At 43.6% G+C, this 62,464-nt stretch overlaps 1 protein-coding gene and 1 long non-coding RNA gene across 2 annotated transcripts; both read left to right on the forward strand.

The window, feature by feature from the left end:
* The first annotated feature begins 14,468 nt into the window (after positions 1-14,468).
* Positions 14,469-47,003, forward strand: LOC127645950 (sialoadhesin-like). The gene is made up of 13 exons (XM_052129529.1): positions 14,469-14,596; positions 18,813-18,848; positions 35,827-36,090; positions 39,283-39,558; positions 39,654-39,935; positions 40,011-40,329; positions 40,368-40,468; positions 40,718-40,807; positions 40,898-40,948; positions 41,047-41,112; positions 45,316-45,369; positions 45,595-45,654; positions 45,997-47,003. The coding sequence occupies exons 1-13, from the start codon at positions 14,566-14,568 to the stop codon at positions 46,068-46,070; spliced, it is 1,704 nt and encodes a 567-aa protein (XP_051985489.1). The 5' UTR covers positions 14,469-14,565; the 3' UTR covers positions 46,071-47,003.
* An 8,915-nt stretch (positions 47,004-55,918) lies between these two features.
* On the forward strand, positions 55,919-58,938 carry LOC127643646 (uncharacterized). Its single transcript, XR_007970552.1, has 4 exons — positions 55,919-55,934; positions 56,086-56,130; positions 56,215-56,285; positions 58,803-58,938. It is a non-coding gene; the product is annotated as an uncharacterized LOC127643646 (long non-coding RNA).
* Positions 58,939-62,464: the final 3,526 nt, after the last annotated feature.

Below are 62,464 nucleotides of genomic sequence, written 5' to 3' on the forward strand. Positions count from 1 at the left end.
CCTTCACAGTTTCCGAGTCTGTGAATGGCCTTTTCTTTTTTGCCAATATCCAGGACACACGAAGGGATGCTGCGGTAGCTCTCTCTTGGGCTGTGAATGACCGCACCATGGTAGAACTGCTCTGGTTGTAAGATGCAATCAAACTCTGCACTTTTGCAGCCCTCTGTTGAGATCCCTCGGGGAAATTGGTGCGGAAAGTCTGGTAATTCTCAACGTGGTGCCTCTGCACATTGTAATCTTTAAGTACTGCAACGCACTCATTACAAATTAAACACAACGGTTTCGCGTTTGGATGTGGCGGTAAAATAAACAAGTATTTTTCAGTCCAAGCAGGGTTAAACTGACGGTTTTCATTGGCAATTTTATGTTTCAGTGTTGAGAAAGACATATTGAAAATAATCTAGGCTACTACCAGCACGCTCTGTATTGTTTGCATGTTACGGGCAACGTGGTCTGTACTACTTTATGAATTTATGTGGGGGGTGCGTTTTTGGCGGGACCACGGGCTGGGCCATTTGGAGGTTGTTATCGGGCCGCATGTGGCCCGCGGGCCGCCAATTGAATAGCCCTGCACTAGGCTATGGCTCCAACACCAATATTTATGTAATAGATTGTTCTGAATCATTGTGTCACATATTACACTTTTTACACATTATGTGAATGGTTTATATTCTCTTTCAAATATGATGTAACTGCTGTAATAAAGGCTATTTAGTAGAATAACTTGTCATTCTACTCAAAATGCATATTTTTTGAAGTTTGTTTCATAACTGTGATGTAATGTAGTACAAGTTACTTTAATAAAACCATGGTAATAATACAGGAAAACCATGGTTAAATTGTGGTAATACAACTATGGTTAATTTGTGGTATGTGAACCATGGTTTCAAAATCATAGTTACTACAGTTTTACTCTAATATTGCATCAACATTACTATAGTAAAACCATGGTATCAAAACCATGGTTTCCACCAAAAAACCATGGTTACTAATGTCATGGTTACTACAGTTTTACTATAGTAAAACCATGGTTAATTTTCGTAAGGGTTAGAATGACGGGTGTAAAGAGAGCCAATCAAAAGCTTTGAAATGAAAGTCCCGCCCATCGACTCGTGTTTGAAACTGACCATCAGATTAACTTTCTTATCCTGGTCATTTATTTGTTTTGTTGAAATCTTATTATACAAGTAGTTCTCAACTAATTCTGTGCACGGATAAATGTTAATAGTTCATTTCAAGAGTTCTCTCTGTCTCTCTCTATATATATATAAAATATAATATATGCCGATATATTTAAAGCAAAGTGATCCAACGTATATAATAACACATTTATTCTTCCTGAACTGCTGCTAATCTATCAAGTTCGCACCTTTCTGAAGAATACAATTTACTAATGTTATATTACAGTTAGTGCTTTATTGAAAACATTAACCACAACTGCCGTTTCGACTCTTAAAAGCGCGTTTAGTTTCTCCAGAATAAAGTAGTTTATCCTCTGAATCCGTTCAGAGTTCGTCTCTGTCGTTTCAGCGCATACACAACGTCCATGACAGTGACGTCTCTCTCTTGACGTATCAGTGTAGAATTTAAGATGACGCACGACATTTGTCAATCAGACAATAGAAGAGTTTGATTAAAAACGTATCGGTTACCTAACGTAACCTCGGTTCTCTCTAGATGAGGGAACGAGTATTGCGTAAGCTAGCTTACGCTACGGGAAAGATTCATCTTTTCTGAGATATTGAAGCCAAAAAATTATCCTTAATTTTTGTATCCATTGTCAACACAGTGCGGCAGCTGCAGACCTTGAGCGGGCTAGCTAGCGAGCTCATAGGTTGCTCTGCGGCAACTGCTGCAGCCTATAGACGAGCTTGGGCGAACTCGCATCCAATGAGAGGCGTCCGCGCTCACTGCATCAAAGCCCGCCAAAAGGGCGTGACTAGAGTGCATATAAGCGTAGTTCGTAGGCTGGAACCCTGGTTTTCATTGACTGAAGCGAAAAGTCGCCGTGGCGCTGAAGCACGGCCGGCTACGCAATACTCGTTCCCTCATCTAGAGAGAACTGAGGTTACGTTAGGTAACCGATACGTTCTCTTACGAGAGGTTCTCTCGTATTGCGTAAGCTAGCTTACGCTACGGGAACCCATTGTCAACGCCGTGCGGCCAAGCATCCACTGTATAAGCCCCAGGGAATTAAGGGGGACCCGGGGAGCCCTTATGAGTGGGGAAATAATATTTGGCCGGCAAGAATGCGGGTCATTGATTGTGTAATACATAAGCACATAGTAGGACGGGAGCGACAGAGCGGCGGTGCCGGTCTGTGTGGAATGTGTCCCATCAGTGCAGCTCACCAGGGGAGCTGTAGCGTATTAAACCGCTAGTAGTTTTGCCTGCAGAGCGGGCACTTCCATATTGTAAAATCTGACAAAGGTGGAGGGGAAGTCCATCCCGCTGCCACACATATGTCGTGAATGGAAATTCCGCTGGACCATGCCCACGAGGATGCCATGCCTCTAGTGGAGTGAGCCCTAATGCCCAACGGGCATGGCAGGTCTTTTGACGCGTATGCAGCAGCAATAGCGTCCACTATCCATCTAGATAGTGTCTGTTTCGAGGCGGCGAGACCTTTGGTGCGCCCTCGAACGAAACGAAAAGCTGCTCGGAGCGTCTGAAAGCAGCGGGCGTGCAGTATACAATCTCAGTGCTCTGACCGGGCAAAGGAGATTGGCGTCGCGTTCGCTATCCGGTGCTGGCAGTGCCGATAGGGAAATGACCTGTGCTCTGAAAGGAGTACCGATCACCTTGGGAACATAGCCGTGTCTAGGCTTTAAAATGACCTTGGAGTCACTTGGTCCAAACTCAAGACACACAGCGCTGACAGACAGCGCGTGAAGGTCTCCCACACGTTTGACTGATGACAGGGCAGTCAGAAAACGGTTTTGAGTGAAAGGTATTTCAAATCCACGGATTGAAGTGGTTCGAAAGGGGGGGCTTTCATAGTTTCGAGAACTATAGAAAGATCCCAGATAGGAACCGATGGCGGGCGCGGGGGGGTTCATCCTTCTAGCTCCCCTGAGGAAGCGGATGACCAGATCATTTTTACCCCATGACTGGCCGTGCAGGGGTTCAGCGAACGCCGCAACGGCCGCCACATACACTTTGAGCGTGGATGGGGATCTGCCCTTATCCAGCAGCTCTTGTAGAAATACGAGCAGCGACGACACCCCACATGTCCGTGGGTCCAGGTCTCTGTCGGTGCACCATTTTGAGAACACAGACCATTTTGACGCATAGAGTCTTCTCGTGGAAGGGGCTCTAGCGTGTATGATGGTGTTTATTACTCCTTCTGGCAGAGCGACGGGTAGTCGTTGATCACCACGCATGCAGCGCCCAGCTCATGGGTGGGGATGCCAGATTGTGCCGCGAGCTTGAGAGAGGAGATCTGCTCTCACTGGGATGGGCCACGGCGCTGTCAGTGACAGCTGCGTAAGCTCCGGGAACCATGTCTGATTCTCCCAACGCGGGCTATGAGGAGCACCGAGTGACGCGCTTCCCTGATTCTCTGCATTACCTGTGGCAATAGCGAGACGGGAGGGAAGGCGTAAAGCGGGCGTCTGGGCCAGTCCTGGGCCAGCGGCGTCCTCGCTTTCAAGAAAAATATTGGGCAGTGAGAGTTCTCTTTGGACGCTAAAGAGGTCTGTCTCTGCTCTGCCGAATAGGTGCCATAACGTCTGGACTGTTTGAGCGTGCAGGGACCATTCCCCTGGGGGAATATTGTCTCTGGACAGTCTGTCCGGGCCGTCGTTCAGGTGGCCTGGCACGTGCGTCACCCTCAGCGAGCGCAGGTGGCACTGGGACCAACTCAGTATGCGTTTTGTCAGATGGAAGAGGTTCCTGGATCTGACACCGCCCTGACGGTTTAGGTAGGATACCACAGATCTGTTGTCCGAACGGACCAGGACGTGCTGACCCTGAATGACCGGGAGAAAGCGCACGAGCGCGTACTCGACCGCTATCATTTCCAGACAATTTATGTGAAGGAGCTTTTCCTGAACTGACCATAGGCCGAAAACCGGAGAGCCCTCGCGAGACCGCGCCCCAACCCGTGTTGGACGCGTCTGTCGAGATGACTTTTCGGCGAGATACAGCTCCCATTGTCACTCCCCGCTGATACCATTCGGCCACTGTCCAGGGCTGCAGAGCTGATATGCAGGTCTGAGTCACCTTGATGGGCTGGCGGCCTGTGGCCCAAGCCCGGCGAGACGCGCTGGTGTTTAGCCAATGCTGAAGCGGCGCATGTGCAGTAAACCCAGCTGAAGTACTGCTGCGGCTGAGGCCATGTAACCTAGCACTCTCTGGAATTTCTTCAGAGGCGTGAGGCTGTTCATCTGAAAAGATGCGGCTAGTCGCTGAACACGGCGTCGCGCTGTGTAGATAAGCGAGCCGTCATTGCCACGGAGTCTAGTTCTATTCCCAGGAAGGAAATGGTCTGACTGGGCTGTAGTGAGCTCTTGGTCCAATTGACTGCAAGACCCAAACTGTTCAGATGGCTGAGGAGAACTGCTCTGTGAGACAGAAGCTCCATATGTGACTGAGCCATAATCAGCCAGTCGTCCAAATAGTTCAGAATTCGCAAACCCTGACTCCGCAGGGGTGCGAGCGCCGCATCCATGCACTTCGTGAAAGTACGGGTGCTAAGGACAGGCCGAACGGAAGGACGGTGTATTGATAAACCTGGCCGTCGAGGCTGAATCTCAAGAATGGCCTGTGACGGGATTTATCTGAATCTGAAAGTATGCATCTTTCAGATCGAGAGAAATAAACCAGTCCCCTGGCGCACATGCGCGAGGAGTTTCCTGATTGTAAGCATTTTGAACGGTCTTTTTGCAAGCACCTTGTTCAAAACCCTGAGATCTAATATGGGTCTGAGGCCGCCGTCTTTCTTGGGAACAAGAAAATAACGGCTGTAAAGCCCCGACTCGCTCAGAGAGGGTGGCACTTTTTCTATGGCCCTTTTGCACAGAAGGCTTGCTATTTCTGAACGAAGCATGCACGCTGCTTCCGTGTTCACAGTGGTTTCGAGCCGCGCTCTGAAGCGAGGGGCGGCGATCGAACTGTAGCAAATAGCCCTGTTGTATTGTGCTTAACACCCACTTGGATATCCCTGGAATAGCTTCCCACGCTTTGAAGCGTAACGCTAGAGGGTGAATGGGCAATTCAGCTCTGATTGCCGCACACAGAGCTGAACAAAATGTGTGAGCGCGTTTAGTGTGTTCATGCATGATTGCTCGCAGACAGCATGAACAGGCTGTTTTGTGAGTGACTTCCCGATTGGAATGAATGGGGAAAGAGTCACATCTGTTACGTGATGCGCAAGCATAGTCATGGGCACGGGACTTACACACAGAGGAATGGTTGCTGGCCGTGTAACAGAGCGGGCAGAGAATGGGCGCGCGCACGCATTTGTGGGCGCATTTATTGACTCTAGCGCTCGAGCGGTTCGTAACCGCTTTATGTGAGCGTGCTCTGGTGGGGACACGAGACATGCAGTGCTTGTGTGCAGGAAGAGGTTCATGGCTTGGGTGGCTTTCTGGACTTCTGAGAAGCGGTCAACAATGCCACTCACCGCGGAGCCGAAGAGACCGGTTGGAGAGAGCGGTGCGTTGAGGAACGTGGAGCGCTCTGCTTCTCCCATGTCGGCTAGTGTTAGCCATAAGTGTCTCTCGGTCACAGTCAGCGAGGCCATGCACTTCCCTAGAGCTTGGGCTGCAGCTTTGGTAGCGCGAAGGGCGAGGTCTGTCGCGCTTCGTAGATCAGTAACAGCCTCTGGGTGCCTGCCTTTCTCATCCCACTCCCGAAGAAGGTCTGCTTGTAGGATCTGTAAAACGGCCATTGAGTGCAGAGCAGATGCGGCTTGGCCGGCGGCGGAATAGGCGCGGCCAACATAGGCGGAAGTCGCTCTGCAGGCCTTAGACGGGAACACAGGCTTGGAACGCCATCTCGCGGAGGGCGGACAAAGGTGTGCTGCTACCGAGTCCTCGACCGGGGGGATGGAGGAGTAGCCTCTCTCAGTGGTGCCGTCCACCGACCCGAGAGAGGTGGAAACGTGTGAACGGGTCCTGGCTGAAAACGGAGCATTCCACGACTTTGCAAGCTCCGTATGTAATTCCGGCAGGAAGGGAGCGGCCCGGGCCGCGGGTGTAGAGCGGCGATGGCTTTGAAGAAAGCAGCCGTCGAGTCTGTTGGGTGCCTGCTCAGGGGGCGGTGACCACTCGAGCCCGAGGCGGTCGACGGCCTGTGTGAGGAGGCGTGTTAACTCCCTTCGACTCGGCGCGGGTCCTGCTGGATTCCTGGGCTGAGGAGGAGGCTTGGGAGCCTGTCCACTCCTCGCTGTCCGAAGCCATGATGGAACAGCAGCCCTTATCCTCCGCCGTCATCCGAGATGGCAGCAGTGCGGCCGCTCGGCGGCAACTGCGCGTCCCGGGGGCGGGAGGGTGAAAGCGATGCTCGAGGGAGAGGCTCGGCGAGGCAGTCGCTTCAACCACAGTTTCCGGCAGCCTTTGTGAGCGGCGCTTCTTCCTGCGCGGCTGAGGGTAAGGCGGCGCGGCGGTTTCTGCTTTGACCGCTTCGAGTCGAGCCCGCAGGGTCGACATCGGTAGCTCCTCGCAGAAATCGCATCCGCCCTCAGTGAGGGCGAGCTCTGCGTGCCCCAGTCCCAGGCAGAGAGCGCAGATGATGTGGCGGTCTCCTGTGCTGAGAAGGGCGCGACATGAGGCGCAAGTGGAGCGAGGCATCTTGAAAAAGCCTCTTGATGGAGGCGAGCGAGATCAGCAGGGCCGTCTTGAGAGAGAGGGCCCTGAGTCCAACTGAGTCAAGCGGCTCGAAGGGGGGTCTCCGGAGTCCCATCAGGACGACCGAGAGATCCCAGGAGGGAAATAGGTTAGGCCGGGAGGGAATCATCCTCCGGGCACCTTTTAGGAACCTGACGATTAAGTCGTGCTTGCCAAGAGACTTGCCGTCTACCGTGTCATGGTGGGCCGTGATAGCAGCAACATACACCTTGAGGGTGGAGGGGGACAGCCTCCTCTCCAGCCTCTCCTGAAGAAACACGAGCACTGACCTAACTGCGCACTTCTGCGGGTCTTCGGCTCGGGAAGAACACCAGTTCACGAACAGACGCCACTTCAGGGCGTAAAGATGCCTGGTCGAAGGGGCTCTGGCTTGGTTAATAGTGTCTATGACGGCTAAAGGTAGGCCGGCTAGACCCTCCGCGTCCCGTCCAGGGACCAGACGTGGAGTTTCCAGAGGTCTGGGCGCGGGTGCCAGAGCGTGCCCCGTCCCTGAGAAAGAAGGTCCTTCCTCAGGGAATTTGCCAGGGAGGGGCTGTCATAAGGAGCGTGAGATCCGAAAACCACGTCCGGTTGGGCCAGTAGGGGGCCACCAGAGTGACTTGCTCCTTGTCCTCCCTGACCTTGCATAGCACCTGTGCAAGAAGGCTCACTGGGGAAAAGCGTACTTGCGCAGCCCCACGGGCCAGCTGTGTGCCAGAGCATCTGTCCCCAGGGGAGCCTCTGTGAGGGCATACCAGAGCGGACAGTGGGAGGTTTCCTGGGAGGCAAACAGGTCTACCTGGGCCTTGCCGAACCTGTCCCAAATCAGCTGGACCGATTGGGGTGGAGCCTCCACTCTCCGCCAGGCAAGGTTTGTCTTGACAGCGCGTCCGCTATCACATTGAGTTTGCCGGGGATGTGAGTGGCGCGCAGCGACTCCAGTCGCTGCTGACTCCAAAGGAGGAGACGACGGGCGAGCTGTGACATGTGGGGAGCGTGCTCCGCCTTGGCGGTTTATGTAAGCCACCACCGTGGTGCTGTCTGTCCTGACCAGGACATGTTTGCCACGAATCATCGGAAGAAATTTCTTCAGGGCAAGACGAACGGCCAGCAGCTCTAGGCAGTTGATGTGCCAGCGCAGCGGCCTTGGTTCCACCGGCCTGCGGCTGCTGCGCCCGTTACACGGCGCTCAACCCAATTTGAGGCGTCGGTTGTAACCAGAACGCGACGGGACACCTGCTGCAAGGGTACCCCTGCCCGAAGAAAGCAGAGGTCTATCCAGGGTTTGAAGGTTTGGAGGCAGGTAGTGGTAATTTCCACGCCGTGCGTGCCGTGGCGCCATGCTCGTCTCGGGACTCGAGTCTGGAGCCAATGCTGAAGTGGTCTCATATGCATCAACCCTAGTGGCGCGACCGCGCGGAGGATGCCATATGCCCCAGGAGCTGTTGGAAACGCTTCAACGGGACCACGGTGCCTGGCTTGAAGGAAGCGAGGCATTCCAGCACTGACTGAGCACGTTCGTTGGAGAGACGTGCTGTCATTGAGACTGAGTCTAACTCCAAACCGAGAAAAGAGATGCTCTGGACTGGGGTGAGCTTACTCTTCTCCCAGTTGACCTGAAGCCCCAAGCGGCGGAGGTGCTCGAACACCTGGTCTCTGTGTCGCATAGTAATTCCTGCGAGGGGCCAGAATAAGCCAATCGTCGAGGTAATTGAGTATGCGTATGCCCGCTCCTCGTAGTGGGGCAAGAGCCGCCTCTGCGACCTTCGTGGAAGACGCGAGGGACAGAGACAGGCCGAAGGGGAGGACCTTGTACTGATACGCCTGGCCGTCGAATGCGAACCGTAGAAAGGGTCGGTGTCGAGGGCTAATTGAGACGTGAAAGTACGCGTCCTTCAGGTCTACCGCTGCGAACCAATCTAGATGCCGAACGCCAGATAGAATTTGTTTCTGGGTGAGCATTTTGAACGGGAGTTTGGACAGGGTCCGATTGAAAACTTCGCAGGTCCAAGATCGGTCGTATGCCACCGCCTTTCTTGGGTACAACAGTAAGGGCTGTAGAAACCCTTCTTCGTTTCGGTTGGAGGGACAGGCTCTATCGCGTCCTTGATTAGAAGGGAGGCAATTTCCTCGTGCAGGGAGAGGGCATGTTCGCCGTGCACTCGCGGAGGAACGAACGCCCAGGAAGGGGGCGGAGACCTGGCAAACTGAATTGCGTAACCGAAGTCGAATGGTCCGGTGCAGCCAGCGTGACGAGCTGGGCAGAGAAAGCCATGCCTCTGCGCTCTGTGCTAGGGGCACCAAGGGGACAAGTATTTTGGACGTACTCGGCGGGGCTCGCAGCGGTGCGGAACAGGTAACGCAGCGTCGGGAGGCTCTGTGGCGTCCCGAGGCTCTGGTGCTGAGAATAAGCTCAAAGCACTTACCTTGTTCCGCGCCCGGCAGGGGCGGGTTCGTGACAGAGGAGGAGGTCTGATGTCGGCGTCCTCTGGGCTCGTCTGAACCGGCCGGCCGGGAACAGTCGTGGAGCTGAGGGCGGAGCACCGCATCCTGGGCGCCGGGACTGTTGAGGCCTGAAACAAAAGTGCCGTGAGAACGGCATTTGCGGACCATGTGACCCAGAGGTAAAGGAAATAGCTCTTTTATTGAGAATTTGGGTATCGCAGCCCCGTCAGGGGTGCGGCAAATGAAAAACACAGGATTCTCCTCCCGGCCCTCCACCGGGGACGGAGCGGTCTCACCATCTCCGGAGCTAACTTCTCGTCCTCTGGGTCCGCTGTCTCAGGGACGTTTGGGAGCCTTCCGGGTCCTCGACGGAGTCCGTGAGGCAGGGGCGTACGCTTCCTGCGGTTTGCTCGACGCTGGGGCTGAGAGCTGGGCCCAGGTTGGGGCGGAGCAGAAGATCTTCTGGCCGCAGGAGGACGCCCTCGGCGAGCAGATGGGGCCTGGGCCGTGGCGGCAGGCTTGCGGCGCGGCATGATGTGAGAAATGGCCTCCGTCTGCTTCTTCACCAGGGAGAACTGCTGGGCAAAGTCCTCCACGGTGTCGCCGAAGAGGCCGAACTGGGAGACAGGGGCGTTGAGGAAGCGAGTCTTGTCGGCTTCACGCATCTCGACCAAGTCCAGCCACTGCTGACGTTCCTGGACCACCAGAGTGGCCATCGCCTGCCCGAGTGCCCGCTGTGACCTTCGTCGCTCTCAGGGCGAGGTCGGTCGCTGAGCGCAGTTCCTGCAGCGTGTCGGGATCAGGGCCACCCCGTGCATGTTGCGGAGTGCCTTGGCTTGGTGGACCTGCAGGAGAGCCATGGCATGCAGGGCGGAAGCGCGCGTCCGGTAGCGCTGTAGGCCTTCGCGGTGAGCGAGGATGTTGCTCTACAGGACCGGGAAGGGAGTACAGGGCGGCCCCGCCAGGTGGTAGTGCTTCGGGGCATAGATGGATCGCAACAGCTCTATCCACCTGGGGATCTCCGTGTACCCATGGCGCTCCGCCGTCGAGGGTGGCGAGGGCGGATGAGCAGGTGGCACGACGAGTGGAGAGGGGTGCTCTCCACGAAGACGTCAGCTCATCATGCACCTCCGGGAAGAAAGGTACTGGGGGCGAGGCTGTGAGCAGCGCCCACGCTCAAAACCAATCATCTAGCCGTGATGGCTGCGGGGAGGATGGAGGGTTCCAATCCAGGCCCACGCTATTGGCTGCCCGGGAAAGCATATCGGACATCTGCGCGTCGGCCTCCTGCTGGGCGTGCAAGCCCGAAGGTGGCAGCCCAGAGGAGCCCTCAGCGTCAGAGCCCACGCCCTCCGATGTCGCGGCGAACTCATCTGCTTCCATCGCCTGAGGGTAGGCAGACTGGCTGTGAGGCGAGTCGCTGCCACCTCGAGTGAAGACGGGAGTCAACGAGCGTGCCGGGCGCTGGTGGTCCGAGGGGCGTACCGGCGAGCTGCACCCGCTGCCATCCCCAAATCGCCTCCATCGCCAGCCGCATCGTCCTCAATCCCGTGGGAAGAAGGAGGCGACACGGGCGGCTGGAGTGGCTTGCTTACGATTGTAAGCAAGCCGCGACCTAACGTTGTCATGGTCATGTTCTCGCAGTGAGAGCATGAACCATCCACAAACGCAGCCTCGGTGTGATCACTGCCCAGACACACGAGACAACGCCTGTGGCCGTCGGAAGCGGAGAGTACTCTACGCATCCAGGAACAACACAGGGGCGGAAGGGCATCTTTAAAAGACGCGTCCTTAAAAGGACGTTCACGCCGCTGTGTTTTGCTCTTTTAGAGGAAATTACTCTTTAAATAAAATCACTCTTTTATGAATGAAAGACTCGTGAGAGATCTTTCTATCTGCAACTGTCGATGCGCTCAGGGGCAGGAAGTGCACAGCCGTGCAACCAGGAGAAAGCCGCTGTTGTGCGCTGTAGAATCCAACAGCATGCAGCAGAGGATAGCAGGAACTCGGTGTGTAGTCACGCAGCAAACTGCAAACACGACCATCGGCTCCGAAGAAATTTTCTGAATGAACTCCCGTATTTGCGCCGCTTAAATACCCGTATGTCCGGGGGCGGGACATGCAAATACTGGCTGCCAACTCTCATTGGCCTTTTTTCATAGTACAGAGGTGAATATCGGCGCTCAAGAGAGACCCCTAGTGTCGTTCTCTGACACAACGTAAGAGAGCGACAGAAGGGGAACTCCTGTTCGGCCAGTGCAGAGCCATTAATAGGAGGCAAGACCCTTGCTGGTGAACATTGCCAAGACTCCCGGGAGCAGAGAAACCGGGGAAAGAAACGCATACAGATGCATTCTGGGTCATGTATGTGTCTTAACGTCCAGACCCAAGGGGGCTGGGTGATTTCAAGGAGATGAAGAGGTCCTCTTCTGCCCTAATATCTCACCCAAACTTGTTCCAAGTGGAAAAAGCCCGACATTTAAAAAGGTCTCGATAACCTCAGGAGAAAGCCCTGTGTCCCTCAGTTGGTACCCTTAGGGGCAAAACATGAAAGATTCCACAATTCGGGGCAGGGATGAAATATTGCCCTTTGCCTGAGATAGAAGATCCTTCCTGTTAGGAATCGCCCAAGGCGAGCCATCGAAGGAAGAGATTAGCTCCGAGAACCAAGCCCTGTTCAGCCAGCGTGGTGCTATCAGTAAGAGGCAAAAACCCTTGCTGGCGAACTCTGGGCAACTACTACCTTAGGGTGGAGTTCTTAACTCCCCCGTTGGTATTTTCTGTGTGGACCGTAAATCTGCTCCCATATACGGGCATCCAGGGATATAACTGACCTGAGTGACAGGAGCTTGCCCTGGGCCCTAAGGAGAATCCGACGTGTCAGAAATACAGCTGACAAGAACGTGGGTCTCCTTGATGATTTATGTAAGAGGCTAATGCTGTATTGTCCACCCGCACCAAGACATGGCAGCCTCAGGAGGAGGTATTTCAGGACCAGAAATACAGCCATCAACCCGAGACAGTGACTGTGACAACCGAGCTGACGACCCTCCTATCCCCTTAAGCTGGACGACCACTTAAGGCCGCTACCCCGCCCGTCAGGGAGGCGTCTGTCGTTAGCAGCCTGCGACAACAAGACACACCTAGAGTGGGACCCAAGGCAGAAAACCGGGGTCTGAACCACATAGAAAGGGAACGAAGCCTGAGGCGCGTAACCCTTTTTAGCCTAGGGGTTTTGGCCCTTGGATGAAATCCCCTGGCTTTTGGCCACAACAAAAACGTTCTCATGAGCAGAAGGTCCAGAGGGATCACCGTGGAGGCGGTCGCCCTGAGACCTGGAAATTGTTGATACTGATAACAGTGCAACCTTGACCTAGCCTGACTTTGCTCAGGGTGATCTGAATGGACTCAATCCTAGCGGGAGACAGTTGTGCCCGCATTGTGATTGAACTCCATATGATGCCCCGATAGACAGTGTTCTGAGTGGGAGGGAGGACGCTTTTCTTGGCGTTGAGCCTCAACCCCAGAAAAACAGATGCGCTTAGACGATGTCCCTGTGCTGAACTGCTAGTTCCTGGAACTGCGCTAGGATCAGCCGGTCGTCTACATAATTCAGAATGCAGATGCCCCGGAGTCGCAAGGAGCCAGCGCTACATCATGCATTGTGAATGTGCGGGTAAGAAGGGCTAGGCCGAGTGAAAGAACCTGACACTGGGAGACTTCGCCCCCGGAAGCGAACCTCAGGAACTTTCCATGTTGTGGCAGAACTTCTAAATGAAGTATAGAAGTGCGTCATAAGATCGATGGTGACCAGCCAAACGAGTTGTAGGGCTGGAGACAGGACCGTCTTGACAGGCATCATCTTGGACTTGAACACCCACGGGCAGTTCAAGCTTTAAGATCTAAGCCAGACGCCACCCCTCACCCTCCATGGGAAACGGGAAGTATTTAGTGTAATAACCTAACTCTCTCTCTGGAAGGGGAACACATACCATGGCCCCTTTAACCAGGAGATTGAGGTTTTTTTTTTTTTTTTTACATATAAAATAAATCCGGTTTACGGTAGTAAGAACACGCCATTGAAACACGGAAAAGCGGCGAGTGAATTAAATCCTGACGCCCTTATAAGACCCACAGAAAATAATATATCTGGCAGAAGTTTCCACGCTGCCAGGATCTCTGAGATGGGTATTATATTTTAACACTTCCTGTTGAGGGGTTGTCAAGTGTTTCGCGTCCTGAATAAAATGCAGGAACAGCGAAAACACCCAATTTTGATGGAAGCCTCTGCAACCCGAAACACCAAGAGGTGGCGGGAATGGAGGGGCTTCGAGGGGGTACCGGGAGGGGTGAAGTGAAGCACGCACCCCGTCCCGAGGGGAGCTACCCACTAATCTAGGCTCAAGACCATCAGGGTTTTCTCTTACTAGAAAGTATAGTCCTGAGGTCTTGCTTCGGGGGCTGGCGAAGGCAGCGAGACTGTCCCCAATCCCTGGGAGGAGGAGCACGACTCGCCACGCTTTGCTTTTGAGCCTTCCTTCAGACAGGACCGAGGCGGGTCTGAGGCTTGCTCCTCAAATGCAGAACCCACACTCAGGTCGACCACCACTTTTTGTAAAGGGAACATGGAGAGCTTTTAATTTTCTAGTAATTGCATGTGTAACCGGTTCTGGTCGCCCTGCTCCGAAATGGAGGCTAAAGGCTAGCATCAGTCTTCAGCTGGCCACATATTTTTTTCCATGTTGTTGTTTTATCATTATCACAATCTTCTCTTCACATGTGACTTTAAACATTCTCACTCTGTTTTCACAGTTTTTCTGTTTGTGTTTGTTTCCAGGAACTCAGAACATGTTGTGTAAGCAGATCTGATGCAGCAGTTTCACTTCTTTAATATCCTGATAGTGAGAGAGTTTAAGAGACTGTTGTGCTTCAGACCTCCTTTAGAGGAGAAATTAACATGTTTTAAATCTTACTGTGAATCACAGACAGTCTGAATTTAATTCACTTCAGAGTCACTTTTGTGTCTGATTCAGTCGACATGATTTGCATGTGTGTGTTTAGATGTTCATGTTCAAGTCTTTACTCAAATTAAAGAGGAACATCTTCAACAGCTTGAATGCACCAAAAGAGAAGTTAAATATCTTATTGTGTGTTCTGCATGCATTGGTCTGAAGACTCTTGTCTTTCTTCCCTTTTATTTCTGTCTCTGAAGTGTGAAATGATGTTTGAACACAGGAAGGGTTTGGTTTAGACAGACAGCACAGTTTAAACTGTTCATTAAAGTGACAGTATGGAGTCCAGTGTGCTGCCTCTTATACTCTGTGAGTGTTTTATTATATTCTATATTATCTTCTGTTATTTGTGTGTGTGTGAAACACATGATGGTGATGTGGGTGCACAGGTCTATACTGTAGATTTACTGTCTCAGTGTTCATGTATTCTTTATTCTGTTCATATATAAATAATGTTTGGTGTTATAGTGATGATGAGAGTGAAGACTGCAGTTATTACTGTGTGTTACAGATCAAATGCATCTGTCTGTGTTCATGTGAAAGATGATGGACTTGTGTACATGTTGTAACTTTGATGTGTTTCATCTCTTCATATTTTATATACTTGTATCTTATTTTATAGTAATAATCTTTGGATTGTCTGTTGAATCAGACATATTTCTGTTTCTGTGAGTTGGTGTTGTATGTGCTGTATCTTTAAATAGACTCTCTCCATCTTGAGCTCTCAGATCGCTCTCAACTTCTCTATTAATCTACGGTCTGTCTGCTGTTCTTATTGAACATGTTTGAGTAATGTGCAGGAGGCACTATTGTTGTAATATTGTCTTCATTATCTGGCTGAGAGTCTATAAGCAGAAACTTTGCAAAAAGTTGGTCAAATGTTCTGTTATATAAACTTTGTTAATACTTCAAACTATTTTCCTGTAATGTATCAACAAAGGGGACAGGAAGAAGAGGGACGTATTTAGCATTGGTGATGTAGGCGGTTGACAGGCGGGGCCACACAAGAGGTTTTTTATTATTGTTTCTCAGAAGTGCGCCCTCTCGTGATGAATGTGTGCCCCTCTACCCATGTGTTGAGCAAAATGAGCCACTAACACCCTTTCATTACTGATGAATGGTGACATACAGGGGTGTAGACCACTCACATTTAATGTCATTTTTAATGTCGGGGGTGACACCTGAGACTCGTAGTGACGGATTAATTGACAGCTGCTGTCAGACTCTATGTTATTATTATTCCTCACACGGTCGCAAGACCACATGTACATGAATCTGGCGTGGTGAGCTGGAACCTGCTGTAACGGAGGTTGGATGTTAGAGGTGTCTCAAGGAGAGAAAATAGATATAACTCACGCGAGAAGGAGACACATGAGACAAACAGGTGTTAGCATTTCAACCTGCATTTAATAAAATGTCCAAAAAAAGAGTGCTACCTCCTCCACATACATGAAGGCGAGTGAGGATGCGTATAACATCCAACTTAGTCACACAAAATAAAAGGGAAACAAAAAGAAATACATGTTGAGAGCAACTATCTTCTCACATCCTCCACTTTACACACCTTCTCTTACGCTCTCGCTGTCTGCGCTCTCTCTGCGCAACTGTATCACACCCATTATTACCGTAATCCCTGTAAGTGACCGTTACACTGCTTACGTCAGCTGTCACCGCTTACGTCACGAAGTACCGCAAACAGCCAATAGGAAAATTCAACTGCAGTAGCCACCGTTCAACCTGAAGAGGGCAGCACTCAGAAGTTTTTACACCATATATTGTAGAATTAAAACACTTTATACACAAATGTCAAAATAATTACTTGAATCAATGACCAGTACTAATAAAGCCCCATTCTTACAGATCATTAACTAAAAAAAGTTGGTTTAGGGTTTAGTTACCCTTTAAAGCGGTGGATTTATTAGCCATACTCGCTAACATAGCCAGCATCTGCAGTTTTTTCTCTCTCAATTGATTGGACTATTGATTGATTCTTATGTTTACTTTATAGATTATAATTGTCTATACCATAGTATGTTGTCTTCTAAAAAATTGTAAACTCCATATTTAAAAATATATAAATAGATGTTACATTATCACTGTTAAAGGAGACAATAAATAGATTACAAATAAAAAGTTAAACGATCGTAACAAATAAGCATCCCAGGAAACGATCTACAAACAATAAAAGAACATCACTTATGTTAATTGTGCAAAAGCAAAACAAATTTAACAGATTGATTCTTAAGAGTAGGTGCTGATAACCTGGTTATATCCTGCTCTACTCGAGGCAGAGAAACAGCAGGAGAAAGCTGATGCGGACCCTGACCCGCCTGAATATGACCGAAGCTTTGAGTCAGAACACTAATAAGATTCGTCACGACATCTGGATATTCTCTCTGCTAAATGTGACATGGCAAATCATTACACGAGATGACCTAGATACACGTACATTTACTGTGAGCATTGTAAGAACTTAAGTAGCTTGTGAACAGGTTCGTTGAGCAATGGAGGAGTCAGAAGACAGCGAAGCAGGTTTGAAATCAGCACTTTAATTTCTTTCACGAACATATAACGGTCACCGCCGTAGAAATGTAAACATAAACAGAACAATATCACACTCAATCTGTGGAGCTTTCTGGATCCACTCTCTCTCTCGACACTTGGCGTCCCTTTAAATGTCTCTCTCCATATCACTACAACAAGACACAGGTGTTAGAGATAAACACGCCCCCCATGCCACATAGCTGTATAACGCAGGGTTAAGAATATAGGGGATGTGAACATTTTATATTTCAAAACTTTCTTTTTAAAGACAGAACACATGCACGTTTGTTACGATCGTTTAACTTTTTATTTGTAATCTATTTATTGTCTCCTTTAACAGTGATAATGTTACATCTAAATATGGAGTTTACATTTTTTTTTTTAGAAGACAACATACTATGGTATAGACAATTATAATCTATAAAGTAAACATAAGAATCAATCAATAGTCCAATCAATTGAGAGAGAATAAACTGCAGATGCTGGCTATGTTAGCGAGTATGGCTAATAAATCCACCGCTTTAACTGATCTCTAACTTCTTTATCTGAAGCAAACGCTGTTAAAGCACATTTAATGCTAATTAAATTAAAGGAAACAATCAACTTTATATACCTGAGATCCACCTGCATGCCTGTGCTCAGCCATGATGTTTGATCCGTGTCTCAAGCTAATGACGTAACTTCCAGAGAGGCATCACTGAGCCCGTTGTACACGCCCCAATACCCTGACTCCACCCCCACGTCAAAACAGTGCCATAAAGTGAAACGCAGAGAAAAGTGAAGCGCAAAGGCAAAACGGTATCACGAGCTCACACGTGATGGAAATGCAGATTAAAAGGAGCATTGCAAAATAATTAGTAGCATTGCAAAGAAAAAGATGTGTGGCAAAATCATTGCTGCTTAAAAATCTGTTGCAGAGATAAAAAAGGATAAAAGTTCTTTAGTTTCTTTTACAACAGTCATTGATTTTTGCAATTAATTATATCTTGGTTTTTGCTATATTTTATTTATATTTTGCAATTCTTTATTTTTGTTTGCAAAACTTTCTTTTTTTCTCTCGATACTTTATTTTACGTTTGTGATACTTAATTTTTGTTTTATTAAAAAAAAAAATTGTTTGCTCAATACTTTTTTTCTTTTGCAAAACTTTATTTTATTTTGCAATACTTTATATTTTTGCAAATATATGTGGCATGGAATTGATCCCATAGATTTGTCTTTATTTTACACTCATTCATAAATTGACGATTATAATTTGTGCATTGTATAAGTGTTGACTTTTGAGCTTCACTCTTTCATTGCACAGACTTTCTCTTCTTTTGAACTCAACAGCTGGAATAATGCTGGAATACACATAAGAGAGATTGCAGAAGACTGTCTTTATGATGCACATTTTGTGAGAGAAAGCAAAGAAAACACAAAAGCATTTGCAAATTATTTTGCCCACCCAACTAATGTTCTGCCCACTATCTTGACCCTTAAGAGGCTCCATAGAACACAGACTCTGTACATGAACTAATCATTTGTGTTATCTGTACAGATCATATGCGGCTGTCCTGCGTCAAATGAATGAATCCCTCTCTGAGACTCATTATTTCGAGTCATATACAAGTTTTGTTCAAGAACGTCCCATCTGTCTCTTGCTCGCCCTGTATGTCTGTGTGTAAAAAGATCGCCAGATTGCTGGAAATATAGATATGCATCTAGAAATTCTGTTATTTAAGTACACTTTTAAAACTGTGAATTATTGAATAGAACAGCTATTTCAACAGACACGTACATTGCCAACTGAAAATGTTGAATATATCAAGAAAATCAAATAGGCTATACTACATATCAGGGAAATTTAAACTAACATGACTGATAAATTTACACCATGATGGAAATTTTACAACTGGGTCCATCAGATAATTGTAGTGCAACATCTGTATTGAATTGTGTTGTGTTGAATTAATGGAAATGCTTCTTTTTTTACTTTCAGTGCTGATGTCTAACAGCTATTCTACACAAAGTCCAGGTAACTCATAATTCATAAATAAATTGTTGATTTTTGTTCATGATTTGAAGTGTGGTGAACAAGATATATAATTTATAATATTTGTGTTGGCACATCTTCACACACTGCATGATGGTCTGAGACCAGGTTGTGTATGTGTTTAGTTTCTCATGCAGCAAAACCCTTTGCATGATTTATTTCATTCATCTTTGTATCATTCATCCTCCTATGGTATTTAGTCATTTTTGACATAAATATATATATATTTTTTTTAATTAGAATAAAAATGGATTCCTATCTGTCTCTCACTCGAAGTTGTGTTGATGTTGTGACACTAGGGGAGCCAGAGACACCTCTGATATTTGATAAATGGCCAATAACATTTTTTTCCATTCTCACTTCTGCTGGATCCTTACCGCACATTACAGCGGCTTTCTCCCCTCTCTGCATGTGTGCACTGCAGAGATCACCCCTAGGTGCTTCGGCAGATCATTTAGAGTATATTCTAAAAGAGCGGCACACATCGGAACATATTTTTAAAGACACGTCGTTTTGAAGATGCCCTTCCGATTGTGTGTTATTCCTGGATGCGTTCGATATCTCTCGATCGTTGTCTTTCATTCCTGGGCGCTGCCCATGCTGAGACATCTTTCATGGATGCGTCATGTCCTCACTGCGAGGACATGACCATGGCAATGCCACCCCAGTGGCTCCCTGCCTTGGTTCTCCTACCGACGTGTATGAGGCCAGCCCGGCGAGCACTGGGGCGATGTGGGGCCACAACGGGACCACCTGCGCCGGGTAAATCCCCTCGGATCTCCCATTCCCCGGCACACTCGTTTGCTCCGATTAGGCGCTCAGATGAGTGTGCCGGCTCGTCCCAGGGCGAATTCGACCTTTTGTTCGTTGCACGTGAAGGTGATGAACTCTCGAGCGCAGTGTCGGAGAGCAGGATTCCCCCCTCAGTCGTGGACGCACAGTCACAGGCGGACGGTGAAATGACAGACATGTTTTCCCGGGCCGCCGCGAGTGTCAGGCTAGAGTGGAACCCTCCACTCTCCCCTGATTCCTCGTGTCTCGATGATTGGTATCTGGGATCGCAGTGCCACTCACAGACTCGCCCCAGTGCCTTTATTCCCTGAGGTGCATGAGGAGCTGACAAGATCTTGGGAGGCACCTTTCACTGCCCGGTCATGATCTTTCAGCTCCCCCGCTCTCTCTACCCTCGATGGCGGAGCAGCCAGAGGTTACTTGGCGATGCCCCCAGTGGACAAGGCTCTAGCGGTGTACCTGTGACCGCAGAGCACCGTCGCCTGGCGTGGGTGCCCAAATCTCCCGTCCAGGGCCTGTAGGCTTACGTTGTCCCTGATAGCCAGGGCCAACTGTGCTTACCAAGGTCAGCACATGCCGCCCTCTAAAGGGCTATGAGCCCATTCCACCAGGAGTGTGGCAGCCTCCTTGGATCTGAACAGTGTTACTACTCTAACAGACATTTGCAGAACAGTGGGCTGGGCTACACCCAATACCTTTGCGAGATTCTACAATCTTCGGGTTGAGCTGGTTTCGTCCCGTGTCTTAGCAGGAATGAACAGGTATGTCCGGGTCATCCGGCTGGGTATATCGCTTGCACATAGCACCTTTCACCTCCCTTGAGCTGAATATGTGCATTGTCAATTCCCAGTAGCATTCACAAATGTGTTCCCTTGTTGACTTTCTCCTAGCCCAGTGTCATTTAGCTCAGTGCTTGTGCTAAATAAGCCTTGTACTGGGACAGGTGCGCCGCATGCGCTGGTTCCCCATAGGTAACCCCTTGCGATGTATATTCCACTTAAAAACATTTCCCTGTTGGTAAACTGCAAAACCTGAATGAGCGGTATGCACGTCCCCTCCTTTATACCCATATGCAAGGCTCAATATTGGGCCCATTACTTTTTAACATATATATAAATGACTTTGTGAATTCCTCTCAAGTATTTCAAAAGGTGATGTTTGCAGACGACACCAATTTGTTTTTGTCACATAAAAATTCAAGTGATTTACAAATTATTTTAAATGAAGAACTAAAAAAAATTGTTTTCTGGTTCAAGTGCAATAAATTATCCCTCAACATTAAAAAAACTAATTATATAATGTTTCAATCAAATATAAGGGCATCAGCTACAAAACAGTTTTGCCTCAATGTAGATGATGAGGAGATACTACCAACCACTTCTACAAAGTTCTTGGGGGTTCACATTGATAAATGTCTAAACTTTAAATGCCATATTGATCACTTGATACAGAAGCTTTCTAAATATGTTGGTCTGTTCTTCAGAGTACGGCATTATCTTACATTACCTGCTCTTCTTACCCTGTACAAAACCTTGTTCGAACCTCACATTAGTTATTGTAACGTAATTTGGTGTAATACCTACCCTAGTCATTTAAATAAATTAATAAGTCTACAAAAGAAGATAATACGAGCTATATCGTGGTCTTGGTACAACACTCCTACTAGACCCCTCTTTCACCGCTTAGGTCTCCTCCGGCTTACTGAGTTGAACATATACCACAATGCGTGCATTATGCACCAAGTAGTTAATGTTATAAACAGTAGGCTATCTCAGCTCATTCCAATTAGTAGTCCGCTTCATGCTCATGCCACCAGGAACAAACATCTGATTACTGGTAAAACCAGAAGACTTAAAAGTGCAAATTTGAGCATTACAAGTAGAGGCCCAAAGATTTGGAATGAGCTAGATGGCAGGCTGAAGGTGTTGAAATCTGTATCCATCTTCAAAAAAACACTAAAAAAGGAACTTTTACGTTTATATCTATAACCTTGCCAGTAGCCTACCTAGACTACAGTTGATCTTAAAAGCATTGTCCTGATCTATTTTTTGTGTGTCTTATGTTGTATTGTGTATTTTTGTATGATATCCTTGTTATGTGACTGGTGTTTAGTTTAAGTATTTGTTTGTAATGTATTATTTTAATATGTCTCAGGCTCCCTATTATAAGCTTTGGATAGCTTCTCTGGGAGACCTGATTCACACATGACTATATGTGCTATTTGGTTTGTGCCATTTGTCTTGAATTTATGTGTGGGTGAAATAATAAAGTAAAGTAAGTAAAGTATGTCCAGGGGAGTGGCATGCAAATACCACTCGCCAATTCCCATTGGCCTTTTATCAAAGATCAGAGGTGTCTCGGGCTCTCAAGAGCTACCCCTAGTGTCACAACATCGACACAACGTCTCATTCCCTCCATCAGGGAATGGAGGTTACGGATTATTTTAATAACGGGACGTTTATTTTATCTGATCAGTACGAGACTTGGTGACTTTTCTTCCATTTGCCATTTGAACATAAAAATATAATTGGGCTAGATTCAAGTAGTCATAAAAAAAAGTCACCTTTGGTATTCACTGTCAAAATTGACCGACCGTTGAAAATGAATGTGAAAGAGTGAAATACAGAGCAATTTTTGTATCTGTCAAATACAGTCAATAAGTCAGCAACAATGCAGAAAAAATAACAGACAGAAATTACAGGGTGAGACTCTAAAACATCCTCAATGCAAAATACACACACACACACACACACACACACACACACACACACACACACACACACACACACACACACACACACACACACACTCACTCATGCTGGTGCAGCTATCATTATGAGGACTCTCCATAGACATAATGATTTTTATACTGTACAAACTATATATTCTATCCCCTAACCCTAAACCTAACCCTCACAAACAACTCACTGCATTTTTACATTTTCAATAAAACATTGATTAGTATGATTTATAAGCGGCATAATACCCTTATAATTACCAGTTTGTAACCTATAATAAAAGGTCCACTTAAACCTGCACATACACACACATATTAACACACACACACACATACACACACACACACACACACACACACACACACATTAACACACACACACACATAAACACACACATATTAACACACACACACACACACACACACACATTAACAAACACACACACACATATTAACACACACATACACACACACACACACACACACACATTAACACACACACACACATAAACACACACATATTAACACACACACACACACACATTAACACACACACACACATACACACACATTAACACACACACACACATAAACACACACATATTAACACACACACACATAAACACACACATATTAACACACACACACATATACATACACACACACATACACACACACACACATAAACACACACATATTAACACACACACACACACATATTAACACACACATACACACACACACATTAACACACACACACACATAAACACACACATATTAACACACACACACACACACATTAACACACACACACACATAAACACACACATATTAACACACACACACACATACACACACACACACACACACATACACACACACACACACATTAACACACACACACATAAACACACACATACACACACACACACACACATACACACACACACACATTAACACACACACACACATAAACACACACATATTTGCAAAAATAAAAAAAATACTTTAGAAAGCTTGAAATTGCAATTGTTTTGGAAATGTTTCTTAGTTTTTGCAGTTCATTTGTTTCTTGATGTTGTGACATGTTGTTCTGTGTACACACATGAATACGCTGTTGTCAGCGCTCTCTGGATTAGTTTCGCGCATGCACTCTCACTCACAGATACACATGAAGGAATGAGTTAGAGTTAGGAATGTTTTTGTGTCCGTCTGCTCAGTTTTGGTTTTCCTGTGTAAAAACGTGCTAGATGAAAATCCTTGACTGCTGCTTTTCACTGTTTCTTCAGCATCTCCCGCTGGACCGGCACATTATTAGACAGTGTCAAGTTAAAAAGTGTAATATTCTGAAATAATATGATGATTTTAGTCGATAGCCAATCATCTGTCAGAGACAATGAATGCTTTATTTCATTGGTCGATACACCTGTCAGTATGACGTGCAGCAGTTCAGAGTGCAGCAGTTCATGTCATGATGTTGCTGAGAGAGCACGTATTATATGTGTGCAAGTTAGTTGCAGCCCAAGTTACAATACTGTTATAAATGTTATAGTATTATAAATATCTCCAGGTGAAAGTAACAGAAATATATTACTACAGTATACAACAACTCCATCAAATAATATTAATATCATATTATAATGACAAACTGGACAACAATAAATAATCGTTGGGTTATAATAACTAATAACAACTGAATTACTAAATGAAGTTCCTAAAGGTAATTTGGGGAGGAGCGAGTCCATCTATTCTTTCAGTTAACAGCCGGAGTATATAAGCAGCTCTTTACCTGTCTTCAGTCTCAGCTGTTTCCAGCATCCCTCCACCTCCCGTTCATTCAAATAAATATATAATAAATAAAAGTGTTTTGTACAAATATATGCAGGTAAATATTGCTTTTATATCACTGGATTGTAGAAAAACTGGAGAACCTGCATTAATTATATTTAACAAGGTTTTTTTTCATAAATCTTTTGAATGTACTTTTCTACATCTGATAGGATGAATTTAAAATTAAGATTTAAAATCAGTTTTATGTATTTTTTTAAGCAAAATGAAATTTTCAAAATGGGTCCCGGGTTATTCAGTTGCTTGGGACCTCAGAAATTGACAGACAAACCTGTTTAGACCGGGTTCGGCGATAACAATAAGCGTTATTAATGCCTTCACAGTCAGACCTCAGCTCCCGATCTCCGATCACTGCCAAACTGTGCTTTATCTGAAACCCCCGTGTGAAATAACTAAAACCTCTCCACTTGAATCTGAAAAACTGTTTCCTCTGAAACCTAAACTTAAATGGAATCAATCCAACTCGGATCAATTCAAAGAAAATATGAACAGTCCTACTATATCAAAAATGCTGGATGAATTTATGTCCATTGATTTCACTTTAGATATTAATGGAATAAATTTAGCAACAAAAAACGTAAATTACATATTCAAAACATTGATAACTCTATCTAACATTAAACCGCAAAGCAAACATAAAACGCATCAACAGAGAATGAGAAAGGATGTCTGGTTCGATGATGAATGTGCCGGTCTCAGAAAAGAACTGAGGAGACTCTCTAACAAAAAGCACAAAGATCCGTCCAGCCAGACAGTACGGCTCTCTTATTCAGACTGTCTGCAAAATTACAAAAGAATTTTGAGGAACAAAAGAGAAAAATATTTTAAAGCCAAAATCGATGAAATTGATGATTCGGTAGATCAAAATACTTTCTGGAACCTTTATAAAAAACTAGAAAAACCCAAACTAGAGATGTCACTCCAGAATGGCACAATTTGGAAATCTTACTTTGAAAATTTGTATCGAAAAATTGCACCAGCTGACCTTAACCAACCTCAGAGTAAAATAAAGAAAACATTAGAAGACTTGGAGAAAACAATTAAGAATTATCAAAATCCATTAGATAAATATATAACAATATCTGAAATATTAGAACATATAAAACATCTTAAATTAAAGAAAGCATGTGGACAAGATCACATTAGTAACGAAATGCTTAAACTCAGCAGTCCCAGCATGATTCAAACTTTAGCCAAATTATTTAATTTGGTGTTGTGGTCCGAAGCGTCCCTGAGAGCTGGTCTGAGGGACTCATCACACCCATATTCAAGAAAGGTGATCGATTCGACCCCAATAGTTATCGCGGCATCAGTGTGGGCAGTGCTTTAGGAAAACTGTTCTGCAGCATCATAAACAGACGCATCGTCTCACACATTTCATCACACAACATTTTAAATAAAGCACAAATTGGCTTTTTACCAAAACACCGCACATCCAACCACATCTATTCCCTCCACACTCTCATCAACAAAAACATCAAGGACAAACAAAGCAAAATATTTGCATGTTTTGTAGACTTTAAAAAAGCATTCAACTCAATTTGGCATGATGGTCTACTATACAAAATCCTACAAATTGGCATCGGCGGAAAAACATTTGATATTATAAAATCTCTGTACAGCAACAGCAAAAGTGCTGTGAAAATCAGTGACCACAGAAGCGCGTTCTTCCAGCAGGGCCGTGGAGTGAGGCAGGGCTGCAGTCTGAGCCCGACTCTATTCAACATCTACATCAATGATCTGGCATCAGCGCTGGAGAGCTCGACTGTACCCGGTCTCACTCTACACCACACACAGGCCAGGGGTCAGGGGTCAGAGGTCAGATGTCTGCTGTACGCGGATGATCTGGTCCTGCTGTCCCGCACACCTGAGGGCCTTCAGCAGAGCCTGTCCCTGCTGGAACAGTACTGTCAAGACTGGGCCCTGACAGTCAACCTGGACAAAACCAGAGTCATGGTGTTCCAGAAGAAGGCCCGATCTCAGGCACACAAACACCAGTTCCTGTATAAAGGCCAGGTCCTGCAGCGCAGCACGAGCTATAGCTATCTGGGTATCGACATCAGCGCCTCGGGACGCTTCGGTCTGGCTGTCAAAACTCTGAGTGAAAAGGCACGGAGGGCTTTCTATGCCATAAAATCACGATGCGGACACTTAAAATTACCCATTAAAACCTGGATCAAATTATATAATTCAATAATAAAACCAATTATTTTATATGGATGTGAAATTTGGGGACCAGTACTAAATTTTAAAAATTGGGATAAAACACCAGTAGAAAAATTACAATTGGAAATTGCCAAAAATATTTTAGGGGTCCACAGAAACACGTCCACCGCCGCCTGCAGGGCCGAGCTAGGCCTGTACCCGCTGAACATCGAGATCCAGAAGAGATGTGTTCAGTTCTGGCATCACCTCCATCAGTCTGATCCAGAGTCAGTGCAATATAAAGCCCTCCTCGCCAATGAATCCTCAGCAGAACCTCATCCTCTGAACACACTCGCTCTTCAACTCGTCCATCAGACTATACTCCCTATTGACCACAGCTACAGCCCCAAAATTATTATTAAAGAAATCCACACAAATCTAAAAGACACTCATGATAAATCATTAAAAGCACATTTTGACCTCCAGAATAAACTCCAATGTTACTCGACCCTCAATAGAACCACTAAATTGGCCAGTTATCTATTTATTAAACATTTTAAAGAAAGACAAATCCTCTCCAAATACAGATTAAGTGACCATGACCTAGAGATAGAGAGAGGAAGACGTAGACAAACATGGACAGAGAGAGAGCAGAGGATCTGTAGACACTGTGATCTACAGCACATAGAGGATGAGGAACACTTTCTGCTCTTTTGCTCTAAATATAACAATATAAGAGAAACGTTTCTGCCCAAATTTGAAGCCTTGATCCCATCATTCTATGAACTGAGTGACACTGAAAAAATGTCCTTCTTACTCGGAGAAGATGATAATACAGCTGCACTAGCGGCTAAATATGTGCTAGCTATTCACAACGCCAGAGACAGCTAATTCTCTAGAATGACCCAATGTATTTATTTATACAGTGTGTGTATATTTATTTATCCATCTATTTACAATGCCACATGTGACATGATTTATACATATATGTTTTGTTTGTTTGTCTGTTTGTTTTATTATTTATATATAATATGTTGATGCTTTGGCAACATTGTGTTACACAGTCATGCTAATAAAGCAAATATGAAATTGAAATTGAAATTGTGAGAGAGAGAGAGAGTGTGAGAGAGAGAGAGTGTGAGAGAGAGAGAGTGAGAGAGAGTTCCGATGGCAGTTGGCAGCAAAAAATATCAGCTCCTGCTGTAACTTTCATTTTTGCCAGAAAATGTATGTTTTATGACTCAAACGATACTTAAATTATTGGAAACTAAACTAATATCAAAAGAGGCAGAAGATTTTTAAGGTAAGACCTCTAAGAAATTTAAAGATCACATCAAATATTACATATAACCTAAATATCAAGCTAACTGCTAGCCAAGCTAACATTCCATGGCAGTTAAAACAGTTGATCACAGATCGGGCCTGTCTAAGGCAGTTGCATCTTTCAAAACTGAAGAGGAGCTGGAGATCATATATCCAGCAGAGGTTTTAACAAACAAAGATAGGAAGAAGATGAAAGAGATGATCCTTAGAGAGAATCCAGAGATGCTGTTGTCTGATTACAGTGGATCAGAACCAAACAGAGTCCGGTGTAACCTGCTCTTCTTCACTGATCACCCATTAGCCTGGCACAGCACCCTCATAACTGCCATGCACTGCAGCAGAAAAGGTGGCATCAGTAAAGGTAGACAAATCACTCTAGAAGGAGAAAAGGAGATAAAGCTGACTGTAAACCTGTATCACAATGGTACAGTCATGGTCCAGGGGTCAGAACCCAGCCTTGATGAATTCCAGAAGAATTTCATGGACTTTAAAATAAAGGTTCAGATGTTTAAGAAAGATCCTGAGGTGAAGAGCCGTGAAGAGTCCTACAACAAAACAGCCACAAACACTGACCTCAGCTCGAGCACCCCTGTAGCATACAGAAACACTGTCTCTCCAGCATCTCCAAAGATCAAGGCCTTGAGAGACAACATCGCTGAGCTGGAGCAGGACTACTTCCTGTTTAAAGAGGAAACTACCAACAGCCTCTGCCAGCTCAAAAACCAGACCAGCCACCTCAACATACAACAACTTCAGCAGCTCTTCTCTGCTGTCAGACAGCTGGAGGAGAACAATCAGGAGCTGCGAGAGGAGCTGATGAGGGTGAGAGAGGAGCTGATCAAGAGAGATCAACACAGCAATATGCTGGAGAAACAACTGGAGGAGATGAGACAACAGCTACACATAAACCTTGAACATATCACAACCACAGAGTCACTCAACACCTCTCCTCCTGAACACATCACAAACACAACACAACATCAGCAGTGTGTCAACACACAAACACACACCATCCCATCCCCTGCATCCACGCAAGTTTCTCAGGTCTCTCAAGCTTCTCAGAACTCCAAGAGAAAAGACATCAGCACCAGACAGAGATCTCCTCAGACCACAACATCTATCAGCAGCAACAGAGAAGAGAAGAGACAACACATCATCATCCTCTGTGACTCCAACGGCAACCACCTCGACCAGAGACGACTGTTTCCAGGGAGAACTGTGAGGAAACTCTGGTGTCCCACCTCTCACTCTGCTTTGAAACTGCTGAGAGAAGGAGAACTGGGCGCCCCCTCACACATTATACTGCACACTGGGACAAACGACCTCAGCACCAGGAGAGTGGACGTCGCCAAAGCTCTCATCAACGTGGTGAAATCAGCTAGAGGGATCTACCCTAGTGCCAGAGTCATCATCTCTACACTTCTGCCTCGCAGAGATGTCCCACAAAACATCATCAATGCCATTAATGCAGAGATAACTGATGTGTGTGCACTCATGCCAGATGTTCATATAGCAAACCATCAGTGCATCACTCATGCGCACCTATATGACCGTCTCCACATTCATCGAGACGGCATGAGACTGTTTGCAAAATCCATCAAGGACGCGGCTCTGAGGAGGCCCCAGATAACACGTCCTGTCAGAGAGGAGAGGGTCACACGGCATCCCGGCAGACAGTCGGACAGCTACGCCGCTGTTGTGGCTGGTAGAGGTAGTTCAGACACCAGTGACATCAGCCAGATCAAAAACATGCTGAAAATTATATGTGATAATCTATTAACTTAATTACCTACAATGTGAATTTAGTCAAGCATATTCTTTAATCCTTTATTATTACTGTTATTATTATTATTTTGTGATGCATTTTAATTGATTTTAATTGATTTACAAAACACTATTGGGTTGTAAAATCATATATTATTCTTTCTGGTAAATAGACAATTTCTCAATGTCGTCATTTAAAATAACATGCTACAACATTCAGGGGATGATCTCTTCATCTTTTGGAGAGAAAAGCACTAACCCTGATTTATTAAATATTGTATATAGTTCAGATATAATTATATTACTTGAGACATGGAGTCGTTTAGAGTCTCAAACTTACACCCCTTTAAACTACTGAGAGTTATTTATACCTTCAATGAAAACCCCTCATGTTAAGAATGGAAGAGATTCAGGAGGAATTATAGTTTGGTTTAAAGAGCATCTTTCCCACTATATTCAACCTGTAAAAAAAGGGAAAACACATATCTGGATGAAAATTAATAAGGAAGTCATTTGTTCAGATGAGGATATGTATCTATGTGCAGTGTATATCCCCCCATACGAGTCCCCCTATTATAATGAGGACACCTTACCCACACTACAGTCAGAGATCGTTCAGTTTCAGTCTCTGGGCTCTGTGCTGTTAATGGGGGATCTGAATGCAAGAACCGGAAAGGAACCAGACTACATTAGTTCAGCTGGCGATAAATATATTAATAGTGCACATATACAGCAGAATCAACTCTGTACTAAAGCCCGTCAGAACTATGACAGCACGATAAACAGACATGGGAAACACATCCTGCAGCTCTGTAAAAGTCTGGGGTTATTTATAGTTAATGGCAGGACAAGGGGAGACTCTCTGGGTCGATTTACTTACTGCTCACCTCGAGGTAGCAGCACAGTGGACTATGCTATTACAGATCTAGACCACAATAAGATCAACTACTTCATGGTGATGTCACAGCTTCCCTTCTCAGATCACAGCCATATAGTCATGAGTATAAACAAGTCAGCAAATCTGCCATCTTCTGATCAGAACATTCAATTGTATTCCCTCCCCCACCAAATTTATATGGAAAAATGACAGTCCTGCACGGTATGAGGCAGAGCTCCACAGCATTCATGTCCAGAATATGATGGACACATTTATCTACACCAAATTTAGACAAGACAAGACAAGTATCAATTCGGCAACAGAACAGTTAACCAAAATATTTCATACAGTAGCCGGCAAAGCCCTGAGAATAAGACAAATGTACAGGAGAAAGAAAGAAATCATTAAAGCCGATTGGTTTGATAAAGATTGTCAATCATTAAGAAATAAAATCATGATAATTATCATTATCAAATAAAAAACACAGAGACCCCGCAAACCAGCACACACGCTCCACATATCACCAAACACTGAACATGTACACGTCACTACTGAGAAGGAAAAGAGCTGATCACATGACAGCTAAACTCAACAAGATCGAGGAGGCTGTCAATGAAAACTACTTTTGGGATTTATGGAATCATTTAGATCAATCAAAAAAAGTCAAATCCACTCCCATCTGTAACCCAAAACTCTGGACAGAACATTTCAGAAACCTCTATTTACAAAATGAACCAAACCCCAGCCAATAACACCTGACCTCTCAACTAAACAATCTGGAACACACAATAAAAGATCAATTCAACCATTTGGACGCCCCCATATCTTTAAATGAACTGAATGAAAGGATGAAATCCCTCAAAAATAACAAATCTTGTGGCTTGGATGGAATATGTAATGAGATGCTGAAACACAGCAGCCCCAAACTCAAAGATGCTATTCTGAAATTATTCAATCTCTTATTAAAATCAGGACACTTTCCTCAGAACTGGAAGAAAAATCAAATAACCCCAATCCTCAAACAAGGGGACAAGTACAACCCCAATAATTACAGGGGCATTACAGTCAGCAGCAACCTCGGGAAACTCTTCTGTTGCATTATAAACAACAGATTAGTGAACTTCATCCAAGAACACAAGACACTAAATACATGTCAGATTGGATTCATGCCTAAACAGAGAACCACTAATCACATCTACACACTTCACTCACTTATTCAAAAATATGTTCAGCAAACAAAACAAGGCAAAATATTCGGCTGCTTCATTGACTTTAAAAAGGCCTTTGATTGTGTTTGGCATGACGGACTCTTCCTGAAACTCTTCCAGAGTGGCATCGGAGGAAAGACATATGATGTCATAAAAGACATGTACACTGAAAATAAATGCTGCGTGAAGATTAATGACAAAAGAACCAATTATTTCAATCAGACCAAGGGAGTTCGTCAAGGCTGCAGCCTCAGCCCAACTCTATTTAATATCTATATTAATGAACTGGCCACAACTCTTCAAAACTCATCTTGCCCTGGACTGATCTTAGATGGCAGAGAAATCAAATGCCTCCTTTACGCTGACGACCTGCTGCTGCTGTCCCCTAATGAAGAGGGACTACATCAAAGCCTCTCCATTTTAGAAACATATAGCAGAGATTGGGCTTTACCATTACACATGGAGAAGTCCAAAGTCATGATCTTTCAGAAAAAAAATCGCATTTTGAGCAATAAATATATATTCACAATCGGGGGAAGAATCCTTCATCATGTCAACCACTATAATTATTTGGGTCTCACAATCTCTGCTTCAGGACAGTTTGATTTGGCAATAAAAGATCTGACAGACAAAGCCCGTAGGACATATTATAGTATAAGAAAATCATTATTTAAATTCAACCCCCCATTAAACTGTGGCTGAAAGTCTTCGACAGCATCATCAAACCAATACTCCTATATGGCTGTGAAATCTGGGGCCTCAAATATAAATTAAATTATGAATCTTGGGACAAAAGCCCTGTTGAAATTTTCCACCTAGAATTCTGTAAAAACATCCTGGGAGTTCACAGAAGTGCCCCGAATCTGGGCTGTAGAGCAGAACTGGGCCGGTTCCCTCTCCTCACTGAAGTCCAGAAGAGAGCAGCTAAATTCTGGTTCCATTTGTCAGACGCACCTCCAGATAATTACCATCACTGTGCCTTTACACACAGGACAGGACACCCAGAGAGTGACCCTATGCACTATGTAGTAGAAAAGTATCAGCTAAATTCATCCATCCAGTTCAGATTGGCCAAACTGAAACAGACAGACAGAATAACGCAGGAAGAACACATTCACGATTGGCAGCACAAAGTCACACAAGTACATAAATTAAACTACTTCCACAGAATTAAGACGGATTATAAATTGGCACCATATTTGAGCCATATTAAAGATTATGGACAAAGAAAGCTACTGTCAAAGTATCGTCTGAGTGAGCACAGTCTGTCTGTAGAGACGGGTCGACACAGGCAGAACCGGAGACCCAGAGAGGACTGACTGTGTTCACGCTGCACTGAAGGAGTCTGTAGAGACGGGTCGAACGGACAGAATCGGAGACCCAGAGAGGACAGACTGTGTTCACGCTGCACTGAAGGAGTCTGTAGAGACGGGTCGACACGGACAGAACCGGAGTCCCAGAGAGGACAGACTGTGTTCACGCTGCACTGAAGGAGTCTGTAGAGACGGGTCGACACGGACAGAACCGGAGACCCAGAGAGGACAGACTGTGTTCACACTGCACTGAAGGAGTCTGTAGAGACGGGTTGACACGGACAGAACCGGAGACCCAGAGAGGACAGACTGTGTTCACACTGCACTGAAGGAGTCTGTAGAGACGGGTCGACACGGACAGAACCGGAGACCCAGAGAGGACAGACTGTGTTCACACTGCACTGAAGGAGTCTGTAGAGACGGGTCGACACGGACAGAACCGGAGACCCAGAGAGGACAGACTGTGTTCACACTGCACTGAAGGAGTCTGTAGAGACGGGTCGACACGGACAGAACCGGAGACCCAGAGAGGACAGACTGTGTTCACACTGCACTGAAGGAGTCTGTAGAGACGGGTCGACACGGACAGAACCGGAGACCCAGAGAGGACAGACTGTGTTCACACTGCACTGAAGGAGTCTGTAGAGACGGGTCGACACGGACAGAACCGGAGACCCAGAGAGGACAGACTGTGTTCACACTGCACTGAAGGAGTCTGTAGAGACGGGTCGACACGGACAGAACCGGAGACCCAGAGAGGACAGACTGTGTTCACACTGCACTGAAGGAGTCTGTAGAGACGGGTCGACACGGACAGAACCGGAGACCCAGAGAGGACAGACTGTGTTCACACTGCACTGAAGGAGTCTGTAGAGACGGGTCGACACGGACAGAACCGGAGACCCAGAGAGGACAGACTGTGTTCACACTGCACTGAAGGAGTCTGTAGAGACGGGTCGACACGGACAGAACCGGAGACCCAGAGAGGACAGACTGTGTTCACACTGCACTGAAGGAGTCTGTAGAGACGGGTCGACACGGACAGAACCGGAGACCCAGAGAGGACAGACTGTGTTCACACTGCACTGAAGGAGTTGTGGAGGATGAACTTCACTTCCTCACTCACTGCAGTAAATATGAGACCATTAGAAACACTCACTTTACACAAATAGCTCATATTCTACCTGAATTCCAGGACAAAAATAACTTAGACAAACTCTCGTATCTAATGGGAGAGAAAGTGGAGTGTGTTCAGCTGCAGCGCAGTATGTGTCGTCCTGTCATCACATGAGGGCAAGAGACTGACCCCTCATCATATTACAGCTCTATTCAAACTCATATTTTAATTGACTTCTTTTTTTTTTTTTTTTTTTCTCCTCCCTTCCTCATTGCTCTCTGTTTTTTCCTTTTCGTTTGTATTTATTTTTATTTGTTTATTATTATCATTATTATTCATTTATTGTATATACATGTTGTTGTTTTTATGTTTGTAATGTGTTTATTACTGCTTTGGTAACATTGTACACTGTATACAGTCATGCCAATAAAGCTCGTTTGAATTTGAATTTGAGAGAGAGAGATAGAGAGAGTGAGAGAGAGAGAGTGAGAGAGAGAGATAGAGAGAGTGAGAGAGTGAGAGAGATAGAGAGAGTGAGAGAGAGAGAGTGAGAGAGTGAGAGAGTGAGAGAGAGAGAGTGAGAGAGAGAGAGTGAGAGAGAGAGAGATAGAGAGAGTGAGAGAGAGAGAGTGAGAGAGAGAGAGAGATAGAGGGAGTGAGAGAGAGAGAGAGAGCGAGAGAGAGCGAGAGAGAGAGATAGAGAGAGAGAGAGAGAGAGAGAGAGAGAGAGATAATTAATTCATCATTAGTGATAAAGTGCTGAATGAAACGTAATGAACTTTGTCAAACATCGGTTATACACGTCGCTGAAATCACGAGCTGCTCAGTGTCCAAAATGTTCGTGTGCATTTAATTGTGTGATTTAAACATTCATTCAACATGATAATGTGTCTGATATGAAAAGAAGTCAAATCACTTTGAATATTATTATTATTTTCAGAGCTGTTCAGCTGCAGGTGAAGATAACTATTTCAAACAGACTTTATATCATCCTCATAACACACCTGTCACATGTCTCATTTCTACACTGAACAGGTATTTTTGTGTATCAGTCAGTGTTGCTCTTGTTTGGGTCGTTTATATCCACATTCTTCATTCTCAGATTTGGGTTAATATCTATTCCTGTATATTACACGTCACAACTGAATGTTGACAGCACGACTAAACGGGTGACAGAAACCCCTCTTCACTTAAAACACGAGTGAATGCACAACTGAGCTTAATATGATGTATTTATGAGTTTATATCTGTAAAGCACTTATATGGGATTACATAAGGCATAAATCATATCTATAAATATGAAACACATTTGGGGACATTATCTTAAAAACTCAACTCTTATAAATACAACAAATGAAAGGAATAAATGATGCAGCAGCAGATACAGACTACAATCAATACAAACATTTCTAAATGAATGGAGGACCCCATTTCATATCCAGTAACATCTATTCACCTGATAGTTACTGTATGTGTAGATGAACTCATCCTCCACTGCTGCATTGAGTCAAATATATATATATGATCATCTTATTCAGTCTTTCACATGTTTCTCACATCTTACAATCACTTTTATTCACTATTTCTGCAGATTCTGAAAGTTTCTTAATAATAATAAAATAAAACTGTATCCATGTTTTATTAATCAAGTTTGATAAAGATTAACAATAGTATAAACGATTATTTATTTATTTGTGTGTGTGTGTGTGTGTGTGTGTGTGTGTGTGTGTGTGTGTGTGTGTGTGTGTGTGTGTGTGTGTGTGTGTGTTCATAACTGTAGATGCAACATGTGTGTGTGTAAAGTGAGAGTTGTGTGTTTGTTTCTGGTTCTTACAGATAAATCTGTTCTGACTGTAAATCCTGAAACATCACCGATATTCAGAGGAGAGACTGTCACTCTCACATGTGACGTACAGGGGACACGAGTGACAGACTGGACATACAGATTTCAGTGTGATGATGTTTATCAAGATTCTAATAAGAAGGTGTTCAAGTTTACTGCAATGTACAGCGGATACAATAAATGCAAGTGTGTCGCTAGCAGCACATCTACACAAATCTGGAGTTCCTGGAGTGATGAAGTGTCATTTCCTGTCATCGGTGAGTGATCATCTGTTATATTATAATCATATGCATCATCAGCAGATCCACAGTTTTCCTGAGCAACTACTGGATGACACATGATGATTGTAATTGCCTGTTTTGTGTTTCTGGTCTCGAGACACAATGTAAAAACTACCGAAACGAGCGATTCAGACGGAGAACAACAAACATTTAAGTGTTATTTGGAGTCAAAATGACTTTCAGGCTCAACTTGTGAAGTTGTTTTCTGTCAGAACAACTCAAATTAGTGAATGATATGAACATAACAAACCTCGGACCATCATGACTTCTACATACTCAGATGAAGCACTGTCAAAAACATCAAACGCTCATCTCGACTCTGTTCACTATCGGCACTTTAAACTCACATGTTTCTGAAATGTTTATAAATGTAATACTTTAATCATCACATTAACAATTAACCTTAAAGAAGCTTTTATAATGTTGGTAATGATCTATTTAAGAATGTGAGCCGCTAATAAAGAAGAAGAAGAAGAAGAAGAAGAAGAAGACATTATGAGGGGCGGACCGAGTTCATGGCGTGAGCGGGCAGGAGGAGGGGCGCTGAGATTACGGTGGCAGTGTGTGACGAGACACACCTGATATGAATGAAGTCTCGTGGAGCATCTCCTCAGTAAACGTCTCGGTTACAGACGTAACCTCGGTTCCCTGAGACGAAGGGAAGGAGACATTGCGTTTACTAACACATATGGGAGTGTCTTCATACACAACCTATTTGAAACCTCTCTATAATAACACTGATATTCTAATATTGGCTGTGGAGTTTGAGCCCCACCTGTTTTAGTGCGAAACTGACCACTCGCAAAAGTGTGAGTAAATGATGAGAGAATTGTCATTTTTGGGTGGACTATCCCTTTAAGAGAGTTGTGGACTTCGAGCTGATGCTCCTGTCTTTAAATGTAAGTTTCAAGAATTATACAAGCTGTAAAATGTTAAATGAAGGAAATATTTTGAAGAAAAACACCACAATGTTTTATTTAGGCCCTAATAATATGTTTAAAATTAGCAATCTTCCACTGTGACAACTTACCCCTCATATGTTTCACCATTGGGGCATGTTGTCACAGTGACTTTTATTCCTCAGTTAATTAAATGTTTTAAATATCTTTAGATTCTGACCTTGTGTATAAAGAAAATAATTCTATATAATTCTATAAAATCTATAGTATAATATATAAAACATGCCCCAGCCCCAGGGGGGGTCAAAGGTTACAGATGACCCCAGGGCGGCCCATGCAATGGTCTGTGTTTGACATTTAATGGGATCAAGAACAACAATTTACTTACTGACTTCTATCACCGAAAATAAAATGTAAATGTATTTAAATGAGAAATACTTTAATTGTTATCCAGTGGTGGGAAGAATAGCCAAAAACTGAACTCAAGTAAAAGTACAATTACTTCAGAATCATAATTACTCAAGTAGAAGTAAAAGTACTACCATAAATAATTACTTGAGTAAGAGTAAGAAAGTAATTAAAAGAGTACTCAAGTAGTGAGTAACTCGTTACTTTCACAAATGACAAATAGACATTTAGTCCCTGATATTCCAGAACATAAAACACATTGAACATGTATTATAGAATTATTATTCATGGGAATTCTGTCATCATTCACCATCATGTTGTTCCAAACCCGTAGGACTTTCTTTCTTCCATGCAACACAGGAGATATTTCACAGAATGTTTGAGTCACTATTTACTTTCAGTGAATGTTTTATATATATATTGAAAGTGAATGGTGACTGAGACTGTCAGTCCCTAACAAAGCCTCACACTGGTTTGGAACAACATGAGGGTAGAGAAATGATGACAGAATATTAACTTCTGGCTGAGCGATCACTTTAAAGAGATTTTTACCCAAAAGTGAAAATCCTCTCATCATTTACTCACCCTCATGCCACCCCAGATGTGTGTGACTTCCTTTCTTCTGCAGAACACAAATTCAGATTTTTTATGAAAAGCACATAAAGACAGTATAAAAGTATCCATAAGACTCCAGTGGTTTAATCCATGTCTTCAGAAGTGATATGATGGTGTGGGTGAGAAACAGATCAATGTTTGTCATGTTTTGCGAGACAGCAGGGGGCGATATGCAGAGAAGAATGTGATCTGTTTCTCATTCAGACAGAATCTGCGACATTTACACATCATCATATAAACTTGCTAGATAAAATAAATCTTTAAATTTGCTTCTTCCTCGTGTTGCATTTGACTGTCACTCAGTTTTAAAGGTGACATGCAGGTGTCGCGAGCGCATCACGAGCACATCAGAAGTCCAGCACGAGTGAAACATATACAGACATGTCCGGACGAGCCTGAACCTTTATTCCGCTGTCTGGGATTACTTGTGAAAGACCCACGAAGCTCCATCAGTGTTGATGAGACCCAGTCTGTAAAGTTTGCTGCAAAAGTTATCGACGGGAAACACTTCAAACATTAAGCACCATCCCAAGGACATCACGGAGATGAATGTATGTGGAAATACAGTACACGGGATAATAAATTATAGCCCGTTTCATAAAAACACAAGATTCAATGTAGTTTTACATGATTTGTAATGACTAGTTAGACTAAAGTTATGTTTATGATTTCTGTCACATTCACAAATGCAGCAAACGGATTTAAACCCTCGTTCAACATTATAATGTGCCGCAACAGCAGGACAATGTGTTTGAAAATACTAATAATATCTTTTATTTTAAAACATTGTACTAAATAGGGTTTACAAAATGCTTTTGGTGTTCAGGAAATTGACATTGAAAATATGAATGCAAGAAATTGAAACTGTGGCAGAAATTGTCAGTTTTGGACAAAATGGCAATAAATAAACTGCACATGAATAATATATTTTCAGCAGGTTTTGTAGAATTGAACTAAATCACAAATGCAACAAATGACTGAATGCATGAAAATGTATATTTGAAGTGTTAAACTGTTCAATAATCATTACAATACTTATATCTTGTGCTGTTACTGGTGAGGAACGGTTGCCAACACAAATTGGGTCAAATCAATCTGTGTTCAGGAATAATGTGGATATGGGTTTTGTTGAACTTATTACATTTATTTCAATGATTCAAATCTTCATAATCTTCAGATGAACTGATTACAGTCTAATTCTTGTATTATTGTAAAATAGATGAATATTTACTTGTGTTTTATACAGAGAGACCAAAACCTGAAGTGCGTGTAAATCCAGATCATCATGTGTTCAGAGGAGAGACAGTCACTCTCACATGTGACATACAGACACAAACACACACTGAGTGGAGATACAGCTGGATTAAAGACGGGACCATCAACATCCTCAATCAATGCACAAAACAAGAGTGTGAAATAAGCAGTGTTGAATTCTCCCATCGAGGTAAATACAGCTGTAGAGGAGAGACAAGAGGATCACGCTACACACACACCAGTGATGAACTTACACTCACAGTATCAGGTGTGTGCGCATCTCTGTAGACTTTTACAAAGTTTATTCAGTTTGTACTGAGTGTTTATCAGGAGCTCTGAGTAAATATTTCCTTCTCTGTACAGATTTGCCCACAGCTAAACTCACTGTACATCCAGAAACATCTGTTTTCACTGGAGAGACAGTGATCATGAAGTGTGACATTGAGTCTGATTACAGTAACTGGAGATATGAGTGGTATAAAGACAGAACTGTCGTGTCTGAGTCTGAGCGTTACACTGTAAACACAAACACTCTCACTATCAGAGGAGCTACTGAGTCTGATCAACATCAGTTCTGCTGTCGAGGAAAGAGAGATGGAAGACCAGCAACATCACAGAACACAAGTGTTACTCTTTCTGTTAAAGGTCAGTAATTACTGTAGTAAAGACGAGCAGAAGATGAACTCTGTTTATTAATGACCCAAATGTTCTTCACCACAGACTCAAAGCTCAATCCTGAACTCACATCAGATACTGCAGGAGCTGCACTGACAGGAAACACGGTGACTCTGATCTGTCACATGACTCAGACCGCTGGATGGGACTTTTACTGGTACAAACACACACAGAACTCTGAGAAAAACAAGACAGAAACAAACTCCTACAGAGTCCATATTGATTCAGTGTCTGATGGAGGTCAGTACTGGTGCAGAGCTGGAAGAGGAGAACCAGTTTACTACACAAACTACAGTGATGCATTGTGGGTCAGCGTCGCAGGTGAGATAAAACATACTGTATTTTCAATGAGTTATACTGAGAAGTTTGCAATAATATAATATGAATAAATGTGTCTGTCAGGTTCTTCTTCTCATCCGGTGATTTGGGTGGTTATGGTCTGAGTGTCGCCGTGTTACTCCTCATCTCACTGATCCTGCTGTGGAGATACAAACACAACAAAGGTTTGTTCATAGTATTGTTTGATCAATCCTAATGTTCACCACCAAATGAAGTCAAACAGAGAAATGTTTTGATAGTGTCACATAGTCTCAGTGTTTCCCTTTTGGCTGAAATCAACAAATCCTTTATTTATAGTTTAATCTGCATATTAAGGGACACAAGAAAGTATTTGGACATGAAATGACACACATTATCTTTAAGAGAAGTTGACATGTGGACACATCATTGATCTTTGTCTCTATCTACTGTAGATCAGCAGTGTATCAACCAACAGACATCAGTTCAGAATCAGAGGACACGACCTGGAGAATCCCCGACAGAAAACTGTCCTCTACAGTCTGGTCAGACTCAATAACACATTATTCAAGTGTTTCCCTGTAACAGCTGTGTGTGGATCTTTAATCCTAAAACACATGTTTGCTGCCCAGCAGGTTGTGATCACATTTATGATGATGTGGATACAAACTATAAGAAGAGCACAGGTAGAGTCTTAAATATTTAGTTACCGAAATATATATATTGCTCATCTTTAAAATGCCCATCTATTGGCTAATTGCTTTGTTTGGTTTCCTGTGATCAGGGGCATCAGCAGATGAGGTCACATATTCAGAGCTCACTATTAAAAACAAGATATCTGTGGATAAAGGTAAAATAAATCCTCTTTACTACATCTGTTAAGAATTAACATTTATTAAGCAAAAACGTCTCCGTTACTGACGTAACCTCCAATCCCTGATTGAGGGAACGAGACGTTGTGTCGATGAGTTGACACTAGGGGTCCCCTTGGAAAACGCCACAAGAGCTGAACCGAAGTTACGCAGACTGGCGGTGCGAGACGGGCAAACCTCTGTATGCCTCGTAGCCAGCGCAAGCTGTCACATAACTACCCCCAACACACTGGCAGGCATGAAGCGGTCCCCTGCACCTAGGGGAACGGCTAACTGCTCAGAATTATAAGGACTGGCTGGCCCAGCCGGGCCTTCTCTATTATTCTCCCCTGTAAAAGGAATTAAATCGTTCATCTGGGGGCCAAATATATGGTCCAAGCTGGGGGGGGTGTCCCTCCAAAGAGGAGGACACAGCGGAGACCACACCCGGCCCCGAGAGGGGGGGTTTTAGGTGGAATACACACACGGTCTTACCAGTTAGGAGCAGAAGCACATTATGTGGAGCGGCGTCATTGTAGATCCTACCCAATGGGGGAGGAGTTACTACAAGTACGTCGACTCAGGGCAGAGGGCCCTCTGTCCAAGGAAGTCGCGGTTTACCGATAGGGAAACCATTTTGTGGGATATACATCACACGGGGTTGCCGAAGGGGACAACCAGCACATGTGGAGCACTTTGCGCTATGCACAAGCGATACACCTGGCCAGCTGACCCGAACTTACATTTACATTTATGCATTTGGCAGACTCTTTTATCCAAAGCGACTTACAGTGTACTTATTACGGGGACAACACCCCCAGAGCAACCTGGAGTTAAGTGACTCGCTCAAAGACACAATGGTGGTGCTGTGGGGATCGAACCATTCTGATTACCAGTTATGTGCTTTAGTCCACTACGCCACCACCACTTACCTGTTTGTGTCACCTGATAACACATGGGACGAAACTGGCACAAACTTGAGGTTATAGAACCTCGCAAAGGTGTTAGGTGTTGCCCAACCCGCGGCTCTACATATGTCTGCTAAAGCGGCACCATGGGACAATGCCCACGAAGCCACAACGCCCCTGGTAGAATGGGCTCAGTAGGCCAGCAGGGGGCGGCACGTGTTGGGGGCGGCACGTGCTGGGCGTGGTATGCCATTGTGATGCATCGACAACTCAGTGGGTGATCCTCTGTTTGCACTTCCTTCCGCTGTCCGCCGAAGCAAACAAAGAGCTTCTCGGAGCTTCTAAAGCTCTGTGTACGGTCCAAGTAGATGCAAAGCGCACGCACCGGGCACAGCGACGCCCAGGCTGGGTCTGCCGCCTCCTTGAGCAGCGCTTGCTGGTTCACCACTTGATCCCTAAAAGGGGTCGTGGTAACCTTGGGCACGTAGCCCGGTCGGGGTCTCAGGATGACGTGAGAGTAAGCCGGACCGAATCCTAGCCACAGTTTGCTAACAGAGAACACCTAAAGGTCCCCTACCCTGCGCCGTCAGAAGGCCGGTCTTCAGAGAGAGCGCCTTTAGCTCTGCTGACTCAAGAGGCTCGAAGGGAGCTCCCCGAAGGACAACGGAGAGGTCCCACGAGGGAACGAGGCGCGGCCTGGGGGGGTTTAACCTCCTCGCGCCTCTCAGGAACCTGATGACCAAATCGTGCTTCCCAAAATACTTAACTTCCACTGTATCGTGATGTGCCGATATAGCGGCTACATACACCTTCAAGGTTGAGGGGGACAGCCGGCCCTCCAACTTTTCCTGCAGAAAGGAAAGCACTGATCCAACTGCGCATCTCTGGGGTTTCTTCACCACGGGAAGAACACCACCGAGCGAACAGATGCTACTTCAGGCCGTAAAGGCGCTCGTTGAGGGGGCTCTCGCCTAAGTGATCGTGGTTTACCACCGCGGGTGGTAGGCCACCTAAGTCTACCGCATCCCGTCCAAGGGCCAGACATGGAGATTCCAGAGGTCTGGCCGCGGGTGCCAGATGGTGCCCTGACCCTGAGAAAGGAGGTCCTTCCTCAGGGGAATTCGCTGGGGGGCTTTCGTGAGGAGCGTGAGGTCCGAGAACCAAATCCATGAGGGCCAATATGGGGCCACTAAGAGGACCTGCTCCCCGTTCTCCCTGACTTTGCACAACGTCTGTGCAAGTAGGCTCACTGGGGGAAACGCATACTTGCGAAGCCCAGGGGGCCAGCTGTGTGCCAAGGCATCTGTGCCGAGGGGGGCCTCAGTCAGACAGTACCTAAGTGGGCAATGGGAGGATTCCGGGGAAGCGAACAGGTCTACCAGTGCTTGGCCAAATCGACTCCAGATCAGCTGAACCACCTGGGGGTGGAGCCTCCACTCTCCCTGGATGTAACCTGCCGCGATAGGGCATCTGCTGTGCTGTTGAGGTAGCCAGGGATGTGATTGGCTCGCCAGTGCTGGAGTGGTCTCATATGCATCAACCCAAGCGGTGTAACCGTCGCTGAGGATGCCATATGCCCCAGGAGCCTCTGAAAGTATTTCAGTGGGACCAACGTGTTCCATCTGAATGTATGCAGACAGCTCAGCACTGACTGTGCACGCTCGCTGGTGAGACGCGCCATCATTGAGAACGAGTCCAACTCCATAATGAGAAAAGAGATGCTCTGAACCAAGACGAGCTTGCTCTTTTCCCAGTTCACCCGAAGCCCCAAGCGGCTGAGGTGACTGAGCACCAGGTATCTGTGAGCACACAACATGTCTCGCGAGTGAGCTAAGATTAGCCAGTCATCGAGATAGTTGAGGATGTGGACACCCGCTTCCCTCAGTGGGGCAAGGGCTGCCTCTGCAACCCTCGCGATGGCGCGAGGGGACTTGGACAGGCCGAAGGGGAGGACTTTGTACTGATATGCCTGACCCTCGAAGGCAAACCGGAGAAAGGGTCTGTGTCGAGAAAGGATGGAGACACGAAAGTACGCGTCCTTCAGGTCTATCGCCACAAACGAATCCAGATGCCGGACGCCGCTAGAATGCGTCTCTGCGTGAGCATCTTGAACGGGAGTCTGTACAGAGCCCGGTTCAGAACTCGCAGGTCGAGGATTGGCCGCAACCCACCGCCTTTTTGGATACGATGAAGTAGGCTCTGTAAAACCCCTTATTCATCTCAGCTGGAGGGACAGGCTCTATCCCTCCCTTCCGTAGAAGGGAGGCGATTTCAGCACGCAAGGCAGCGGCATTCTCGCCTTTCACTGTGGTGGAATTGACGCCGTTGAACCTGGGCGGCCGCCTGCGAACTGAATCGCATAGCCAAGTCGGACGGTACTGATCAGCCAACGCGACGGGCAAGAGGGACCAAGGGGACTATAGCGTCGGACGTACTGGCAGGCGGGACCTCGCGACGGGGCGGAGCCCGGGGTGCTGAGTCTAGGGACATCGAAGCACTTACCTGGCTCATTGTGACCGCTCCCGGAACAGCCTGGGACGGGTGAGTAAGAATTTCATCCTCGTGGCCCGCAGAGACCGTCACCCCCGTGGCGGTGTTGTGCCATGGCTGGGCATGTGGAAGTGGGAGATCCAGTTCCAGGAAGCTGTACCTGCCAAAGAGCACTGATGAGAACACTTCTCATAAAGAGTAGGGGTGTGATCCCGGTGTCCTGGCCAAATTCCCCTATTGGCCCTTCTCAGTCATGGCCTCTTAATAATCCCCATCCATTAATTGTCTCTATAACTCTGTTCTCTCCTCCAATAGCTGGTGTGTTTTGGGTGTACTGGTGCACTATGGCTGCCGTCACATGATCCAGGTGGATTCTGTACACTAGTGGTGTTTGAGGAGATTCTCCCTATACTATGTAAAGCTCTTTGAGTGCCTAGAAAAACACTATACAAATGTAAGGAATAATAATAATAATAATTAAGATACCTACATTTTAAAACAGCTTTCGAGTCGTGAGCGCGCCTATGATTAAAATGTTGTCTCTGCAGGACGATCACTGTGTTTTGGGACAGATCCTTCTGTATATCAGTGTTTAACAAGTTGTTTGGCTTGGATTTTAATAAGCCGATCTAATAGCTCTAAAGACATCATTTATAATCAGATAATATTGGGGAGCAGAATAACACGATAAAGAGACTGAGTTCACATATTAAAGGTTATCATTGTAACGATCAAACAACAGAACAACAACAGTAATGTTTGAGAACGGTCAAAACTGATATTTTCTTTTATTTTCTTTGTTAGATGCTGGAAAAAGAGATGTTTTAATTGAGATGAAAACTGAGGACAATCAAAGAGGTAAGTCAGAAAAAATCTCTTTAATATTATAATATAATATCACATACAGTTTATAAAGATTACAGGCCACATCTGATGTTCAATAAAATACACACACATACATGTTTTGAGTGTGTCAGGTTTTGGATCTGCTGTATCCTCTTAATAGTATCATAGATTATGAATTATTATTGATCTGTATAATGAGTCAGATGTTGTTTATGACTCTCTGTTGTTCATTATCAGGGAAAAGCAGTGAGTGTGAAGACACAGTTTACTCTGATCTGAAGCAGAACACAGACAGAGGTGAGAGAAACACACATATAATATCATCATTCAAAAGTCACAATTACAGTTCAAATGAGGCAGTGGTGGCTCAGTGGTTGAGGCTCAGGGTTACTGACCAGAAGGTTGGGGGTTCAAGCCCCAGCACCACCAAGATGCCACTGTTGGGCCCTTGAGCAAGGCCCTTAACTCCAGGTTGCTCCAGGGGGACTGTCCCTGTAATAAATATACTGTAAGTCGCTTTGGATAAAAGCGTCTGCCAAATGCATAAATGTAAAATGTAAATGTAAATGATCCCGCTGAATGTGCCAAATACAGCTGAAGCTTTTTACTTTATTATTATTATTCATTTGTGTCTTTTAGGTGGCAGTGCTGGAGTCGATGCAACTTATGCTCAAGATTTTAATCACCGAAAGAAAGAAAAACGCAAGAATTGATCAAGTTTATTTTAAAATACACACATTTACATGTAGAAGAAACGCTGAAATCAATCAATGATCAGATCATTAATTAAAAAAGACACGTGACAAGACAAAACTGGATTTCCATGAGATTTTGAGATGTTTTTTATCCAGTCTTGACGTCAACATGTAATGAGAGAATGCCGTTAAATGCCTTCACATGCAAAAGTTCTGATCATGTTTCTTGTATTTTGTGTCGGGAAGTTTGTACACAAACCTTCTGCTTTTATAATGCGCTTATTTTAAATGTGTGTTTAATAGTGCAACATTTATTGTAGTTGGGACACTTTCTTGTTTAAGTTCAGAATTTGCTCTTTCATGTAAATTGTAAACTAACTCTTACATTATAAACCTGCGTATGTGTGTTTCTATAATGTCAGTGTAACTATATTCACCTTTAAATTAATTAATTACATTTTCTGTCTGTTCTGCAGCGCCTCAAAGTTACAAGAATCACTTTAACTTTAATATCAGTAATATTTTCATCAGTTAAACACAGTCTTCATGTCTGTACTGAAGATGTGCCCGTATTTATGAGGATTTTGCCAAGAGAATAAGACTTTTATTTAAGGTTTATTTTTGGATCAGTTGATTGTTTTTGTTTGAAGTTTCTCAGATTTTCTGTGATTTTGATGTTAAATAAAAACAAACCTGATGTTATTCTCATGAGCATTTATCACACTTAAAATAGTGGGACCATTTTTAACCCTGGGTTAATATAATCTGGGGTTATGTTGTTTTCTATTGTTATTGCCTTTATTGTCCAGAAGATGGTGTCAATGTATCAGCTTTGAGTTTCTGAACCGCTTTAAACTGTTTATGAAAAGTTTAATATTCAGAACTGTGTAAAAGTTTCAGACATTTCTGGAAAAATGCTGTAAAGTGTGACATTTTCAAACAAAATGTAATAAATAGCTTTTAATTAACAATTGACTTCATACAAAGTGCAGAAAACATAAAAAAGCTAAATCAATAACCTGGTTATTGTCCTGTTCTCTTTTTGAGGAGACAAAGTTTTCAAAGTAAAAATTGTATTTATTAACAAGAAAGAATAAGTACAAAAATCATTCAGCCAGCTGGGGATCTAGTCTGCTTCACCCGTTTCAGAAAGATCCCGTTTCTCCAGTGTTCCCTTCTTTTCTACCTTTCTGACCCAGGGTGTGTTCCTTTGTTCTCAGTTTTTTACTCTTTTGATTGGCTTATTTTTGCCGACGGGGCATCTCCAATAATCGCAGAGATAAATTCCACTCAATCTGTTGGTTTGTTTTTGCTGCAGTGGGATTACTGGTTTTGCCTCCCATTGGTTTGTTCTTATCAGTTCTTTCCCTAAAGAATCTCCAATGTATAAACTGTCTCTAGGTTCCCCTCATCTCCTGTGTCAGAAATGCAGCTGCAGTTTCCTTTTAGCATTTTTGGTTTTACATATATTTTCTAATTAGTTACATCATTCATCATTTGTTAACAGGCATACTTTGTTTAAGATTAGTCACACACACACATATATATAGGCCTACTGATTAAGACAACACACAACAGAAGTAAACATATTAAAGCTAAATCAATATTTGGTGTGACCAGCCTTTAAAACCACAAATCCTCCTAAATACACTTGCACAAGTTTCTCTTGCACAGTGAGATTCATCTGACTGCAGTTTTTATTCCTCTATGCTAATTTATAAAGGAGTCGACGCGTCCTCTGATTGCGTGTCTTCATGGATCAAACCCACTGAATGATTTCATTGGTCAGCTCTTAGATTGACGGGCGGAAAGAGCCAATCAACACCTTTGAAAAGCCCCACCCATCGACTCGTGTTTCAAACTGACCATCAGATTCACTTTTGTAGATCATTCTGGTGAATGATAATGTTTGCTAATTGTATGGACACTACAAGACACTGTACTGGACGAAGTGCGCTTGCGCATTAGTTCTGCTGTCCAGCGTGCACATCCTCCCCCGCCAGGTTGATAATATAGTTTGTTGCATGTAGTTGCATAAGTTCATTATACTCGGAAAGCTTTCTGTAATAAATACATTCGACTGGATTCAAAGAACGGACTCATCACTCATTTCAACATGGTGTCAGAAGATATGAAACGGATCTATCGCCTGTGAGTTTCACACGTTTTTTCTGAGAAATAACGTCAAGTTAAAAGTTACGAATAAAGACGTGATGGCGGATGGATTTCGCAGACCAGATCCCCTCGTTTTTGACGGGAACCTTGCTGAGAATTGGCGGATTTTTGAACAAGAATATGATATATTCATTGCAGCGGCGCACTCTGACAAGCCTGCCAAAACAAAGGCATATATTCTCCTCAATCTAGCAGGAGCGGAGGCCATCGAACGTGAGCGTTCATTTGTTTACACAGCAGAGGTGAGGGCGCCAGGTGAAGCTGGAGCCGTTGTCGTTCCAGCTGAGTCTAGAGAAGACCCCGAGTGTTTGAAACGGAAATTTCGGGAGGTATGCAACCCTCAACATAACAAAACTATGGAGAGACACAAGTTTCATTCACGAAATCAAAAGCAAGGTGAGACTATCGAATCTTACATAAGTGATTTGAGGATCAAAGCTAGCAGTTGTCACTTTGGAAACCTGGCAGATGAACTGATATGTGACAGAATAGTATGTGGCATCAGAAATGACAGTATAAGAAAGGCTTTGCTACGTGATAGTGAATTAACTCTAACTAAAGCCATTACAATCTGCCGCATTTATGAGATGACTGAGGAAAATAATAGAACTCTAGCCATGCCCCAAACAGCCACCACTGTTGACGCAATTCAGCCAAATCCCAGTGGGTGGCAACAGAGGTCAAGATATAAATCTCAAGCAGTCAAATACGAGACAAAATCCATTACAAACTGCAGCAATTGTGGAAGCAGCCATGCTGCACAGAGAGACAAATGTCCTGCTTTTGGCCAGCAATGCCATAACTGTAAAAAATTAAATCATTATAAAAAATGCTGCAAGTCCATGTCACACCGTCAAGGCTATGAAAAGAAAAGTTATGCAAAACACAAAGACTATAGAAAACCTGTGTACCAGTTAGAGCTGGAAAAGCCAGACAACAGTGCCAGTGATGACACTTTTTATGTGGATGGTGTCAAACTCGACGACAAGTGTGTAAACACCATCACTCCTCAGACAGAAGGAAAGGATGAAGGATTTGTTACACTGCACATACATAACAAGCCCTTTGAGATGAAAGTTGATACAGGTGCTAGGTGTAACGTATTGTCAAAAGATGCCTTCCAACTGCTTGCTGACGGTGAACGACCAATGAAATGCACCAAAGACACCAACTTAGTGGCTTATGGAGGCAGCAAAATAGAGACTACTGGAATAGTTACACTGCCTTGTTGCTTAGATGGACAGCAACACACACTACCTTTTTTCCTAGTGGACCGAGATGTAGTGCCACTACTGGGATTTCGTGCATGTGTGCGCTTAGGAATTGTCACAATGAGCCCTCACGTTCATCAGGTCAGCACCGAGAGCGATGCTGATTTCACTAAACAGATTTTCGCACAATACAAAGATGTGTTCAGTGAGGAGCTCGGAAAACTCCTATCACATACTCTATGACACTGGATCCAACTGTACAACCAGTGGTTCGGTCCAGCACACCGCATCCCAGTGGCAATGCAGACACGAGTCAAAGCCGAGCTTGACAGCATGCAGAATAAAGGCGTCATAACCACAGTTTCTGAACCTACTGACTGGGTTTCGTCCATGGTGGCAACACATAAAAAGGACAAACAAGAAATCAGACTGTGTATCAATCCAAAAGACCTCAACACTGCTCTGAAGAGACCCCATTATCCAATGCGTAGCGTTGAGGAAGTTGCGACCCAGATGTCAGGTGCTACAGTGTTCTCTGTGCTAGATGCAAGGAGCTCATTCTGGCAAATACGTCTGGATCACAAGTCATCAATGCTGACCACATTCAGCACACCTTTTGGCCGCTATAGATTCCTTCGTATGCCTTTTGGCATAAGCTCAGCAACCGAAGTTTTCCAGCGCTCGATGGAACAACTGTTTGCTGGATATCCGTGTGCTATTATAGTAGATGACATCATCATAGGAGGTTGTGATGCTATAGAACATGACGCCAATCTAAAACAGGTGCTCGACCGGGCCCGAGAGATAAACCTCAGGCTGAACCGTCTCAAATGCAAGTTCCGCCTGAACCAGGTCTGTTATGTGGGTCACATATTTACAAAGGAGGGCCTAAAAGCCGACCCTGCCAAGACTGCAGCTATCACAGATATGCCAGTCCCTCAGGACGTCCCAACCATGCAGCGATTCCTTGGTATGGTGAACTATCTTGGGAAGTTCATCCCAAACCTCAGCGAGATTGCAGCGCCTCTGAGACAGCTCACACACAAAGACACTGCATGGAGCTGGTTTCCTCAGCATCAGCAGGCGTTTGACCATCTTAAGTCATGCCTATCCAGTGCACCAGTCTTATCCTACTATGATGTGAGAAAAGCAGTTACACTGACCTGTGATGCGTCATGTTACTGGACTTGGTGCTGCATGTTTACAGGAGGAGAGACCAGTCAGCCTATGCGTCTCGTACACTCACTGACACGGAAACGCTGATATGCTCAAATCGAGAAGGAGCTGTTGGCAGTGGTGTTTGCATGTACCAAATTCAAGGATTATGTGTATGGGAAGCCTACGGTCATTGAAACAGACCATCAACCCCTCGTCACAATCCTAAAGAAGCCCATCCACACTGCTCCTGCCCGACTGCAAAGGATGCTACTACAGTTACAAGCCTATGATATCACACTGGTCTACAAGAAGGGTAAGCACATGTACCTAGCCGACACCCTATCACGAGCTCCAAACAAAGCTGTCTCACAATGCCCAGCTACCAATAACACATTTGAGGTGATGTCGGTCAGCTACATCTCAACTAACCGACTAGAGGAGCTCCGGACCCACACAGCACAGGATCAGGCACTACAAATTCTTAGCAAAACCATTCAACACGGATGGCCTGACAAAGAACGCAGCGTTCACTCATCCATACGTTCATTCTTCCCTTACAGAGATGAGCTGGTTGTGGAAGATGGAATAGTTATTAAGGGCCACAAAACAGTTATTCCCCACTCACTGCACCGGGAATATATCAATATTGTACATAGAGGTCACCCAGGCTTAGAGTCAACCAGACGCAGGGCCAGGAGCACTGTTTTTTGGCCGTCAATGAACAAAGACATTGCAGAAGAATTGCTATCATGCTCCGTCTGCAACAGCACCAGACCACACCAGCAGAAGGAACCTCTACAGCCACATTCAGTTCCAGCTTTGCCATGGTCTACAGTGGCTACTGATATGTTTGAGTGGCACGGACAACAGTACCAGGTGCTGGTAGACTCGTACTCAGGGTGGTATGAAATCGACCTTCTCCGTGACACAACTTCAGCAGCTGTGATCATAAAGCTGAAAAGGCATTTTTCTGTCCACGGAACACCCCACACCCTAATCAGTGATAATGCGAGGCAATACACAAGCCAGCGTTTCAAGGATTTCAGCTGAGCAGTGGGATTTCATTCATGTTACCAGCAGCCCGGCATATCCACAGTCAAACGGACTGGCAGAAAGAGCAGTCCGTAGTGCCAAACAACTGATGGAAAAATCTCACAGAGATGGGACTGATGTGTATCTAAATCTGCTGAACATCAGGAACATTCCCGTGACCAAGCATTGGGCTCACCTGCAGAACGTCTGATGTCACGGCAGACACGCTCAACTCTTCCTGTCAGCACCAGACTGCTGGAGCCAGCCCGAAGAACACAAAGCGGGTCACTGCCCAACTAAAAAATAAAAGACTCATTCAAAAGCGATACTACGATGCATCAAGCCACCCACTACAGCCGCTTGCAGAGGGACAAGTTGTTAGGATGCAGACCATCAAGGGACACGACCACTTGGGCACTGTGAAGGAAGTGTGCAAGGAACCACGTTCCTACATCATCGAGTCCGATGGAGGAACCTACAGAAGAAATCGTCGTCACATCCTTCCTGTTGCTGAGCCACCACCACGACAGATCAACTCTGAAGACTTTGATCGTCAGTATGCCGGTCCAGCTGCTCCAGACAGTTTCCCATCCACACCACATGCATCTCAAGAGACCCAGGTAACACCTCTGCCCACTAGTGAGCAGCAGAGGCCTGCTGTTCAATCTCCAAAGAGGGTAACACCAGGTAACACACTGTATGTGACACGCTCAGGTCGTGTCTGCAGGCCTAATCCAAAGTATGAACAATGAATATTTAGCTGTTATGGGCTGCGAGCCAAAGACATTGAAGAAAAAAAAAAGAGAGAAAAAAATAAGACTATTTCTGGTTGTAGTGCTTAGCATAAGCCTTATGTTTAAAAAAAAAAATATAAAAAAAAACAAACAACCTGCATTTAAATATTTTGTTCATTTGATATTGTGTTTAGCTACCACTTAATGCAATGGATTCACATACAATTGTTAAAATGTTTTGTATGTTAAAAGACAAGTGTTTCAATAGAAAATGGAATTGTTATAGTTTGTAAGTTAGTGTCTATTTTTAATATTCTGTTTGCCGTAGAAGACACTAACTAAAGAAAGGGGATGTAGATCATTCTGGTGAATGATAATGTTTGCTAATTGTATGGACACTACAAGACACTGTACTGGACGAAGTGCGCTTGCGCATTAGTTCTGCTGTCCAGCGTGCACATCCTCCCCCGCCAGGTTGATAATATAGTTTGTTGCATGTAGTTGCATAAGTTCATTATACTCGGAAAGCTTTCTGTAATAAATACATTCGACTGGATTCAAAGAACGGACTCATCACTCATTTCAACAACTTTCCTTTCTTCTCTTCTCCCGCTCACAAATGCCGTTTAAACATCGACTCTTTAATGTGAGAAGATGTGACTCTTAAAAGCGCGTTTAATTTCTCCAGAATAAAGTCGTTTATTCTCCGAAACCGTTCAGAGTTCGTCTCTGTCCTTTCAGCGCGAACACAACGTCCATGACAGTGACGTATTTCTCTTGTGTTCAATGTATGTGACGTCATCACGCATAACGTTCTCCAGAAACACCTTCAACACACCGCGAGTCTCGTCGAAGATCAGACCGGAGATCCGCGTGACACCGACACGGCGAGCGAGACGAATAGCGGGTTTAATGATTCTCTGAAAATATCACGCAAAACATTATGATGATACTTAGCGCCTCCTTTCCCCGATTTTCCTCTTCCAGAAAAAGACAAGTTTGTTTCTCCAGACAAAGGAGGAGCCAAAATCACGTCACTGTTTAGAGATGGAAATCTACTGATTGTTGTAGAAATGAAGAACAGAGGGAGAGGGCTAGCAGATTAAAAGAGATAGGGCGATTCAAGGTAATAAATACAAGTCGTGTTGAAAGGGAAAATAAGTGGAGTAAAGGAGTAATTTGGGGAGTTCCAGTAGGAGTTTCAATGGAGGAAATTAAAACAAACCTAAAAGGAGGAATTCTAAAGGGAGCTCGGAGGATTCAGATAACTCGAGAGGGAGTGAGGAAAGATAGTGAGTATGTTGTGCTTGATTCTGAAGAGGAATCGCTACCCAAAAAAGTGATGTTTGGGTTTTTGAGCTGTAACGTTAGAGAATACATTCCAAAGCCAATGAGGTGTTACAACTGCCAAAGATTCAGACATACAGCCAACGTATATAAAGGCAGAAGGAGATGTGCCAGATGTGGAGAAGATCATGAATATGGGCCATCATGAACAGCCAAAATGTTGCAATTATGGAGGGAATCACAGTGTGGCTTATGGGGGAGAGAGAAGGGAGAAATGAAAGGAACAGAGCGGGAAAACAGATCACAAAAGAAACAGAACAGGCAAATAAGGGAAAAGTATTGTTGACCTAAAGAAACTAGTTATTTTCATAGCAGGGGTAGTTAATGCCACAATGGAGATTAAATCCAAGACTGAAAGAACACAAATAATTGTGAAAGCAGCAGTGCTTAATATCAGTGGGCTGACATGGGAGGAAGAAATGATCTCAGCGTTCAGGCACATCAGGAACAAGCATGGAATACTAATAATGGTCCTCTTGTTACAATGAAACGCTTGAAGTTTGTCGGCTAATGACAAGATTTTAAAAAGTATATAGAGGAGTTATCTAGTAAACCCGATGTTATCTGTGTACAGGAGACATGGTTAAGACCACATGTAGATTTTAGACGAGTTGGATATGATTGTGTTAGATATGATAGGAGGGATGGTGTAGGGGTGGATGTGTAACATTTATTAGAGAAGATGTTGCATTTAGAGAGATAGGAACAGGAAATGAGCAAGAATATATAATCATAGAGATCTGGACAATGGAAGGAGAGCTCATAATTATTCATTACTATAATCCTTGTAAGAAATTAGACCTGAGTAGTTTAATGCAAATGGAAGGAATGGATGGAAATAGGAGAGTGATATGTGGGATTTGAATGCACATTATGGGGAGGAATAAAAACAGATGTAAACGGAGAGGTGATTGAAGAACTGTTAGAGGAGAAGGACATGGTTTGATGAAATGATGGGAGATTAGATGCACATACAGGGAATATGTCAGTATTGGATTTAACTTTGGTGTGGAATAATTTAGCAGGGAAATGTGAGCGAGATGTATCATATGAAACATCAATCGGGAGGATCATTATCCAGTGTTTTGTACAATATTACTACAGGGAAAAAACAACAAGGAAAAACAATGAGGAAATGGATATTTGACAGGGAGAAATGGACCAAATGGATTTAAATGAAGATATTGAGGAGATTGATAATAAATGTAAAACAGTATTGATTGAATCTGCAAATGAGTCAATTCCTAAAAGGGAAATGAAGAGAAAGGTGGTCCCTTGGTGGACAGATGAATGTAGTAGAGTAGTTACAGAAAGAAATAAAGCTCTAAGAATATTAAGAAGAACTGTCTAAACGTAATTAAATATAAGCAAATGCAAGCAAAGGTTAGGAAAATTATAGTACTGCAAAAAGACAAAGCTGGCAGATGTTTTGCAATCTTTGGGGGAGAGGTATGAGACATGATTAAAAGTATGAGAGGAATCAGAAGAGAATGGAAATATCCTGTTCTGAAGGAGGAAAAGGCAGAAATGATAGAGAGACGATATCTGATTATTATCAAGCGAAACTTTACGATGACGCTTAAATCTCCTTTTCCTCTTCCAGACACGATGACCAGAGTTTAATATTCACTCGAATGTGACGCGACCAACAACCGGGAGACATATCCAGCTGCAGACCCGCAGCACCACCAGTTTCAGAACGCCAGCGCCAGAACCTGAAGTGAGGGGCGGAGTTATTGACAATGAGACAAGCATGGCGGAGAGCATGGTGAGTTGTGTAACGTTGTCTAAAGTTTTTGACATCATGTGGTGAAAAATTAAATGTGTGTGTTCAAGTTTTGCCGTTCAAGAGTTTAATAAACTTGCTTAATGGTTACTTGCATGATGTTCTGATTTTGCATGCTGTGACAGTTTTACAAGAAAGACCCAAATACTGTTGACTGTGTTTTTGCATGGATTCAGAGCTTCAAACTGTGTGCTGCACAATGTAACTTCATATTAACAAATCTGTTTTATTATTTTTGTATTTTTGTTGCAGTAAGATGACAGCCAAAATTGCACCTGGCACATGGATGCTACTGAAAAACAAGGTTGTTATAAAGAAGTCTGCTAAAGTTGGGAGTGCTGAAGTGTCAAACCCTTAATAAACTCGTGCTTTTTTTTTTTTTTTTTAGGATGTCCCCCAATAGATTGGTGGTGTAGACTGTGGAGTCTTCATGTTGATGGTGAGACATTGTTTTGATATAATTAAACCAATGATTGGTGTGGTGGTGTTTTTATTTTAATTTTTTTAAGTTGTTAAATACGGAACAAGGAAGATTTTTTTTAATTTGACGTTTACAGAGATAATGTTCCTTAATTTTTGCTGTTTTCCAGTATGCGCTACATCTAGTCTTGGGAGCACCCTTTGATTTTACATCTGTAAGTAATTACCAGTTCAAGTAATTGACCTTTATGATGTTGTAGCAGTTGAAATATCAAGATTTCTCTATTTTTGTCTTCCAGTGCGACTTTCCAAACATACGGAGATGGTTGGCTCTTATTCTTCTGGAGAACTTTGGGGTTTTCTCTGAAAGGTAGATACTGGACATTTATATGGAGTTAATTTTGTGCCATAATTAAACAAACAAATGCAGCATTTTGCAAACAAACTCAATCTGCTTTGCAAAGGAAAACTCGACTGGCAAACAAACAGAAAGCAATGTGCAAATACAAAGGTCAATTTGAGTGAAAATGAGCAGAGGAATAACAAATATGTATAGTGTTTTACAAATATAAATAAACGAGCCAAGATCATATTTTACAAATAAATACAAACCATCCTACAAATTGCTTGTAACCTTTAAACAAATACCAAACCTATTGCATACAAATGCATACCTGTCTGTTACGACTGTGCAGATGGATTTTTATGAGATCCCTCGGCTCGATTTTCTCACAAATGCGTCCAGGCAGATTTTCTCACAAATGCAGTAAGATCCTCTTCCAAAACAGTAGATGATGCTATGCGATTAATTTAGAGTTAGTCTCCCGGTATGGAAGCATATGGGTAGCAATATTCAATTTGACATTTAATATGCAAAATGACAATGCAATATGTAAAATGGCAATGCATTCTGTATTTAAATTTACATTTTACATTACCATTCTAGCAACGTTTGGTGCAAAATGAAAATGAAAATGAAATTACATAATTTACATTTGCCATTTCATACACTCGTTTTAATATGCATTATTGAAACGCTTTATAAGTTGCAAAATTAAAATGAAAATGTATTACAGAAATGATTAGATATGTGTAACATGTTCAAGCAAAAACTGTGGCAAAATGATCATTCAAATGTTATTTTTCTTAATTGCATTTACACTCAGTCAAGACACTTGCGATTGCTTTTTCATGAAATGTCCCGCAATGAATGTAGCAAAATTCAATGTGCACATTGAAAATGCATTCCGAGCCGATCACGCCCCTGCCCCGCCCCCTTACGCCCTCTCCCAAGAACAACTGTATTCGGAGGGGAGTGGGGAGACCAGCAGCCGTGGAGATCCCTGGCGAGGCCATAGAGGGTATCTTATGTATGGGTTAAAAGTTAAAAGCTGCTGTTCTTCCCACTCCCCTAGGCCTCTCCGAATACAATTGTTCTTCCACCACCTTTAAGAGGTCAAAGCCATAAGGCAGAAAATTCTCCCAGACGTTCCAACAACGTACTGGTTCTATCACCTACATAATCGTAATAATCTTCGGAAATACTACCGTTTCTCTGTTCACGCTCCACTTCATCTGCTAGTGAAGTTAACGCCAGTATTAGCTCTGCACGCCATTTTTCCAACACCTCAAAACCATAGACTGTAAGCTCAAAACACGTAACATAGCCATAACATGTTATGTTTACCTGTTGCCGAGCCCCGCCTTGATGCAGTGATTGACAGGGCGGAGAGGGCGAGGGGCGGGCAGGGGCGTGATCGGCTCGGAATGCATTTTCAATGTGCACATTGAATTTTGCTACATTCATTGCGGGACATTTCATGAAAAAGCAATCGCAAGTGTCTTGACTGAGTGTAAATGCAATTAAGAAAAATAACATTTGAATGATCATTTTGCCACAGTTTTTGCTTGAACATGTTACACATATCTAATCATTTCTGTAATACATTTTCATTTTAATTTTGCAACTTATAAAGCGCTTCAATAATGCATATTAAAACGAGTGTATGAAATGGCAAATGTAAATTATGTAATTTCATTTTCATTTTCATTTTGCACCAAACGTTGCTAGAATGGTAATGTAAAATGTAAATTTAAATACAGAATGCATTGCCATTTTACATATTAAATGTCAAATTGAATATTGCTACCCATATGCTTCCATACCGGGAGACTAACTCTAAATTAATCGCATAGCGCCATCTACTGTTTTGGAAGAGGATCTTACTGCATTTGTGAGAAAATCTGCCTGGACGCATTTGTGAGAAAATCGAGCCGAGGGATCTCATAAAAAGCCATCTGCACAGTCGTAACAGACAGGTATGCATTTGTATGCAATAGGTTTGGTATTTGTTTAAAGGTTACAAGCAATTTGTAGGATGGTTTGTATTTATTTGTAAAATATGATCTTGGCTCGTTTATTTATATTTGTAAAACACTATACATATTTGTTATTCCTCTGCTCATTTTCACTCAAATTGACCTTTGTATTTGCACATTGCTTTCTGTTTGTTGCGAGTCGAGTTTTCCTTTGCAAAGCAGATTGAGTTTGTTTGCAAAATGCTGCATTTGTTTGTTTAATTATGGCACAAAATTAACTCCATACATTTACTCCAGCCCACCGTTACATTTGCACCCTCTTCTGATTAATTTTAAATTAACCAAGATATATATATATATATATATATATATATATATATATATATATTCCAGTGCAGAAACCCTACAAGAGTCCCTTCCATGTGAAGAACAAGCTACGCTTAGCAGCAGTGAGGCGTGTGTGTGTGTGTGTGTATATATATATATATATATATAATCTAATAACATATAATAAATTTATATGTCACATTTATAAAGTCACATTTTCCTTTAATATTCTGTAATGAAGGAGCTCCCAATAATCCGGCACATGAAAGAAGCTGTGAAATGGCTCCATTCCAACAGCCATCTGCTCAGGGGTCCAGTGGAAGAGTCTCTTTTCATTCGAATGAATGAAGACCACAAGGAAAAGGCCCACAACAATCTCCTGGAACAGTCAGAAGCTTCCAGAGAGCCCTTTCTATTTCATTTTGTGTTCAGGGATGACATGGAGTTATTTTTGCAAGAATGTAAGGACAAAATGGGCCTGAGAGTGAATTCCTCATTTGATACATTTTAAGTTTAATTTATACAGGATTGTCATGATAAAATGGGCCTAGGGGTGAATTGGTCATTTGTTGTATATATTTTTATTGTTTCTTTTAAAATGATGCTTAATTTTCTCTTTTTTAGTTTTTTGACATGTTTTATTTTACATAAAGAAAAATGCATGCTGCACATGTTCTTGTGAAATAAAGTATATTTTATATAAAATGCCCATAAGTTTCAAGCATTATTTTTCACCATCATGATCAGGAAGTAACTCTCATAATACAATGAAACGGATAACTATATACAATTATATTACACAAGATCAATGTTTTAAAATGCTTATTGTACTGTACCTTAAAGAATCATTATAACTTACGTATAAAGTATGATGTTTCATTTGTAATAAAAGCAAAGTACTCTCCAAAACGTTAGGTGGCGCTACTCACTTCAGGTTCTGGCGCTGGGGTTCTGAAACTGGTGGTGCTGCGGGTCTGCAGCTGGATACTATTGACAACCGGAGTAGATGTTTACATTGACCTACAGGACCTAGTAGAAACACACAATTGAAGGAGGAGCCAAAATCACGTCACGTGTTTATTTCTTGTTCACTGTTTAAAATCTTGGAGTTTATTTCACTCAAATGAAACTTTTTTTTTTCTATAGAGAAAATATTTTAAGCTCAATGTTCAAAATGTGTCAAATGTTCAACAGAGCAGAAGAATTGTTGACAAATAAATTTATCCAACACAATAAAAGTTCATTGCAGACCTGCAAACCTGTCCACATTTTGACCTCAAAATACGCAGATACGATTTGTCCCTCTAAACTAAAACCAGGTGACACACCTCCGTGAAGTTGGCACCCCATAAAACGAAATAATCTCCAAAACTATGCCATTGGTTTGTGCAGATTTGTGCCGCAAAAAGGAACGTTTGTGCTGTTTTGGTGTTTGAGATATTGAACATTATTGTTTTGGTTGTGTTACGTCACTCTCCACCCCATGTCGTTCAAATCTCTCCAAACCGGTGTCATTCGTTTGTGCTCGTTAAAACAAACATTGTATTGAGTGACGTCACTCTCCACCCCACCTCATCTAAATCGCCCCAAACCGGTGTCATTCGTTTGTGCTCGGTTTGTGCTGTTTTGTGCCGTTAAAACAAACATTGTATATATTTTCCTTTCGCAGATATAGATCATTCCTGGTATGCGGTGACATTTTGGCTTCATAAGTGTTGGGGAAAAAAGGACATGATTTTCATGTTTTTAGCATTCTACCAAAATATTGACATGTTTAACTATAAGGAATACATATTGGTCAAGCTCAGGGACTCTGAAAATAATAATTATGGGTAGATTGTTCAGACACGTCCATGAAAATATTCCACCCTGTTAGGGACATATACATAGTTATCACAACATGTTAATAATGTAAATGTTAAACAATAATGAGCTTTCCTTGGATAGTATATGTCCCTTATGCCATCTTAGATTTTTTTTTTCTTCTTGAAACAAGCAAAACAATTTTTGATGAAGAGAATATGTCTTGATTATTAAAAACTGGTACTTTTTGTGCCCATCTTTGCAAATAGGATGGTAAATAACAATAAAAATTGGCTCAAAAACACATATATGCTGTTAGTGCTCCTCACCTCACAAAATAAGACAAAAGTATGCCAAACATTTAATGTTGCTGTCAAATTATTATTTAAAATGACTTGTCTAACAGGGTGGAACACCAGTGTTAACAGGTTCAGTGGATGAGCCTTTTGTCATTGTCCTGCATGGTTTGCCATTGCTAATGTGTGGAACTGCACCTATAACATATTGTTTCAAAACAATAAAATAAAATAAAAAATCCAAATTTCCTTTGGGGGAGGGACACAAAAAACACACTATGTGGTTCCTCATCATAATCAATAATGGGGCAAAACAAAACAATTCTCTCTTCAGATGGCTAGAGAAATATTTACAAATTAGAGAAGACAGACATAATAAATTACATTTTTATTTATTTATATTTGATTAAAAATAAAGATGATATAATTCATTTGAATTAACTAGATTAACAAACAAATACAAAATTCATCACAAGAAGGAACAGTAATGGACAGTGATGCCCTTTGTGGTGTTTTGGCTACATCAACTTACTAGATTAACAGACAAAATAAAAAAAAATAATTACAAGGAGGAACAGAGATGCCATTTTTTGTGTGGCGTTGCTACATTTGTTCTTTAAGGTACCTCCATGTTGCTTTATCTACCTGTAAAGACCTTTTATTGAGGGCCTGTGGTTCTTTCATCAGGCACACTATTTGATTGTCAGCATACCAACTGATGTCTTTTCTTGGGCCCGGCCAGAAGAATTTATTAATGCCATTGCGATGCATGCAGTTGACCTCTATGTTGTGATCCTCTTCATTCATGATGATGCCAGGGTAGTGGTCATCATCATATTTTACCATACACCAACTGCCAACATGGTCAATAGTAATGACCGCTGGTCGCCACGAAGTTGTTGGAACCTTTGATTTTAATTTCAATCCCACATCAGCATGAAGATTTGCCTCCTTGAGACTGAAGCATGGACAGTCCATGACTCCCTGCTCTCTTTGGCAGAGACAGGTTATGTCTCTGTACTGGATTTTCCCTGGCAAGGTACTGATCACCTGATGGACCTTCATGGTTCCCTTCACGGCAGTTAAGGGGGGCACCTAAAAAATGAAATAGACAAATGACAAAGACATGAGTTACCATTTTACCATTTGTGTTCACTGTCCAGGGCAAATCCCAATACAATCTCTTAAATCTGCACAATAATAAAATATAAATAACACAACCTGGGAGATATTTTCAGGTGAGAATTACAATGCTTCATTTGTTGTTTATTTATTTTCTCAAGTGACTTTTTTTTTCTCAGGTAAATGTGGAACTCTTTTTATTTGGTTTTCTGAGGTGAGTATACAATAGTCCATATTCTGTTTTCGTAAGTTTGTATTAAATAAATTTATATTGTTTCCTCAGATTTCCTATTGTTTTTGTTTTTTGTCCTACTGTTTTTTTGAGTTTGGTATTTTTTACATTGAACTGAGTAGAATACTTTTCATACTGTTCTTCTCAGTTGAAAATAAAGACAAAAATACCACGATAAAATGACACTTACCAACAGCATTTCCTTCACCTTTTCCTCCACACTGTTCTCAGTGACAAAGAACAGCTCCACAACCGATTCCTGGAGTTTAAGCTTGTTATAGAGCACCTCTGCATCAGGGATGTCCTCTCCTAAGCACACTAGCCTGTCAGCTGACCGCTTCAGGGTCCCCCCAACACCATCTGGCGCCCCTTTGCCATGATTGGCCTCAAAGAAATTCCAATTTACATCAAAGCCTCTTTTGAAGGGCTCAGTGGAAAGAAGAAGGAAGT

The sequence above is a fragment of the Xyrauchen texanus genome, chromosome 1, assembly GCF_025860055.1.
Source record: "Xyrauchen texanus isolate HMW12.3.18 chromosome 1, RBS_HiC_50CHRs, whole genome shotgun sequence".
Lineage (NCBI taxonomy): Eukaryota > Metazoa > Chordata > Actinopteri > Cypriniformes > Catostomidae > Xyrauchen > Xyrauchen texanus.

Coding starts and splice junctions, on each gene's coding strand:
- LOC127645950 (XM_052129529.1), top strand. CDS start 14,566: ATGGAGTCCAGTGTGCTGCCTCTTATACTCT. Junction 14,597..18,812: donor TGTGCTGCCTCTTATACTCT/GTGAGTGTTTTA, acceptor TTTTACTTTCAG/TGCTGATGTCTAACAGCTAT. Junction 40,330..40,367: donor TCAATGAGTTATACTGAGAA/GTTTGCAATAAT, acceptor TGTGTCTGTCAG/GTTCTTCTTCTCATCCGGTG.